The sequence below is a fragment of the Nipponia nippon genome, unplaced genomic scaffold, assembly GCF_047370975.1.
Source record: "Nipponia nippon isolate SJK-2023a ecotype South Korea unplaced genomic scaffold, ASM4737097v1 scaffold_82, whole genome shotgun sequence".
Taxonomy (NCBI): Eukaryota; Metazoa; Chordata; class Aves; order Pelecaniformes; family Threskiornithidae; genus Nipponia; species Nipponia nippon.
In genome coordinates this window covers 157,950-226,587 of record NW_028262405.1, presented here as the reverse complement: position 1 = coordinate 226,587, position 68,638 = coordinate 157,950, and the positions used below count along the sequence as shown (strand labels likewise).

General features: G+C 55.6%; 2 protein-coding genes and 1 long non-coding RNA gene across 3 annotated transcripts; 1 reads left to right on the top strand and 2 right to left on the bottom strand.

Moving 5' to 3' along the window:
* Positions 1–40,402: 40,402 nt before the first annotated feature.
* LOC148050421 (uncharacterized) lies at positions 40,403–42,612 on the bottom strand. The gene is given in 4 exon segments (XM_087742818.1): positions 40,403–40,876; positions 40,930–41,124; positions 41,184–42,215; positions 42,217–42,612. Coding segments are annotated over 4 exon segments (2,097 nt in total).
* A 4,827-nt stretch (positions 42,613–47,439) lies between these two features.
* LOC148050420 (uncharacterized) lies at positions 47,440–50,277 on the top strand. The gene is made up of 2 exons (XR_015701157.1): positions 47,440–47,563; positions 49,746–50,277. It is a non-coding gene; the product is annotated as an uncharacterized LOC148050420 (long non-coding RNA).
* Positions 50,278–51,186: 909 nt separating this feature from the next.
* On the bottom strand, positions 51,187–54,016 carry LOC148050419 (uncharacterized). The gene is given in 2 exon segments (XM_087742817.1): positions 51,187–53,001; positions 53,003–54,016. Coding segments are annotated over 2 exon segments (2,403 nt in total). The 5' UTR covers positions 53,591–54,016.
* Between the last annotated feature and the right edge of the window lie 14,622 nt (positions 54,017–68,638).

The following is a 68,638-nucleotide window of genomic DNA, read 5'->3' as shown; positions in this document are numbered from 1 at the left end:
CTCCTGCTCCAAGCCTGCAATGGGCAAAAGAGCCAGGGAGCGCCAGGGCACGAGCGGCGCCTGGGAGGTGCAAGAGCAGCAGGCAAGAGCTGAGCCCAAAGGGCCCAGAGGAGCCCTGACAAGGGGCTGCGCTCAATGCTGTTAGAGAGGAGAAGCAGCAACCCCCCGGGGGCCACCCTGGGCGTCCGCCCTGGGAGTCTAGAAAGCGTCCCCCCCCCCGCATGCGGGGCACAAGGGCCACCTTCGTGGAGCAGGAGCAGCAGGCACCTAGCCAAAATGGCCCAAAGGAGCCCTGGCAAGGGGCCGTGCTCAGTGCTGCAGAGGAAGGCAAAAAACCCCCGAGGACACTTGCTAGCCCAGCGTGGGGGAAAAAAAGCCTTCCTCCCCCCAGCTGCAGGGCACGAGAGGCCATCTTCGTGGTGCATGAGCAGCAGGCAGTAACCCAGCCAAAAGGGACCAGAGGAGCCCTGGCAAGTGCTCATGCTCAATGCTGCAGAGGAAGGCAAAAAACCCCCGGGGACCAGTGCCAGTCTGCCCCGGGGGAAAATTCCTTCCGGACCCCAGCGCCGCCGGCGACCGGCTATTCCCTGAGCACGTGAGCAAGACCTGCCTCCTCGGCCCACAGGCTGCTCACGCCTCCCAGGAGATGCTCAAGCCCGATTCTCCCTCCACCTGCTGCCACCTCAGGGCCTTCCCAGAGGGGCAAAACGCCCGCGGCCTGATCCATCGGGGGGGCAACGATCCTTCCTGCGCCTGGCAAGGCACCAGTGGCTGCTGCAAAGCACCGGGACCCCCGCCAACATCTCTGCATCCCATTCCTCACGGCTGCTGCCACTGGCTCCGCAGGGGATGAGGACGGCGAGCTCTGCAGTGCTCTTCAAGAAGGCATTCCCTTGCTCTTGCCACTGCTAGCCAGCTGAAAAGGCCAGCCAGCCTCGGGAACCTCCACGTGTTGGTGGTTCTTCTCGTCTCCTGCAGCCTCGGCCAGCCTCCTCTGGCCTTCCTCCCTCCGCCCTCGCCAAGTAATTCCACCGCCTCCTCAAGGACTTCCTCTCGCACTTCGTCTTCGGGCTGCCCCCAGGCCAGCTATGGCAGCGGGCCGCGGGAGCGTGCTCCCTTTTATACTGTCCCGGGGCATGGTGACTGCTGCGTTGCCGGGTGGTGGCACTGTGACACGGGGGGGACGGGGCCCCCCCTGCGCAGCCCCGCCCGCCAGCCCTCCGCCCAGCATCCTTCCCAGGAAGGCCTTTGGGCTGCTGGCCCCGAGGCAGTCCCTGGGCCCAGGAGGCTCAGGGGGCTGTCCCTGCCCTTGCTGGCCATGCACCGGGCACAGCTGCTGGGCGTCCCGCTAAATACAGCTGGACATTCAGACTGCGTCGTGAAGGCTCTTTGTACCATAGCCATTCATTTGGTTGTGGGGATGCCAGAGGTGAAAGCAAGGCTTTGGGTTCCCTCTGCGTGAACTGTGCAGAGCCGTAGAGCACGTGCAGGATGGCCTCACCGCTCCTGACCGATGCACCAAGGGACATTTGCTACTCCCCTGCTTATGGTGAGGTCTTCTTCTGGGAAAGAAGTCCCAAATTGTTTTCTCTTCTTGACCCTCCTTGCACTCAAGAGCTCAAGAGCTCAAGAGCTCAAGAGCTTTTCTCCTCCTTTGGCCTTCACCCTCAAGACCTTTCCTGAAAGTGACGGCAGCCCTCTCAGCCTTTGTCTTGCTCCTGCTAGTCGTCTTCACCTCAGCTAGAGAGTCCTGAAGGATCCCTGGAGGTCCCTGCCAACTCAACCCTTCTCTTCTCTTCTCTTCTCTTCTTCTTCTCTTCTCTTCTCTTCTCTTCTCTTCTCTTCTCTTCTCTTCTCTTCTCTTCTCTTCTCTTCTCTTCTCTTCTCTTCTCTTCTCTTCTCTTCTCTTCTCTTCTCTTCTTCCCTTCCCTTCCCTTCCTTCCCTTCCCTTCCTTCCCTTCCCTTCCCTTCCCTTCCTTCCCTTCCCTTCCTTCCCTTCCCTTCCTTCCTTCCTTCCCTTCCCTTCCTTCCTTCCTTCCCTTCCTTCCCTTCCTTCCTTCCTTCCCTTCCCTTCCTTCCTTCCCTTCCTTCCTTCCTTCCTTCCTTCCCTCCTTCCTTTCTTTCTTCCTTCCCTTCCTTCCTTCCTTCCTTCTTCCCTTCCCTTCCCTTCCCTTCCTTCCTTCTTCCTTCCTTCCCTTCCTTCCTTCCTTCCCTTCCTTCCCTTCCTTTCCTTCCTTCCTTCCTTCCTTCTTCCTTCCCTCCCTTCCCTTCCCTTCCCTTCCCTTCCCTTCCTTCCTTCCCTTCCCTTCCCTTCCTTCCCTTCCCTTCCCTTCCCTTCCCTTCCTTCCTTCCTTCCTTCCCTTCCCTTCCCTTCCTTCCCTTCCTTCCCTTCCTTCTTCCTTCCCTTCCTTCCTTCCCTTCCCTTCCCTTCCTTCCCTTCCTTCCCTTCCCTTCCCTTCCCTTCCCTTCCTTCCTTCTTCTTCCTTCCCTTCCCTTCCCTTCCTTCCTTCCTTCCTTCCCTTCCCTTCCCTTCCCTTCCCTTCCCTTCCCTTCCCTTCCCTTCCCTTCCTTCCTTCCCTTCCCTTCCCTTCCCTTCCCTTCCCTTCCCTTCCCTTCCCTTCCCTTCCCTTCCCTTCCCTTCCCTTCCCTTCCCTTCCCTTCCCTTCCCTTCCCTGCACTCACGATGAGGCGCATAGCAAGGAGACCACTCTTTGCCTGAAATGCCAGGGGGTTTACAGCTCCAGAAACACTTTTGAGGACACAAATCAAAAGGGATACAAGTAGACACAGGATTTTATTTTAGCTTACTTGATTTTACTTTATTTTATTTTCTGTCTTCTTATGTTGGTTTATGTTATTTTAGTTTAGTTTCTTTCATGTGATGTTATTGTATTTGATTTTATTAAATTTTCTTTGGGTTTAATTTTTATTATTTTATTTTATGTTGGTTAATCTTACTTTACTTTACCTTGCTTTATGCGTTTTTATTTTATTTTGTTGTTTTCTTTTCCTATTACTTCATTTTACCTGATTTTATCTGAGGCTATTTTGCTGAATCTCTTTCAGAGCCGATGCTCACAAGCATTAACACAATGCGCCTGTGTAGCCAGGAGCAGGCTGATGTGTTCTTCAGTGTAGTTGGAAAAATCCTGCCCTGCAGTGTGGCAAAGGAAAGCCGCAGAAAGGAGCAGCAGGAATAGGGGCCAAGCAGTCCCTCGTTTCTCAACAGTGCAGAAGAACTTGAAGAAGGAGGATGGGTCCCGACCACGCCCAGCAAGGTAGAAGAAGAAGAGGGGTGTGGTGCCCTGGGGTATTTTCACAAGTAGGACACGTGTCGATGACAAGCACAGCTTTTGCCTTCCAAAACTTGCTCCGCTGTGCTTCTTGGCCAGGGAGGCAGGAAAAGCGCTCTCCTGCTTGGATCGCATGCAGGGAGAGCTGAAAAGCGGCAGCTGCGGAGGGCGCAGCAAGCCTGGAGCCCTTCCAAGCACAGGCTGTTTTGCACAAGCAAGAACACCTCGGGAAACGGAGCCAAGGCAAGAGCAGAGCTCGCTCCTGCTCCAAACCTGCAATGGGCAAAAGAGCCAGGGAGCGCCAGGGCACGAGCGGCGCCTCGGAGGTGCAAGAGCAGCAGGCAAGAGCTGAGCCCAAAGGGCCCAGAGGAGCCCTGACAAGGGGCTGCGCTCAATGCTGTTAGAGAGGAGAAGCAGCAACCCCCGGGGGCCACCCTGGGCGTCCGCCCTGGGAGTCTAGAAAGCGTCCCCCCCGCATGCGGGGCACAAGGGCCACCTTCGTGGAGCAGGAGCAGCAGGCACCTAGCCAAAATGGCCCAAAGGAGCCCTGGCAAGGGGCCGTGCTCAGTGCTGCAGAGGAAGGCAAAAAACCCCCGAGGACACTTGCTAGCCCAGCGTGGGGGAAAAAAGCCTTCCTCCCCCCAGCTGCAGGGCACGAGAGGCCATCTTCGTGGTGCATGAGCAGCAGGCAGTAACCCAGCCAAAAGGGACCAGAGGAGCCCTGGCAAGTGCTCATGCTCAATGCTGCAGAGGAAGGCAAAAACCCCCGGGGACCAGTGCCAGTCTGCCCCGGGGGAAAATTCCTTCCGGACCCCAGCGCCGCCGGCGACCGGCTATTCCCTGAGCACGTGAGCAAGACCTGCCTCCTCGGCCCACAGGCTGCTCACGCCTCCCAGGAGATGCTCAAGCCCGATTCTCCCTCCACCTGCTGCCACCTCAGGGCCTTCCCAGAGGGGCAAAACGCCCGCGGCCTGATCCATGCGGGGGGCAACGATCCTTCCTGCGCCTGGCAAGGCACCAGTGGCTGCTGCAAAGCACCGGGACCCCCGCCAACATCTCTGCATCCCATTCCTCACGGCTGCTGCCACTGGCTCCGCAGGGGATGAGGACGGCGAGCTCTGCAGTGCTCTTCAAGAAGGCATTCCCTTGCTCTTGCCACTGCTAGCCAGCTGAAAAGGCCAGCCAGCCTCGGGAACCTCCACGTGTTGGTGGTTCTTCTCGTCTCCTGCAGCCTCGGCCAGCCTCCTCCGGCCTTCCTCCCTCCGCCCTCGCCAAGTAATTCCACCGCCTCCTCAAGGACTTCCTCTCGCACTTCGTCTTCGGGCTGCCCCCAGGCCAGCTATGGCAGCGGGCCGCGGGAGCGTGCTCCCTTTTATACTGTCCCGGGGCATGGTGACTGCTGCGTTGCCGGGTGGTGGCACTGTGACACGGGGGGACGGGGCCCCCCTGCGCAGCCCCGCCCGCCGGCCCTCCGCCCAGCATCCTTCCCAGGAAGGCCTTTGGGCTGCTGGCCCCGAGGCAGTCCCTGGGCCCAGGAGGCTCAGGGGGCTGTCCCTGCCCTTGCTGGCCATGCACCGGGCACAGCTGCTGGGCGTCCCGCTAAATACAGCTGGACATTCAGACTGCGTCGTGAAGGCTCTTTGTACCATAGCCATTCATTTGGTTGTGGGGATGCCAGAGGTGAAAGCAAGGCTTTGGGTTCCCTCTGCGTGAACTGTGCAGAGCCGTAGAGCACGTGCAGGATGGCCTCACCGCTCCTGACCGATGCACCAAGGGACATTTGCTACTCCCCTGCTTATGGTGAGGTCTTCTTCTGGGAAAGAAGTCCCAAATTGTTTTCTCTTCTTGACCCTCTTTTTCCTTGCACTCAAGAGCTTTTCTCCTCCTTTGGCCTTCACCCTCAAGACCTTTCCTGAAAGTGACGGCAGCCCTCTCAGCCTTTGTCTTGCTCCTGCTAGTCGTCTTCACCTCAGCTAGAGAGTCCTGAAGGATCCCTGGAGGTCCCTGCCAACTCAACCCTTCTCTTCTCTTCTCTTCTCTTCTTCTCTTCTCTTCTCTTCTCTTCTCTTCTCTTCTCTTCTCTTCTCTTCTCTTCTCTTCTCTTCTCTTCTCTTCTCTTCTCTTCTCTTCTCTTCTCTTCTCTTCTCTTCTCTTCTCTTCTCTTCTCTTCTCTTCTCTTCTCTTCTCTTCTCTTCTCTTCTCTTCTCTTCTCTTCTCTTCTCTTCTCTTCTCTTCTCTTCTCTTCTCTTCTCTTCTCTTCTCCTCTCCTCTCCTCTCCTCTCCTCTCCTCTCCTCTCCTCTCCTCTCCTCTCCTCTCCTCTCCTCTCCTCTCCTCTCCTCTCCTCTCCTCTCCTCTCCTCTCCTCTCCTCTCCTCTCCTCTCCTCTCCTCTCCTCTCCTCTCCTCTCCTCTCCTCTCCTCTCCTCTCCTCTCCTCTCCTCTCCTCTCCTCTCCTCTCCTCTCCTCTCCTCTCCTCTCCTCTCCTCTCCTCTCCTCTCCTCTCCTCTCCTCTCCTCTCCTTCCTTCCCTTCCTTCCCTTCCCTTCCCTTCCTTCCCTTCCCTTCCCTTCCCTTCCTTCCCTTCCCTTCCTTCCCTTCCCTTCCCTTCCTTCCCTTCCCTTCCTTCCTTCCCTTCCTTCCTTCCTTCCCTTCCTTCCTTCCTTCCCTTCCCTTCCTTCCTTCCCTTCCTTCCTTCCTTCCCTTCCCTTCCCTTCCCTTCCTTCCCTCCTCCTTTCCTTCCTTCTCTCCTTCCCTTCCTTCCCTTCCTTCCCTTCCCTTCCCTTCCTTCCCTTCCTTCCCTTCCCTTCCTTCCCTTCCTTCCCTTCCCTTCCTTCCTTCCCTTCCTTCCCTTCCTTCCCTTCCCTTCCTTCCCTTCCCTTCCCTTCCCTTCCTTCCCTTCCCTTCCCTTCCCTTCCTTCCTTCCTTCCCTTCCTTCCCTTCCCTTCCCTTCCCTTCCTTCCCTTCCCTTCCTTCCCTTCCCTTCCTTCCCTTCCCTTCCCTTCCCTTCCCTTCCCTTCCCTTCCCTTCCCTTCCTTCCCTTCCCTTCCCTTCCCTTCCCTTCCCTTCCCTTCCCTTCCCTTCCCTTCCCTTCCTTCCCTTCTTCCCTTCCCTTCCCTTCCCTTCCCTTCTTCCCTTCCCTTCCCTTCCCTTCCCTTCCCTTCCCTTCCCTTCCCTTCCCTTCCCTTCCCTTCCCTGCACTCACGATGAGGCGCATAGCAAGGAGACCACTCTTTGCCTGAAATGCCAGGGGGTTTACAGCTCCAGAAACACTTTTGAGGACACAAATCAAAAGGGATACAAGTAGACACAGGATTTTATTTTAGCTTACTTGATTTTACTTTATTTTATTTTCTGTCTTCTTATGTTGGTTTATGTTATTTTAGTTTAGTTTCTTTCATGTGATGTTATTGTATTTGATTTTATTACATTTTCTTTGGGTTTAATTTTTATTATTTTATTTTATGTTGGTTAATCTTACTTTACTTTACCTTGCTTTATGAGTTTTTATTTTATTTTGTTGTTTTCTTTTCCTATTACTTCATTTTACCTGATTTTATCTGAGGCTATTTTGCTGAATCTCTTTCAGAGCCGATGCTCACAAGCATTAACACAATGCGCCTGTGTAGCCAGGAGCAGGCTGATGTGTTCTTCAGTGTAGTTGGAAAAATCCTGCCCTGCAGTGTGGCAAAGGAAAGCCGCAGAAAGGAGCAGCAGGAATAGGGGCCAAGCAGTCCCTCGTTTCTCAACAGTGCAGAAGAACTTGAAGAAGGAGGATGGGTCCCGACCACGCCCAGCAAGGTAGAAGAAGAAGAGGGGTGTGGTGCCCTGGGGTATTTTCACAAGTAGGACACGTGTCGATGACAAGCACAGCTTTTGCCTTCCAAAACTTGCTCCGCTGTGCTTCTTGGCCAGGGAGGCAGGAAAAGCGCTCTCCTGCCTGCCCTGCGCTTGGATCGCATGCAGGGAGAGCTGAAAAGCGGCAGCTGCGGAGGGCGCAGCAAGCCTGGAGCCCTTCCAAGCACAGGCTGTTTTGCACAAGCAAGAACACCTCGGGAAACGGAGCCAAGGCAAGAGCAGAGCTCGCTCCTGCTCCAAACCTGCAATGGGCAAAAGAGCCAGGGAGCGCCAGGGCACGAGCGGCGCCTCAGAGGTGCAAGAGCAGCAGGCAAGAGCTGAGCCCAAAGGGCCCAGAGGAGCCCTGACAAGGGGCTGCGCTCAATGCTGTTAGAGAGGAGAAGCAGCAACCCCCCGGGGGCCACCCTGGGCGTCCGCCCTGGGAGTCTAGAAAGCGTCCCCCCCCCCGCATGCGGGGCACAAGGGCCACCTTCGTGGAGCAGGAGCAGCAGGCACCTAGCCAAAATGGCCCAAAGGAGCCCTGGCAAGGGGCCGTGCTCAGTGCTGCAGAGGAAGGCAAAAAACCCCCGAGGACACTTGCTATCCCAGCGTGGGGGAAAAAAAGCCTTCCTCCCCCCAGCTGCAGGGCACGAGAGGCCATCTTCGTGGTGCATGAGCAGCAGGCAGTAACCCAGCCAAAAGGGACCAGAGGAGCCCTGGCAAGTGCTCATGCTCAATGCTGCAGAGGAAGGCAAAAAACCCCCGGGGACCAGTGCCAGTCTGCCCCGGGGGAAAATTCCTTCCGGACCCCAGCGCCGCCGGCGACCGGCTATTCCCTGAGCACGTGAGCAAGACCTGCCTCCTCGGCCCACAGGCTGCTCACGCCTCCCAGGAGATGCTCAAGCCCGATTCTCCCTCCACCTGCTGCCACCTCAGGGCCTTCCCAGAGGGGCAAAACGCCCGCGGCCTGATCCATCGGGGGGCAACGATCCTTCCTGCGCCTGGCAAGGCACCAGTGGCTGCTCCAAAGCACCGGGACCCCCGCCAACATCTCTGCATCCCATTCCTCACGGCTGCTGCCACTGGCTCCGCAGGGGATGAGGACGGCGAGCTCTGCAGTGCTCTTCAAGAAGGCATTCCCTTGCTCTTGCCACTGCTAGCCAGCTGAAAAGGCCAGCCAGCCTCGGGAACCTCCACGTGTTGGTGGTTCTTCTCGTCTCCTGCAGCCTCGGCCAGCCTCCTCCGGCCTTCCTCCCTCCGCCCTCGCCAAGTAATTCCACCGCCTCCTCAAGGACTTCCTCTCGCACTTCGTCTTCGGGCTGCCCCCAGGCCAGCTATGGCAGCGGGCCGCGGGAGCGTGCTCCCTTTTATACTGTCCCGGGGCATGGTGACTGCTGCGTTGCCGGGTGGTGGCACTGTGACACGGGGGGGACGGGGCCCCCCCTGCGCAGCCCCGCCCGCCGGCCCTCCGCCCAGCATCCTTCCCAGGAAGGCCTTTGGGCTGCTGGCCCCGAGGCAGTCCCTGGGCCCAGGAGGCTCAGGGGGCTGTCCCTGCCCTTGCTGGCCATGCACCGGGCACAGCTGCTGGGCGTCCCGCTAAATACAGCTGGACATTCAGACTGCGTCGTGAAGGCTCTTTGTACCATAGCCATTCATTTGGTTGTGGGGATGCCAGAGGTGAAAGCAAGGCTTTGGGTTCCCTCTGCGTGAACTGTGCAGAGCCGTAGAGCACGTGCAGGATGGCCTCACCGCTCCTGACCGATGCACCAAGGGACATTTGCTACTCCCCTGCTTATGGTGAGGTCTTCTTCTGGGAAAGAAGTCCCAAATTGTTTTCTCTTCTTGACCCTCTTTTTCCTTGCACTCAAGAGCTTTTCTCCTCCTTTGGCCTTCACCCTCAAGACCTTTCCTGAAAGTGACGGCAGCCCTCTCAGCCTTTGTCTTGCTCCTGCTAGTCGTCTTCACCTCAGCTAGATAGTCCTGAAGGATCCCTGGAGGTCCCTGCCAACTCAACCCTTCTCTTCTCTTCTTCTCTTCTCTTCTCTTCTCTTCTCTTCTCTTCTCTTCTCTTCTCTTCTCTTCTCTTCTCTTCTCTTCTCTTCTCTTCTCTTCTCTTCTCTTCTCTTCTCTTCTCTTCTCTTCTCTTCTCTTCTCTTCTCTTCTCTTCTCTTCTCTTCTCTTCTCTTCTCTTCTCTTCTCTTCTCTTCTCTTCTCTTCTCTTCTCTTCTCTTCTCTTCCCTGCACTCACGATGAGGCGCATAGCAAGGAGACCACTCTTTGCCTGAAATGCCAGGGGGTTTACAGCTCCAGAAACACTTTTGAGGACACAAATCAAAAGGGATACAAGTAGACACAGGATTTTATTTTAGCTTACTTGATTTTACTTTATTTTATTTTCTGTCTTCTTATGTTGGTTTATGTTATTTTAGTTTAGTTTCTTTCATGTGATGTTATTGTATTTGATTTTATTAAATTTTCTTTGGGTTTAATTTTTATTATTTTATTTTATGTTGGTTAATCTTACTTTACTTTACCTTGCTTTATGCGTTTTTATTTTATTTTGTTGTTTTCTTTTACTATTTCTTAATTTTATCTGATTTTATCTGAGGCTATTTTGCTGAATCTCTTTCAGAGCCGATGCCCACAAGCATTAACACAATGCGCCTGTGTAGCCAGGAGCAGGCTGATGTGTTCTTCAGTGTAGTTGGAAAAATCCTGCCCTGCAGTGTGGCAAAGGAAAGCCGCAGAAAGGAGCAGCAGGAATACGGGCCAAGCAGTCCCTCGTTTCTCAACAGTGCAGAAGAACTTGAAGAAGGAGGATGCTCAAGCCCGATTCTCCCTCCACCTGCTGCCACCTCAGGGCCTTCCCAGAGGGGCAAAATGCCCACGGCCTGATCCCAGTATTCCCATTAGAACTGTGCGAACGATGGCATTGCTCAGTTTTTACTACACTGAATCAAATCCATTCTATTCACAACATATGCTGTCTTGTACTGGAAAATACATAAAGGTAATGTTTGGAGAATTACTACAAGGCTACATTGTTTAGAATGAATCAGCCATCAAAACACAAAGGCCACTTCAGCCAATGTCTCTACCCCTAGTATTACCAATAGCTACCAGGTGGAGTACTTGAGTGTCGGAGAAAGAACAGTCATAGCCTAGACACGTCCAAGTGCAAGTCTCCTTCAGTGAAAAAAATCACTCATCTGACAAGGAAATGACAGAAATGTCAGCAGCAGAGTCTTTAGAACAGTGTTTCTTTGTGGGAGCCCAAGCCCTGTGTTCAGATATCTACCATATCTACCTTATCCCCACACACGGGTATTGCTTTGAGCTTTGATGCCAGCAGCATCTCTCCTCTCCTTTCAGGGCAGCATTACAATACCAGGAGAGGGTGCCATCCAGCCAGAAACGCAGGATGCATTGACAGACAGCGCTAAGCATACGCATTGAAATTAACCCCCAAAACAAGGCCATGTTTATAAGCACAACGCTGTGGCGTCCAGAATTACTAGGTAGTGCCTGAAAGCACTGCAGCAACTCCTGCAGGAATATGCCCAAAGTCTACATGCAGAGCCACATAAATTCAGGGGGTTTTGCTTGCAAATGCTTCATGGGTACCAGGATGCTGCTGTATTGTCTTTCTGAGACTCCCTGTAACTCATCCGCCTACTTTATTTCTTCAGAACCAACATCAGAAAGACACGGCAAAACCACAAGCTGATGACATCTACTAATTGTGGTGGAGAGGCGTATCTTTAAGGCGGCTGGAAAACAGGAGCAGGCAAACAATGCCAGTGTAGCTGAGAGAGAACTGGACCGCGTGAATACCTAAATGACAGCATTAATGCTCTAGGCAGGATTGCATTTGAATAGCTGTCGTTTTAGTCAGTACACCCAATTCCCGGTCCTCCATAAATCTCAGCAATAGAGAATACAGAGTTAAAACTGGGAGCACAGAGACCAGCTTAGGGTAAAAACAGACTTAGAAAGTGTCCGGATGATGTGTCCAGAAAGCCAAATCCTACTTACCTTTAACAGAGAATGCAACTGGGGGGGAAAGGGGAAGGAAGAAAAGGTGGAGAAAAGGAAAAGGGTGGGCACACAACTGAAAAAGAAAGGAGCGCAGTTATCGCGAAGACCAGCGCAGCCCCCCTCGCTCTTTGATGCACGCAGGTGTCTGCGTTCAGATGGGAACCAGCAGAAAAACCCTGACAGGGCTCCTTTTCACTGTCCTCCTCCCTGCGTGCGTGCTGGGACCTCCTCGTTTCCCCGAAGGCCTCCCAGACTCCCAGGGGGTAGCAAACAACTGCACCTGCAGAAGCAAAGGGGCGGCCGTGCCTCGGCTTCGGAGAGGCCCAAAGCCGCCCTGGGCCCCAGCAGCCCCTGGCGCCCCGGCATTTGCTTGGCCCCGAGGCCCCGCGGGGCCTGCCAGCACCGGGGACCCCCGGGGACAGAAGCCAAGGACAGCGGTCAGCCCCCGTGGGGAGAGGGACAGGGCTCTGTCCTCCCTTCTGGCCGCAGGAGGACGCCCTGGGCCGCGCCAGCACAGGCCGTCTCTCCTCCTCAGCGCCCGGGGGCAGCGAGGCCTGAGGGAGGCCCTGGGTGCCGGGCTCAGCCTGGCCGCTGCCAGCGGCTCCCGGCACGCAGCTCCTCCTGCCCAGGGCGGTGGCTGGAGCACAGCCAGAGCCACCCTTTGGGAAAGCCGTGCCGGTGCCCAGCAAAGCCCGGGCAGCTCCCCCCCGGCCCTGCCCCCGGCCCTGCCCCTCGCCCTTCCCTCCCCTCCCGCCCTGCGCAGGCCCAGCCCCCCCAGCCGCGCCATTGGCCACGGCGGAGCCAATCGGCGGAGCCGGAGGCGGGCTGTCAGTCAGAGCCGGGTGGGGCGGGGCCGGAGGGGGCGGAGGCCCAGGGGCCTGAGGAGAAAGGGGCGGGAGCCGGGCCGGGGGCAGCCGGGGCCCGGGGGGAGCAGGGCCAGGCCAGGGCCAGGGCCAGGGCCAGGGCCAGGCCACAGGGCCAGGGGAGCTGCAGGAGCAGGTATGTGCCAGTGGGGATGGGCCTGGGGCAGGGGCCTGGAGGCCTCACCGCCCACGGGCCCCGCCACGGCCCAGTCCCCAGCCCCGGGCCCGAGGGCTCAGCCCCAGGGCCAGCCCCAGCAGCAGGGTGGGAGCGGTTCCTGCTGCTGCCCCCAGGGTCGCCAGCCCCAGCCCTGCCAGCTGGAGGTGGGTGTTGGATGTCCGCAGGGCAGGGGAAGGCAGAGTGGCCTCCTCTCTGCAGGCGGCTCCGGGCTTTGGGGCAGGCATGCTGTGGTGGGGACAGGCCCGGGGCCTTTGCTGTCCCCTCCTGTGGGTCTGGTGCTGATGGACAGCCCCGCCTCTGCCGACAGCCTTTGAGAAATGGGGATTTCCAGACACGGAGCTGTTTCTGCCTCCTGGTGGGAGCACGCGCCGGGGCGTTGTTGGCAGAGCAGCCGGTGGGGAGCGCTCCTGGTTGGAGGCAGCTCCCTTGGCAGATGCTTGGGCAACCGCCAACCGGCCCAAAAACTTTCTAACGCCAAATTGGCATTCAGAAAGCAGGCTGGGTGCACGGGGGATACCTCAGCCCAGCGTGCATGCCGTAGGTCACGCCAGCAAAGTGTTTATCAAACTTAAAACGCACATACTCCTTAATTTTCCGAGGAAAGTCACTGATATTGCAATTATTTCCCAGAAATCATTACCATATTTCCCCTCCCACCAGAGCATGCGCTGTTTAATTCTGGGGCTTCTTTTGGGGGCCCTTGGTGGTCGTTCTCCTCAAATTCCAGCTGTCTGCTTGTTGACCTCGTTGTTTTTTTCCACCTCAGCATGCTGATTTGGCTGTTTCCTTTTGTTAAGAAGACAGCTGACACTCGCCAGTGTTCAGGGAGTTTCTTGGTTTATGTTCAGACTGCCCATGATCTTTGTCCTGAGCTCACTCTTTGATTCAGAGATTCCTTCTTACCTTACAGGCCTCTCCTCTGTCCTTGGTTTCTGCGGGCATGCTGATTCACTTCCTTCCTAGCTCTACTCTGTCCTTGGGAGCTGTCAGTTGTTGGTGACCAGCTTCTTCTAAGCAGGCCTTGATGATGAACGCTTTGAAGCAGGCCTTGGTAATTAACTCCTTTTCTGAATCCCACGTGTAACACTTGTGCCCCTCTCTGGGCCCCAAGGTGGGATACCTGCCTGTCCCCCCACCCAAGCTGTGCTGCGGGCTTCTGGGAAATGGGGGTACCGAGGGCGGATGGTTTTACCACAGCCGGGAAGGTCCGGTAACCTGTCAGGGACTTTTTTTTTTCCTGGTGCTTGCAGTAGCAGGTTATTTGTTTTTGTCGATGTATTTTTTCTGAGGAAACTTCACCCAGGAAAGCGCAGCGTTTAGCTCTGGTTGCTCTCTGTGTGGATTGTGCCTGTCCTCAGCCAGGCACACAGCAGCTTTCAGAGGAGGAATGGGACTATTCCAGGGTGAGGTGAGCAGTGGGGATCCCAGGCCTGTTGTGTGTAAGGCAATCAGGGGAAAATGTGCGGTTAGAGCTGCCTGTGTTGCTTCCCCCTTGGATTGCAGTGCTCCCCTCTAGTTCTCTGTAATCCTTGCTTCTACGAGTCGGCTGCATCGGGTTTAAATTTCTGTAAGTACACTTTGGAGGTGTTTCGACTTGGTTCTTCCCAGGTTTGAAAATTCCGTGTGCAGGTCTCTCTCCTTTCTTCTCCCCTCTGTCCCACAGAACCGTATGTGCCTGCAGGGGCTGCAGAGTCTGTGTTTGCTCCCCGTGGTGAGGAAAGTACGGGCATGAAAAAGAAAGAGATAGCGATTCTGAAAAGACCCCTTTCTTTGTGCTCCTTTTCACATTGAGTTGCCTGTTGTGGGTTCTTAAATGATGCGAGTTACTCTGAGTCTTAGCAATCCCTTGTTTGCACGCCTGTGCTCAGGAGGTGCCTCAGAAACTCTGTTTGGGCGTGGCTTCTGTCGGACAAGTAACCGTAGCCCTTTCTGGAAAAATGGCTCCTGGGTGAGTTAGTTCCTCAGCCATAACGGCAGGGTTTCTGTTGGCATCTGCAAGAACTCAGGAGCAAACCCTGCTGACGGAAACCGTCAGGAGAAAAGGAAGGCTGGAGAGATGAGAACAGATCCGTAGAGCTGCGCTGCTTTCCCCCGATGGTGTCACACCTCCTGGCACGGCGACTGGGTAAGGGTGCTCTCAGGGTGTTTTGTCACCTTTTCCAGTGCTCACCAGCAGAGAGCCGACGGCCGTGGGGGAAGGGCAGGACCCCCTTCTTTGTGCACCCCAGGATCTTGTCACGCTGCCTAAGCTCCTGCGCAAGCAGAAGTGGCCTGCAGTCGACTTGTTGAGGGAGGCTGGGGTGGGCACGAGGAAGATGCCGGGAGCAGCCTTCCTTCAAGTCATCAAGGGGGGATGTAGGGAGCAGAACGGGAGTGACCTGCTGCCACTGCCGTATGTCTGGCAAGCTGGAGGGGAAAGGGAGGGCACGGATGCAAGAGGTGGGATGTCATCTAGAGCGGGTTGTGGGAGTGAGGGTACCCGTTGCGTCATGGTCTCCAAAGAGAGTCGCTGCTCAGCTCTGTGGCTGCCTGGATCCTGCTGCAGACACTGATCTGGCATCACGCTTCCCAGGGTCGATACTCGACCTTTCCCCCACCAGTCTCGTATCTGTATTCCCATTGCGCTGCCTTCCAGCACATATCTGTGCAGCACGGCTCCCCCTGAGCCTCACTTCCCCCAGGGCAGAGCGGTACGGAGCTGTGAGGAGCACGCTCAGGTCTACGAGGGTTCAGGAGTGCAGGTGTTAACTGCTACTCTAGTCCAAGCCAAAAGCAGCCTTCTCAAAATGCAGGGGGCTGGGAAGTTTGGCGTGTTAACAGCCGAGAGGTCTGCAGAAGGAGGAGCTGGAGAAGCCAGGGGATGTACAATACTGCCGTCAGCCCAATGGCAGGAGGGAGGTTATTCAGTCCTTGGGGTTGGGCTGGAAATCTGCAGCCTGCGGTGTAACGTCCTGTGCTGGGATTTGGTAGTTAGCACTCATCATCCAGCTGATCAAAAGCAGACCCTTTCTGCAGGTGTTGGCGGCAGCTGGAAAAGAGAGATTGGGAAGACCTTGCTTTTGAAAACGTAAGCCAGAGCAGAAGCCTTGTCCTGTACCTGTGTTGTCTTTCACTGCAGTTTTCACATCTGAGAGAGAAGAGGCATTTGGCTGACGGTTTGTAGGACTGCCTCTTTTGCAGATTAAACATCCCTTGTCAGCATGGAAGAGAGCTGGACATGGACAAGCAAACGCTTGGGGCAGCTGCAGCGTAGGGATGGGGGCAGTCTGTCATATTTCTGTCAGGCTCAAAAGCTACAGGATGTTTCCATTGCAAGAGGCGAGTCTGTTGGGAGCTCCAGTCTCCCAAATTCCAAACCCCGTGTGTGAAAGAGTGCTGAGCCCCGTTGTTTCTTTCTGCTGCTCTCTAACGCAGTTTCTCTGGCTTTTTCTTTGGTTGGTTTTTAATGCCTGGTAGGTGTCCAAGCTCCGTTCCATCAAGGCACTTGCAAACCTGCCACTTGCCCAGCTTCTGCTGGGGGCGAAGGCAAAGGGATGAAGCCGCGTGCTCGTAGCAAGCCCGAAGCAAAGTTAAAGCGCTGAGAAGTTCCCCCAGTCAGCCCGGAGCCAGAGTGCAGGTATGGAAGCTGCGATGAGATGGAAGAGCCTGGAAAACAGTTCATCGGCAGGAGGCGATGGAAGAACGGGCAGTGTGGGTGGCACCTGGGGTGAAGTGACAGGCTTAGTTTCGTGTCTGGATCAGTAGTGTACTTGCACATTTACTAAGCCCCAGTTCAGAGCAGAAATTCTTGTTGCTCATCATGGGCGCCGGAGTGCTGTTCCTGCTCTCTCCTCCCCGGTGCATTAATGTAATCTTTTGCATATATGCAGGGCCTTGATAATGCTCCTGGGTGGGCAGCGTGTATGTGAAGGGCAGGTTTTCTGCATAGTTGTGACTGATGTTTCTTGCTTCTTTTGAACAGGAAAATCTTGATAGGTACTCCCCAGGAACTGCAGAAATGCAAGGACCTGATGAAGAAAGAGGTGCCAATCAAGGAGGGAGTGTAGGTTAGTTCTGGTGGGTGGGCAGTTGGCTGATGGGTCGGGCTCAAAGGGTTCTAGTAAATGGGGTTACATGGGGCTGGCGACCAGTCACTAGCGGGGTTCCACAGGGCTCCATCTTGGGGCCAGCACTCTTCAATATCTTCATAAATGACTTGGATGGAGGACTTGAAGGTTTGTTATCAAAGTTTGCCGATGACACAAAACTGGGAGGAGCCGTTGAGACTCTTGAGGGCAGAGAGGCCCTGCAGAGGGATCTGGACAAATCAGAGAGCTGGGCAATCACCAACCGTATGAGGTTTAACAAGGGCAAGTGCCGGATTTTGCACCTGGGACATGGCAACCCTGGATGTACGTACAGCCTGGGGAAGGAGAGGCTGGAGGGCAGCCCCATGGAGAGGGATCTGGGGGTTCTGGTTGACAGCAAGGATTTTCAGGCACCAAGGCCGGCTGCCAGGGGTGTGTGAGCAGCTCCTCCCCAGCATGGAGACGGGCATGGGAGAAGACAGTGCCGTTCCTGTTGGTGTGTCGCAGGTGGCAGTTGGTGGGAGCTGCTCTCAGGGCCTGTAATTCGGAGCTGTCGTCGTGGTACTTGGTGGGAGATAACGAGGGAGGGAGCTAAGTCATGAAAGGCCATATTAACTCGATGTGTGAAGGGAGGGAAACAACTTTGGGGTGTTAAGGAGACTGTTAGTTGCAATGAAGGCAGTGAGTGAGGTGATCCTTTGAGGAGCTTTCTGGATGGGTCAGAAGGGGGCAAGACTGCATGTAAGGACAGAAAAGGTTGTGGCAGTAGCTGAGCCCATCAGATCTCAAGTAGGAAATGATTTGGGCAATATCTGGCGAAGTTGGCGTCTTGTACGTGTGTCACAGCCTGCGTAAGGCCTGACTGCTGGCGAGGAAAGGAGTGTGAAAGGAGTGCTGGAGTGCCAAGGAATGGGGATGGAAGGGATCACAGGCTCATTTCTCAGTTTTCCGTGGGCTATCTGTATACCCCATGTAACTCATCTTGTGTTGAGGAAGAAGTGCCACCCTTTTGGGGAAAAGAGGGGGAAAAGAAAAAAAGGTAATCTGTAGCAGAGCTTGAACTTGGAGTGAGATGACCGTGCTTAGTCTTACCATTCTGGAGTGTTAAAAACATTTCCTTGAAACACTTTCCCAAAATAACAAGGCATGACTTTCTGAAATAGCTGTTTTCCTAGGAGCTGCATCTGAGCTAAGGCAGCTGAGAGCGTCTTGCCTGCTGTTAGTCACCGAGGCTGAAGACAGGTCAGCCAGCAGTTCCGGCAAGGACAGAACAAGATAGATACGTATGCTTCTCTGTGCTGATGGTAATTTCTGGAACGTGTCTTGCATAAGTTGGTCTTTTGGTTTTGCAGGTTGTAGGTTTGGCAGGATCTAGTGTGTCATGGATGTGATGGTAATAACAAAACCCAGTTGGATGGGGTTGAGAATCAGAAAGGTAAAAGTGAGAAAGAAACTCGTGGGCTGAGATAAAACCAGTTTAATAATTGAAAAGAAATTTTTAAAAAATATTGTAGGGAAAAGAGAAAAAAAAAACAAAGAGAGAGAGGAAAATAAAGCCCAAGAAAAACAAGCGATGCAAATGAAAGCAATTGCTCAGCACCAACCGACCGACAGTCAGTCGGTACCTGAGCAGGGTCCCCCCTGCCACTCTCCCCCTCAGTTTTATTGCCGAGCACGACGTCATAGGGTATGGAATATCCCTTGGGTCAGCGGGGGTCAGCTGTCCCAGCTGTGCCCCTCCCAACTCGCTGTGCACCTCCACCCTGCTCGCTGGCGGGGCAGCGTGAGGAGCAGAAAAGGCCTTGATGCTGTGTACGTACAGCTCAGCAGTAACTAACACATTGGTGCATTCTCGACAGTATTTTCAGCAGAAATCCAAACCACAGCCCCATAAAAACTGCTTTGAAGAAATTTAACTCTCCCAGCCAAAGCCAGTACAGTAAGGCATTTTGGATTTCATGTAATTTGCAAGAGTGCTTGAACAGTTTAATGTTATGTTGAGGTACAGTAGTTATAATGCCATCAGAAGAAAGTGAAGGCAAAGAAGATGAAGGCGGCAAAGATACTCAAAAGCATTATAACCTTTGGCAGCAGAAACACATCATTTACAGTTTCTATGAACAGTTTTCCTCCAATGTGGTGTTCTTTTCCAAGATTTACAGATGACATTTTGCTATTTCCACATCAGAATTCAGTGATTTTAGCATAAACCTCTCCAGTGAAATGTAAGAAAAATGACTGATGTATCCTGGAAAGAAGTGTCATTACATAGACTGGATAGTTTTACTCTTGTAGTTTACAGTTCTCCTTAAAACATAGGCATGTGTTTTCAACTTGTGCTATGCAGTGGTTAAAAAACCAAACCAAACAGAAAAAAACGCCCTTGAAACTTTCTTCTGAAATGAGAGGGGGGTGAGATATCTTACATTTTCTGCTTTTTCCGCTCTCCTGCTTTCTCTTAAACTTGTTTGTATCACTCTCATAGATCCCTGGCTTACTCTAGAGCCAAGGCAATGTAAGATATTTTTGGGGGGCCTGGTCTTCTCCTGTCAGGCAGAGATGTCCATGTAGAAGTGCTTGGTCGCAGAGGCAAAAGGCCTAACAGGCAGGTGCATGGGTAGTGATGCTTCTCCCTTATCATCAGTACTGTCGGTCCCGTCAGGGAGTAATGCTTTGGAGGGGTTTCTGATCGGTGGTAATTGCAGAATAATGACATGATTATATTATTATATTCTATTACATTAAATACTACCTGTGGCAGTCTGAGGGTATGAGAAGAACAAAGATTTGGGGAGGGGAGGATAATTTTAATTTGCCGTAAGTTTTAGTACAACAGCGTGTTTGTGTGTCAGTGCCAAGATGGTCATGGAGTTGGCAGCTGAGATTCTGTACTGGAAATCCTTTTGTTCTGGAGCTGAAGCCCAAATCGCCCTCTAACAGTCTTAGTCGGACTACTGAATCTGGCAGTACACAGTTTCTTTTCTTAAAACTGAAGATAATTAAGTTAGGGGGCGAGCCTGTTTGGAATTTTAGGAGTGTGGGGGCAGAGGCCAGCTGGGGGCTGGGGTGCTCAGGGGAGGGGGCTGTTTCTGCCCCGTGCCCTGGGCCTGGCGCTCCCAGCTGGGAAGGGGTTTTCCAAGCTCCTGCTGGAGGGAGCCAAATGTGGGACCTGTGGCCGAGCTGGGGGACAAGAAGCACACCCGGACCTGTGGCAAACCTGCCTCTAATCAGCTTTTCCCAGCTGGAAACTGCCCAGGAGTAACTGTGAGTGTTGCTGTCCTCCTTCAGGAAGCATGGCCCGCCCCAAGCTCAGCCAGAGCTACGCCTGTGCCAGGAGAAGACTTCAAGCAGAGCCGGGGCTGATGGTGACAGGTCCCAGCAGCTGTCCAGCTCAGGAAGATGCAGGTAAGATGCAACAGAGGTGACCGTGACTGACTGTCACTTCTCTTGCAGGAGCAGGATTTCACAGCAGAAGGGAGGCAGGACGAAATGCCCTTTGAGGTCAAAAAGTGCATCAGGCACCTGGCGCAGTTGCGATGACAGCAGAGGAGGAAGAGAAGGAGATGCAGGTGACCCGGCTGGGACACTGCTGCCGCCGAGGTAAGATCTGCCAGAGAGAGCCAGAGACAGCCACTGGGAGGTGGTGGAGTGGGTGAGAAAGGCGCCTGGGAGAGAGGAGAGCACGGGGAGATGGGAGACAGAGATGGTGATGGAGGGGCAAAATGCAGGGATGTTGGAAGCGAGGATGCTTCTGCTGCGCGGGTGCTTGTGAGGTCACCGGTCTCTGAGTAGCTGTTAGCGTCACAGCACGTCCTGGGCTTGTGCAGGTGCTTGTGGTGTCCCGTGTTGCTCAGTAGCTTTCTGGGTATGAGAAGTCCCCTTGCTTGTGACACTTCTTCTGATCTCACTGATTGCTGAGCAGGTGATAGGGCGAGAGCAGGCCCCTGGCTTGTGCAGCTGCTTGTGTCGTCGATAACTCCAGTTTTCACATCTTTTCAGACAAGAGGCAGTTTACAGTACTGACTGTTTTGCAGATCTTCTGCTTCTCTGTGCCCTGCTCTCTGTCCCTGCCTCTCCCTTTCTCTCTCCCCTTCCTTTTTCCTCTCCTCCTTTTCCCTCTGTTCCTCTCCCTCAGCCTGCCTGTGTTGCTCCATACCTCTGTCCTCCCTCCTGCCCTCCTGCTCTCTCTGTCCCGCTGCTCGTCACCATGATCTGGGACACCCCCTGCCCCCTTCCCCTCCATGCCCTACTCCCTGTCCCTGTGCCCACTCCGCACCAGGGGTTTCCTTTCTCCACCCGCTGCCCAGCTCCCTGCCCCATTCTCCTCCTCTCTCTGTCTCTCTCCTGTCCCTCTGTCCTGCTTCTTTCCCTCTCCGGGCACCCCAACACCCTATCCCACCCCTGTCTGCCACTCTGTCCCTCTCTCTTCCTCCTCCCTGCCCCACCGGGGTCTGGGACACAGGCAGACCGAGGGAGGAAACCCCGGGGCCTGCAGGAGGATGGGGCCCAGCCAGGACGGTGAGGCAATGTCCCAGCAGGGTGAGACCGAAGAAAGGAGCACCCCGCAGCATGCTGGGAGGTGTAGTCCTGGAGCACAGAGCTGCAAGGTGGCCATGTTATTTCAGGGAAAAGCTGAGAACTGTAGTCCTGAGGCACTCAAGATGCTGGTCAGAAATCTTAGTTCCTGGGGCACAGGACTGCAATGTAGCCATGTTCGAAAGTCTTTGAAACCCTGCCGGCGTCATCCAGCATCAGAGATCAGGAACTGTAGCGAGACTGACTCCAGGAACATGCAGATCAGTAGACAAGCATCAAGAATGCTGCAAAACTAGAGCTGCTTTGCAAAGTTGGCCTGTGATGAGGAGTGGGTAGCGTGGGTGGGAGTGATCAGTCAAGTGGTCTGGTACCTGACTGACTGAAGGGTCCAAGAACCCTGTGTAAAGGCACACTGGGGCTGCCCCAGTTGGGCTGGGACCCGGCACGTGCGTGAAAGAATCTTGGCCCCTGTATTTGGACCCTTTGCGTCCTAGCCTCTGGCCTCGGTCGGCACGGGCCGTTTGCGAGTTGCTGGTGAGAGCGGCTGAGGGCTGGCGTGTGGGCAGGGGTTTTTGGTGGATGAGGTGCGGGCAGCGCCGGACGAGGCCATAGAGGGGGTCCGAGCGAGCCGTGCAGGCGTTGCAGCGGCAGCTGCGGGATCTCGGCACGCGAGCCTTGGCAGGCGACGGCCGCTGGCCGGCCACGGGGCGAGCTGCGTTTTGCGCGCTCAGGCTGTCTCTGCCTGGCCCCCTGGGGCGGCCGCGGCTCCTTGCCAGGGCCGGATCCAGCTGGCCGGCAGTGATGCTGGTGCTGGGGCGGTGCTGGTGATGGCGGTACCGGGGCGGTGATGCCGGTAGTGGGGCAGTGCTGGAGGCCTGCGCCCTCCCGGCGTTGGTGCGAATCAGTGTGGTTTCTCCCACGGGCGCCTGCCACCCGGAGCGATGCCCCGTCTACCCATCGTCTGGGTGGCCATCCCCAGCCCAGCTCAGCCACCCGTGGGGTGGGCAGAGGCTGCGTTAAACCCCCCCCACCCCCCCCACCCCCGCTGAGCAAATGGCCGCAGGCAGAGAGAGGCGCTGCAAAGCGAACAGGCAAGCCTTTTAATGACGGAAAGAAGAAAGGGGGGGATGTGGGAGAGGGCTGGGGATGGAGCGGGTGGGTGCAGGTCCCTGCCTGCGCATCTGCTCTGTGCGTGGGTGCTAGGGGGGACGGTGCTGGAGCGGTGGCTTATGGGTAGCCGTAGGCGTCGGCTATCTGCATGTCGATCTCCCTCTGCACAAAAAACTGCAGCTGCCCCAGTGTCATCTGCAGGGCCGCCCGCTGCCGCTCCTCCTGGGCCAGCTTCTTGAGGCGCTCCCGCTCGGGCCGCTGCTCAGGCGTGATGGGCACGGACTCCTCCTGCTCCTCCAGCGGGGTGGGCCTAGCCCGGGGCCAGCGGGAGTCAGGCGGCAGCGCGGAGTCGGCGGGAGGGCGCGGCAGGCGCGGCGGCATGTGCAGCTGCTGCGGCAGCCCCTCCCGCGGGGTTTGCGCCCCCGTGGGCGACAGGCGCAGCCAGCTGGGCCGCTTGGGTTTGGCGGCAGCCCCGGTGCGCGCCTTGCTGCTCGATGGCGCCGCCGGTGCCGTCTCCTTCTGGCCGTCAGCTGGGGCCTCGGAGGCAGCGGGCCCCTCGCCGGCTGTCGGGGCAGGGGGCAGGGGCCTGGGGACCTTGGGGGGCACGCTGGGGCCGGCCTGGGGCTCCGGCTGGGGCGGTTGGCGCACGGGCCCCACCGCCTTCCCCCTTTGCCCCAGCGGGTGGAAGCTTTGGATGGAGGCCAGCAGGTGGGCCCTCAGGTCGGAGCGGGGCGTCCTCGGCCCCCGCAGTGTTTTGGCCTGGAGCTTTTTGCGCAGCAGCCTGTCGTGGGGTCGCATGGCGCGGGGATGCGTGCTGCGCGCCTTCTCGAGCAGCAGCAGGCGGGGTGGGCGGGTGGGCGGCGGGGGCGGGGCGCTTTGCCCCCCAGCGTCCCCAGGGCTTCTGGGTGGCTGGAGCACCGAGGCGGGCCCATTGGTGTCCTCAGATGCTCTGCGCTTGGTGCCGCCCGCTTGGTGCGCGCCGCTGCCCACCTGCTGCCCACCTGTGGGCAGAGGCTGTGTTAACCCCCCCCCCAATCACCTGTATAGAACCGTTATGAAATGCGGTTTTGTCTCGACATTGCTGCTGTAGCACTATCCAGCGTCGTGCTTCGAGAAAGCCCTCTTCTCCACAGTTTTGAGAAAAAAAACCTCGTGCCCCTGCACAGGGACTAAATGCGCGGAAGAGCAGAGGCGGGAGCAGCACGTCCGTGAGAAACCGCACGTACGCAGTTGTGATCCGCGCATCCGTGAGAGCCCCTATATAAGGAGCGCACGTGCCCCTCGGCGGGGGCAGCGGCGGCGGCATGCACGACCACTCCTTCCGTTCCTGCACCCTCAAGGCCCCCCCTCGCTTCCGTCCCCGACGAAGCCTGAGGCCACCAAAGACCCAGCGGAAGATCATCGGAATCGGAGTGGTGGTGATAAACTCCTTCTCTCTCTCTCTCTCTCTCCCCTATTCTTTTCCTCTCCTCCCTTGCCCTCCCTCCTCCCTCCGTTCTCTTCTCCCCTCAAATTAAAGTAAAAGGTTGTACGACATCTGACCGATTCCAGCGTCTTAATCTCGTCCCTGGGATCGTATTGAAACCTCCCCCGACATTGGATCGGAACAGATTCCTAAAAACTTACTAACTTGCTGGACCACTTGTGATATGAAATGTGGTCCCTTGTCAGAGGACATTGCCTCTGGTTCTCCAAATCTAGGAATAACTTCCTTTAACAGAATTCTTTTTACCTCTCGGGCTTTATTTGTTCTGCAAGGGAAGGCTTCAGGCCACCCAGAAAAAGGGTCAGTTAATACTAGCAAATACCTATATCCCCCTTTTCTGGGGAGTTCCGAGAAATCTATCTGCCACTTTTGACCTGGAACATTTCCTTTGCTGATATTTCCAAATTTCACACGGTTTTCTACTTTTGGGTTGTTCTTTAAGCATACTTCACATCTATTAACTACAGTCTTTAGAGTCTGATAGAAATTTCTAGCTACAATTTGCTTAAGAAGAGAGTTGGTTAAGGTTTCAGTTCCCCAATGAGTTTTGTCGTGCTCTGTTTTTATAAGTTCCCATAATATGCTAAAGGGAACTATTATTCTGTTATCTTTCAGCAGTGCCCATCCTGATGGGCTGATTTCAGCTCCTAAGTTAGTCATCAGCTTTTGATCCTTTTCATCACATTCAATTGTTTCAGGTGGTGGCAAAGATTTTTCAGGAATTATGCTTCATACCTCACCTTGTTCTGCAGCTCGCCTGCCCTTGTAATCAGCCAATTTCCCACTTCCCTGTCAGTGTTACCTTTCTGATGTCCTTTGCAGTGCATAATTGCCACTGCTGACAGAAGTTGTACAGCATCTAAAAGTCGCAAAATTCTGTCAGCACGTTTTATACCTTTCCCTTGAGCAGTCAAGAGTCCTCGTTCCTTCCAAATTGCTCCATGGGCATGGACTACACCCAAGGCATATTTTGAATCCGTCCAGATATTTACTCGCAGCCCTTCGGCCAGCTCCAACGCTCTCCCTAGGGCAACTATTTCATTTCAGCTCGTTGTGCAGATGTGCCCTTAGGGAGTGACTTCGCTTCCACCAGTCGCTCTGTGGTGGTTCCAGCACATCCTGCCATTCGAACTCCGTTCTTTACGAAACTGCTCCCATCAGTATCCCCCGTTCGGTCGGCTTCCTCCAGTGGCTCCTCCTTCAGGTCTGCTCTGCTTGCATATACGGTTTCTATAGTTTCTATACAATCATGCACGACGGTCTCCATTTCCTGTTTATCACTTAAAATGGAAGCAGGGTTGATAATTGTAGATGTAACGATTTCCATATCATCCTGTTCCATCCAAACTGCTTGATATGTCAAGAATCTTGATAGTGAAAGCCAGGGTCCCCCTTTTTGTTCTAAAACGGAGGTTACAGTGTGGGAAGTGTGCACAATCATCTTTTGTCCCAAAGGAAATTTTTGAGCTTCTTGGACAATCAAAACAACGGCGGCCACTGCCCAAAGGCATCCCGGCCATCCTTTGCTTACTTCATCCAATTGTTTAGAGAAGTACGCTACAGCTCATTTATAAGGACCCAGCTCCTGGGCCAGAATTCCCAGAGCCACTCCTTGCCTTTCATACGAGAACAGCCAGAGAGGTTTCGTTCCATCTGGTAGGCCCAAAGCTGGAGCTTTCATTACCTCCAATTTCAGTTCCTTGAATGCCCTCTCAGCTTCATCAGTCCACAGTAATTGTGTCTGGCTATTTTCAACAGTTCATACAGAGGTTTAACCAAAAGTCCATAATTAGAGATCCATAACCGGCACCAACCTGTCATTCCCAAAAGGGTTCGAAGCTCTTTTACCGTGTTGGGTTCTGGAGTTCTGCAGATAGCTTCCTTTCGGTCATTCCCGAGCTGTCTTTGTCCCTTAGAAATCACGAATCCCAGGTATATCACTTCCTTCTTCAAGATTTGGGCTTTCTGTAATGAGACTCGATAACCGCTTAATCCCAGAAAGTTCAACAAGCTCACAGTCCGTTCCTTACACTCTTCATCCTTTTCTGTGCCTATTAATGTATCATCCACATACGGCAAAAGAATCCCGTTTCCTGGGGGCCTCTCCCAGGTCTCTAATTCCTTAGCTAATTGATTTCCAAAAATGGTAGGGCTGTTTTTAAATCCTTGGGGTAACACTGTCCAGGTCAGTTGGGTTTTTCGTCCTGTATCAGGGTTTTCCCATTCAAAGGCAAATAAATTGCAGCTTTCTGGAGCCAAGGTAAGGCAAAAGAATGCATCCTTTAAATCTAATACAGTAAACCACTGAGAGTACAGGGGTTTGCCACTACTGGATACTAATCTTCACCTATTTGATTTATTGCCCGCAAATCTTGCCCCAATGGATAAGTTTTGCCGTCAGGCTTTTTGACAGGCAGCACGGGAGTGTTATATTCTGAAGAGCATTCAGTTAATAGTCCAAATTTTATAAACTCTTCTATAATACTTTGTACCCCTCGCCTATCTTCCAATTTCAAGGGGTATTGCTTTATCTTAACAGGTCGTGCCCCTCCTTTGAGTTTAACAACAACCAATTCAGCATTTTTAGCCTTTCCAGGCATTCCTGAGGCCCACGCTCCTGGGTATACCTGGTCTTTTATTTCTTGTGTAATTTCTTCTTCTTTAATTTGGGGTCAGTAAGAACCAAACTTAAAATTTCAGTCTGGTTTTCATCTGGTATTTTAAATTCAGTTTCCCCATTTCTAAATTTTATTTCGGCATTTAGTTGTTCTAATAGGTCTCTCCCCAGCAATGGTCTAGGAGCCTCAGGCAGGTGGAGAAATTTGTGAATCCCCACACTCTTCCCAATTCTAAATTTTAATGGTCTCAAGAAAAAAACCTTTTCAACCTGCCCAGTTGCTCCCACAACATGAACATTTTGTGTACTTAGAGGTAACAAGGTTTGATTCAATACAGAGAATGTGGCTAACGGAGCCACTATCTCCTTTCCCACTTTCCTTCTGTCCTCCCCTCCCCATTCCGATATACTCTCCACGCTTCCTCCAGCAACTTTTCTAAATTCCTTATGTCTGGTTCCCTACGTTTCTCAAGTTTCTTTCTGATACCATTAGTGGATTGTCCCAGAAACAGAGATACCAGCTGCTGTGTGGCAGCTTCTGACTAGTAGTAAATCTTCTCACAGCAGCCCATAAGCGATCTAAAAACTCCGTGGGCGTTTCAGTCTGCCCCTGCTTGACAGCATACAGAGCCGACCAGTTACCTGCCTTTGGGATCGCATGTTCTATTCCAAATTTGATCCAGGTTCGGTATCGTTGCAATCAAACAGTACGGAGCTGGATCATTAGGGTCCCAACCTGGGTCCCTGGAGGGCGCAGGATCTTCAGCTGTGCCCTGTAAAACTCGTCCCTCAGTCTGTGTTTCTACAGGAGCTCGGGCTGCCTTTAATACAAGCTGCTTCTCAGGTTCAGTCCTAGCATCTAGCATAAGATCCACATCTTTCCAATCCGGGTCCAAGTTCTTAGTAATCCACTCAAACCTTTTCGCAGCCCCACTTGGGTCCTCCCTGTACCTCTTCACTGCATCCTTCCACTTATCCACATCATCCATCCGGAAAGGCACTTTTCTTCCACCTTTCTGGGTTTCTCTTTCACCTTCCAACACCTCTGTCCAATACTACATGCTGAACAACATCGCTTCAACTTCCCTAACTCTTTCTGATTTTCCTTTTCCAAAGCTAACACCATGGGATCTTGGGGAGCAAAATTAAAACCACAATCTTTCTGCCACTCGGGGTGATTTCGAAGGGTGAAAACGTATCCACATACAGAGCTTCGTCCCATTTTCCCTCCCTCCTTAAAAATAACAGAGGAGTTGCAGCAAGGCATTAGACTTCAGAGTCCCATTCAAAGGCCACTTTTCTTCATCATCTAATTTATACAATGGCCATCACTGATTACAATACTTAATTAGAGTTTTCTTATTCACATTTCCTGCAGGAGGACCCCCTATGCCCTTCCAGTGATATAAAATGCAACCTAATGGAGATTTCTTTGGTATCTCTTTACTTTGTTGTGACCCTCCCATTTTATTGGTCCCAGTTCTCTCCTGTATTCCCGCAGTATTTTAACAGTTAGTTCCACCGTCCACACTTTACCACTTAGAGGGTTACAGAATTACTGTTTTACATCCATACAATCTTTTTCTTTTGCTTCGTCCATCTCCGGCCGTTTCCCTTGCGGGACAACGAAACCACGGATCAGGACTCCGCACTCACTTTGTACTAAGAGTACGTCTCATTCACGCACGCACAGGACGGTATAGACACTTTTGACAACAAAAACGCTCACATACCAATGCAATGAACAAAAATCCTAAAAGCAAACACAGAGCAACTACTTGTCCTTGTAACATGCCAAACACAATCCCAAAACCAAATAACCGAGTTCCAGAGCCAAGATCCAATGTATCCAAATGCAAGTGTTCCAAATGAGCACCGAAGTGCTCCCAAGCGTATACCTTTAAGGCGCTAGCAGCCCGGTATACTCCACCAAGTGTGAACCACTCACGGCTTACAGGGGTTTCCAACAAATGCCTAGTCCCAAACCAAATTTCAGAAAGAATACCTTTTTCTGAAGACGGTCCTTATCTGCTCCCGCAGTGATCCGATTCAGAGAAGGAGTCCCTCCGGAAATTTTCCGGGGGTACCCTAGGGAATCCCGTTCTCAACGGGTCCTGCAGCCAAACAGAGAGGGTCCCACCTGGGTCACCAAAACTGATACAAACATTCACGGGTGCTTCTCCTCACAGTCTGAATCTCCCCAAGGGAGAAACCGAGGATTCAGAGAGTCCCTGAAATGAAACTCAATAGCAATGAAGTCACTATTAAGCAGGTATTCTTTATTGCAGCGCTGGGCAGCACTGGGGATTCTCCACCAGAAGCGCTCCAACGATTTGGTAGACCTTCAGAGATTATATACTATAAAGTCCTACATATTCACAGAAATTCCAAGAAATCATTTACATAAACATGAGAATTCCTGGAGCTCATTAACATATGCAAATGTCCGATCTGCATGCACAGTCGTCTCCCATGGTGGTCTTCAAGTGCTCTTTGGGAGTCTTCAGATGAAGGCTCGTAGTCTTCTTCACTGTGTTCGCTGACCGACCCTTGCTTCTCTGCAAACTCAGTCCTAGGATCACCTAAACGGTGTCCTTCAAGGCTGTTGTCATTCCTTTGTGACTTCCTATCTTCCATGCATTTCTTCTTCCAAGGCCCAGTTGTCTGAGATGGGATTATCCCGGAGCCCCCTTATCTTACAACCATTCTAACTACACTCTAAATCACATAGGCCTTTCTTTTGTTTAGTTAAGTGATTAAGATATGTAAAATATCTTCCTTGCCCCTAGGCTTTCATTCTTTCAGGAAGCATTTTTATGCAGTAGTTTTGTCTACCTTGGCTTTAACCCTTTCAGGGCTGCTGGCCCCGAGGCAGTCCCTGGGCCCAGGAGGCTCAGGGGGCTGTCCCTGCCCTTGCTGGCCATGCACCGGGCACAGCTGCTGGGCGTCCCGCTAAATACAGCTGGACATTCAGACTGCGTCGTGAAGGCTCTTTGTACCATAGCCATTCATTTGGTTGTGGGGATGCCAGAGGTGAAAGCAAGGCTTTGGGTTCCCTCTGCGTGAACTGTGCAGAGCCGTAGAGCACGTGCAGGATGGCCTCGCCGCTCCTGACCGATGCACCAAGGGACATTTGCTACTCCCCTGCTTATGGTGAGGTCTTCTTCTGGGAAAGAAGTCCCAAATTGTTTTCTCTTCTTGACCCTCTTTTTCCTTGCACTCAAGAGCTTTTCTCCTCCTTTGGCCTTCACCCTCAAGACCTTTCCTGAAAGTGACGGCAGCCCTCTCAGCCTTTGTCTTGCTCCTGCTAGTCGTCTTCACCTCAGCTAGAGAGTCCTGAAGGATCCCTGGAGGTCCCTGCCAACTCAACCCTTCTCTTCTCTTCTCTTCTCTTCTCTTCTCTTCTCTTCTCTTCTCTTCTCTTCTCTTCTCTTCTCTTCTCTTCTCTGCTCTTCTCTGCTCTTCTCTTCTCTTCTCTTCTCTTCTCTTCTCTTCTCTTCTCTTCTCTGCTCTTCTCTTCTCTTCTCTTCTCTTCTCTTCTCTTCTCTTCTCTTCTGCTCTTCTCTTCTCTTCTCTTCTCTTCTCTTCTCTTCTCTTCTCTTCTCTTCTGCTCTTCTCTTCTCTTCTCTTCTCTTCTCTTCTGCTCTTCTCTTCTCTTCTCTTCTCTTCTCTTCTCTTCTCTTCTCTTCTCTTCTCTTCTCTTCTCTTCTCTTCTCTTCTCTTCTCTTCTCTTCTCTTCTCTTCTCTTCTCTTCTCTTCTCTTCTCTTCTCTTCTCTTCTCTCCTCTCCTCTCCTCTCCTCTCCTCTCCTCTCCTCTCCTCTCCTCTCCTCTCCTCTCCTCTCCTCTCCTCTCCTCTCCTCTCCTCTCCTCTCCTCTCCTCTCCTCTCCTCTCCTCTCCTCTCCTCTTCTCTTCTCTTCTCTTCTCTTCTCTTTTCTCTTCCCTGCACTCACGATGAGGCGCATAGCAAGGAGACCACTCTTTGCCTGAAATGCCAGGGGGTTTACAGCTCCAGAAACACTTTTGAGGACACAAATCAAAAGGGATACAAGTAGACACAGGATTTTATTTTAGCTTACTTGATTTTACTTTATTTTATTTTCTGTCTTCTTATGTTGGTTTATGTTATTTTAGTTTAGTTTCTTTCATGTGATGTTATTGTATTTGATTTTATTAAATTTTCTTTGGGTTTAATTTTTATTATTTTATTTTATGTTGGTTAATCTTACTTTACTTTACCTTGCTTTATGCGTTTTTATTTTATTTTGTTGTTTTCTTTTCCTATTACTTCATTTTACCTGATTTTATCTGAGGCTATTTTGCTGAATCTCTTTCAGAGCCGATGCTCACAAGCATTAACACAATGCGCCTGTGTAGCCAGGAGCAGGCTGATGTGTTCTTCAGTTTAGTTGGAAAAATCATGCCCTGCAGTGTGGCAAAGGAAAGCCGCAGAAAGGAGCAGCAGGAATACGGGCCAAGCAGTCCCTCGTTTCTCAACAGTGCAGAAGAACTTGAAGAAGGAGGATGGGTCCCGACCACCCCCAGCAAGGTAGAAGAAGAAGAGGGGTGTGGTGCCCTGGGGTATTTTCACAAGTAGGACACGTGTCGATGACAAGCACACCTTTTGCCTTCCAAAACTTGCTCCGCTGTGCTTCTTGGCCAGGGAGGCAGGAAAAGCGCTCTCCTGCTTGGATCGCATGCAGGGAGAGCTGAAAAGCGGCAGCTGCGGAGGGCGCAGCAAGCCTGGAGCCCTTCCAAGCACAGGCTGTTTTGCACAAGCAAGAACACCTCGGGAAACGGAGCCAAGGCAAGAGCAGAGCTCGCTCCTGCTCCAAACCTGCAATGGGCAAAAGAGCCAGGGAGCGCCAGGGCACGAGCGGCGCCTCGGAGGTGCAAGAGCAGCAGGCAAGAGCTGAGCCCAAAGGGCCCAGAGGAGCCCTGACAAGGGGCTGCGCTCAATGCTGTTAGAGAGGAGAAGCAGCAGACCCCGGGGGCTACCCTGGGCGTCCGCCCTGCGAGTCTAGAAAGCGTCCCCCCCCCGCATGCGGGGCACAAGGGCCACCTTCGTGGAGCAGGAGCAGCAGGCACCTAGCCAAAATGGCCCAAAGGAGCCCTGGCAAGGGGCCGTGCTCAGTGCTGCAGAGGAAGGCAAAAACCCCCGGGGACCAGTGCCAGTCTGCCCCGGGGGAAAATTCCTTCCTGACCCCAGCGCCGCCGGCGACCGGCTATTCCCTGAGCACGTGAGCAAGACCTGCCTCCTCGGCCCACAGGCTGCTCACGCCTCCCAGGAGATGCTCAAGCCCGATTCTCCCTCCACCTGCTGCCACCTCAGGGCCTTCCCAGAGGGGCAAAACGCCCGCGGCCTGATCCATCGGGGGGGCAACGATCCTTCCTGCGCCTGGCAAGGCACCAGTGGCTGCTCCAGAGCACCGGGACCCCCGCCAACATCTCTGCATCCCATTCCTCACGGCTGCTGCCACTGGCTCCGCAGGGGATGAGGACGGCGAGCTCTGCAGTGCTCTTCAAGAAGGCATTCCCTTGCTCTTGCCACTGCTAGCCAGCTGAAAAGGCCAGCCAGCCTCGGGAACCTCCACGTGTTGGTGGTTCTTCTCGTCTCCTGCAGCCTCGGCCAGCCTCCTCCGGCCTTCCTCCCTCCGCCCTCGCCAAGTAATTCCACCGCCTCCTCAAGGACTTCCTCTCGCACTTCGTCTTCGGGCTGCCCCCAGGCCAGCTATGGCAGCGGGCCGCGGGCGCGTGCTCCCTTTTATACTGTCCTGGGGCATGGTGACTGCTGCGTTGCCGGGTGGTGGCACTGTGACATGGCAGGGACGGGGCCCCCCCTGCGCAGCCCCGCCCGCCGGCCCTCCGCCCAGCATCCTTCCCAGGAAGGCCTTTGGGCTGCTGGCCCCGAGGCAGTCCCTGGGCCCAGGAGGCTCAGGGGGCTGTCCCTGCCCTTGCTGGCCATGCACCGGGCACAGCTGCTGGGCGTCCCGCTAAATACAGCTGGACATTCAGACTGCGTCGTGAAGGCTCTTTGTACCATAGCCATTCATTTGGTTGTGGGGATGCCAGAGGTGAAAGCAAGGCTTTGGGTTCCCTCTGCGTGAACTGTGCAGAGCCGTAGAGCACGTGCAGGATGGCCTCGCCGCTCCTGACCGATGCACCAAGGGACATTTGCTACTCCCCTGCTTATGGTGAGGTCTTCTTCTGGGAAAGAAGTCCCAAATTGTTTTCTCTTCTTGACCCTCTTTTTCCTTGCACTCAAGAGCTTTTCTCCTCCTTTGGCCTTCACCCTCAAGACCTTTCCTGAAAGTGACGGCAGCCCTCTCAGCCTTTGTCTTGCTCCTGCTAGTCGTCTTCACCTCAGCTAGATAGTCCTGAAGGATCCCTGGAGGTCCCTGCCAACTCAACCCTTCTCTTCTCTTCTCTTCTCTTCTCTTCTCTTCTCTTCTCTTCTCTTCTCTTCTCTTCTCTTCTCTTCTCTTCTCTTCTCTTCTCTTCTCTTCTCTTCTCTTCTCTTCTCTTCTCTTCTCTTCTCTTCTCTTCTCTTCTCTTCTCTTCTTTCTCTTCTCTTCTCTTCTCTTCTCTTCTCTTCTCTTCTCTTCTCTTCTCTTCTCTTCTCTTCTCTTCTCTTCTCTTCTCTTCTCTTCTCTTCTCTTCTCTTCCCTGCACTCACGATGAGGCGCATAGCAAGGAGACCACTCTTTGCCTGAAATGCCAGGGGGTTTACAGCTCCAGAAACACTTTTGAGGACACAAATCAAAAGGGATACAAGTAGACACAGGATTTTATTTTAGCTTACTTGATTTTACTTTATTTTATTTTCTGTCTTCTTATGTTGGTTTATGTTATTTTAGTTTAGTTTCTTTCATGTGATGTTATTGTATTTGATTTTATTACATTTTCTTTGGGTTTAATTTTTATTATTTTATTTTATGTTGGTTAATCTTACTTTACTTTACCTTGCTTTATGCGTTTTTATTTTATTTTGTTGTTTTCTTTTCCTATTACTTAATTTTATCTGATTTTATCTGAGGCTATTTTGCTGAATCTCTTTCAGAGCCGATGCTCACAAGCATTAACACAATGCGCCTGTGTAGCCAGGAGCAGGCTGATGTGTTCTTCAGTTTAGTTGGAAAAATCATGCCCTGCAGTGTGGCAAAGGAAAGCCGCAGAAAGGAGCAGCAGGAATACGGGCCAAGCAGTCCCTCGTTTCTCAACAGTGCAGAAGAACTTGAAGAAGGAGGATGCTCAAGCCCGATTCTCCCTCCACCTGCTGCCACCTCAGGGCCTTCCCAGAGGGGCAAAATGCCCACGGCCTGATCCCAGTATTCCCATTAGAACTGTGCGAACGATGGCATTGCTCAGTTTTTACTACGCTGAATCAAATCCATTCTATTCACAACATATGCTGTCTTGTACTGGAAAATACATAAAGGTAATGTTTGGAAAATTACTACAAGGCTACATTGTTTAGAATGAATCAGCCATCAAAACACAAAGGCCACTTCAGCCAATGTCTCTACCCCTAGTATTACAAATAGCTACCAGGTGGAGTACTTGAGTGTCGGAGAAAGAACAGTCATAGCCTAGACACGTCCAAGTGCAAGTCTCCTTCAGTGAAAAAAATCACTCATCTGACAAGGAAATAACAGAAATGTCAGCAGCAGAGTCTTTAGAACAGTGTTTCTTTGTGGGAGCCCAAGCCCTGTGTTCAGATATCTACCATATCTACCTTATCCCCACACACGGGTATTGCTTTGAGCTTTGATGCCAGCAGCATCTCTCCTCTCCTTTCAGGGCAGCATTACAATACCAGGAGAGGGTGCCATCCAGCCAGAAACGCAGGATGCATTGACAAGACAGCGCTAAGCATACGCATTGAAATTAACCCCCAAAACAAGGCCATGTTTATAAGCACAACGCTGTGGCGTCCAGAATTACTAGGTAGTGCCTGAAAGCACTGCAGCAACTCCTGCAGGAATATGCCCAAAGTCTACATGCAGAGCCACATAAATTCAGGGTTTTTTGCTTGCAAATGCTTCATGGGTACCAGGATGCTGCTGTACTGTCTTTCTGAGACTCCCTGTAACTCATCCGTCTACTTTATTTCTTCAGAACCAACATCAGAAAGACATGGCAAAACCACAAGCTGATGACATCTACTAATTGTGGTGGAGAGGCGTATCTTTAAGGCGGCTGGAAAACAGGAGCAGGCAAACAATGCCAGTGTAGCTGAGAGAGAACTGGACTGCGTGAATACCTAAATGACAGCATTAATCCTCTAGGCAGGATTGCATTTGAATATCTGTCGTTTTAGTCAGTACACCCAATTCCCGGTCCTCCATAAATCTCAGCAATAGAGAATACAGAGTTAAAACTGGGAGCACAGAGACCAGCTTAGGGTAAAAACAGACTTAGAAAGTGTCCGGATGATGTGTCCAGAAAGCCAAATCCTCATTACCTTTAACAGAGAATGCAACTGGGGGGGAAAGGGGAAGGAAGAAAAGGTGGAGAAAAGGAAAAGGGTGGGCACACAACTGAAAAAGAAAGGAGCGCAGTTATCGCGAAGACCAGCGCAGCCCCCCTCGCTCTTTGATGCACGCAGATGCCTGCGTTCAGATGGGAACCAGCAGAAAAACCCTGACAGGGCTCCTTTTCACTGTCCTCCTCCCTGCGTGCGTGCTGGGACCTCCTCGTTTCCCCGAAGGCCTCCCAGACTCCCAGGGGGTAGCAAACAACTGCACCTGCAGAAGCAAAGGGGCGGCCGTGCCTCGGCTTCGGAGAGGCCCAAAGCCGCCCTGGGCCCCAGCAGCCCCTGGCGCCCCGGCATTTGCTTGGCCCCGAGGCCCCGCGGGGCCTGCCAGCACCGGGGACCCCCGGGGACAGAAGCCAAGGACAGCGGTCAGCCCCCGTGGGGAGAGGGACAGGGCTCTGTCCTCCCTTCTGGCCGCAGGAGGACGCCCTGGGCCGCGCCAGCACAGGGCGTCTCTCCTCCTCAGCGCCCGGGGGCAGCGAGGCCTGAGGGAGGCCCTGGGTGCCGGGCTCAGCCTGGCCGCTGCCAGCGGCTCCCGGCACGCAGCTCCTCCTGCCCAGGGCGGTGGCTGGAGCACAGCCAGAGCCACCCTTTGGGAAAGCCGTGCCGGTGCCCAGCAAAGCCCGGGCAGCTCCCCCCCGGCCCTGCCCCCGGCCCTGCCCCTCGCCCTTCCCTCCCCTCCCGCCCTGCGCAGGCCCAGCCCCCCCAGCCGCGCCATTGGCCACGGCGGAGCCAATCGGCGGAGCCGGAGGCGGGCTGTCAGTCAGAGCCGGGTGGGGCGGGGCCGGCCGAGGCCCAGGGGCCTGAGGAGAAAGGGGCGGGAGCCGGGCCGGGGGCAGCCGGGGCCCGGGGGGAGCAGGGCCAGGCCAGGGCCAGGGCCAGGCCCAGGCCACAGGGCCAGGGGAGCTGCAGGAGCAGGTATGTGCCAGTGGGGATGGGCCTGGGGCAGGGGCCTGGAGGCCTCACCGCCCACGGGCCCCGCCACGGCCCAGTCCCCAGCCCCGGGCCCGAGGGCTCAGCCCCAGGGCCAGCCCCAGCAGCAGGGTGGGAGCGGTTCCTGCTGCTGCCCCCAGGGTCGCCAGCCCCAGCCCTGCCAGCTGGAGGTGGGTGTTTGATGTCCGCAGGGCAGGGGAAGGCAGAGTGGCCTCCTCTCTGCAGGCGGCTCCGGGCTTTGGGGCAGGCATGCTGTGGTGGGGACAGGCCCGGGGCCTTTGCTGTCCCCTCCTGTGGGTCTGGTGCTGATGGACAGCCCCGCCTCTGCCGACAGCCTTTGAGAAATGGGGATTTCCAGACACGGAGCTGTTTCTGCCTCCTGGTGGGAGCACGCGCCGGGGCGTTGTTGGCAGAGCAGCCGGTGGGGAGCGCTCCTGGTTGGAGGCAGCTCCCTTGGCAGATGCTTGTGCTACCGCCAACCGGCCCAAAACCTTTCTAACGCCAATTTGGCATTCAGAAAGCAGGCCTTCTTTATTGCAGCGCTGGATGAACGGGGGATATCTCCGCCCAGCGTGCATGCCGTAGGTCACGCCAGCAAAGTGTTTATCAAACTTAAAACGCACATACTCCTTAATTTTCCGAGGAAAGTCATTGATATTACAATTGTTTCCCAGAAATCATTACCATCTTTCCCCTCCCACCGGAGCATGCGCTGTTTGATTCTGGGGCTTCTTTCGGGGGTCCTTGGTGGTCGTTCTCTTCAAGTTCCAGCTGTCCGCTTGTTGACCTCGTTGTTTTTTTCCACCTCAGCATGCTGATTTGGCTGTTTCCTTTTGTTAAGAACACAGCTGACACTCGCCAGTGTTCAGGGAGTTTCTTGGTTTATGTTCAGACTGCCCATGATCTTTGTCCTGAGCTCACTCTTTCATTCAGAGATTCCTTCTTACCTTACAGGCCTGTCCTCTGTCCTTGGTTTCTGCGGGCATGCTGATTCACTTCCTTCCTAGCTCTACTCTGTCCTTGGTAGCTGTCAGTTGTTGGTGACCAACTTCTTCTAAGCAGGCCTTGATGATGAACGTTTTGAAGCAGGCCTTGGTAATTAACTCCTTTTCTGAATCCCACGTGTAACACTTGTGCCCCTCTCTGGGCCCCAAGGTGGGATACCTGCCTGTCCCCCCACCCAAGCTGTGCTGCGGGCTTCTGGGAATTGGGGGTACCGAGGGCGGATGGTTTTACCACAGCCGGGAAGGTCCGGTAACCTGTCAGGGACTTTTTTTTCCTGGTGCTTGCAGTAGCAGGTTATTTGGTTTTGTCAATGTATTTTTTCTGAGGAAACTTCACCCAGGAAAGCACAGCGTTTAGCTCTGGTTGCTCTCTGTGTGGATTGTGCCTGTCCTCAGCCAGGCACACAGCAGCTTTCAGAGGAGGAATGGGACTATTCCAGGGTGAGGTGAGCAGTGGGGATCCCAGGCCTGTTGTGTGTAAGGCAATCAGGGGAAAATGTGCGGTTAGAGCTGCCTGTGTTGCTTCCCCCTTTGATTGCAGTGCTCCCCTCTAGTTCTCTGTAATCCTCGCTTCTATGAGTCGGCTGCATCGGGTTTAAATTTCTGTAAGTACACTTTGCAGGTGTTTCGACTTGGTTCTTCCCAGGTTTGAAAATTCCGTGTGCAGGTCTCTCTCCTTTCTTCTCCCCTCTGTCCCACAGAACCGTATGTGACTGGCAGGGGCTGCAGAGTCTGTGCTTGCTCCCCGTGGTGAGGAAAATACGGGCATGAAAAAGAAAGAGATAGCGATTCTGAAAAGACCCCTTTCTTTGTGCTCCTTTTCACATTGAGTTGCCTGTTGTGGGTTCTTAAATGATGCGAGTTACTCTGAGTCTTAGCAATCCCCTGTTTGCACGCCTGTGCTCAGGAGGTGCCTCAGAAACTCTGTTTGGGCGTGGCTTCTGTCGGACAAGTAACCGTAGCCCTTTCTGGACAAATAGCTGCTGGGTGAGTTAGTTCCTCAGCCATAACGGCAGGGTTTCTGTTGGCATCTGCAAGAACTCAGGAGCAAACCCTGCTGACGGAAACCGTCAGGAGAAAAGGAAGGCTGGAGAGATGAGAACAGATCCGTAGAGCTGCGCTGCTTTCCCCCGATGGTGTCACACCTCCTGGCACGGCGACTGGGTAAGGGTGCTCTCAGGGTGTTTTCCCAGCTTTCCCAGTGCTCACCACCAGAGAGCCAACGGCCCTGGGGGAAGGGCAGGACCCCCTTCTTTGTGCACCCCAGGATCTTGTCACGCTGCCTAAGCTCCTGCGCAAGCAGAAGTGGCCTGCAGTCGACTTGTTGAGGGAGGCTGGGGTGGGCACGAGGAAGATGCCGGGAGCAGCCTTCCTTCACGTCATCAAGGGGGGACGTAAGGAGCAGAACGGGAGTGACCTGCTGCCACTGCCGTATGTCTGGAAAGCTGGAGGGGAAAGGGAGGGCAAGGATGCAAGAGGTGGGATGTCATCTAGAGCGGGTTGTGGGAGTGAGGGTACCCGTTGCGTCATGGTCTCCAAAGAGAGTCGCTGCTCAGCTCTGTGGCTGCCTGGATCCTGCTGCAGACACTGATCTGGCATCACGCTTCCCAGGGTCGATACTCGACCTTTCCCCCACCAGTCTCGTATCCGTATTCTCATTGCGCTGCCTTGCAGCACATATCTGTGCAGCACGGCTCCCCCTGAGCCTCACTTCCCCCAGGGCAGAGCGGTACGGAGCTGTGAGGAGCACGCTCAGGTCTACGAGGGTTCAGCAGTGCAGGTGTTAACTGGTACTCTAGTCCAAGCCAAAAGCAGCCTTCTCAAAACGCAGGGGGCTGGGAAGTTTGGCGTGTTAACAGCCGAGAGGTCTGCAGAAGGAGAAGCTGGAGAAGCCAGGGGATGTGCAATACTGCCGTCAGCCCAATGGCAGGAGGGAGGTTATTCAGTCCTTGGGGTTGGGCTGGAAATCTGCAGCCTGCGGCGTAACGTCCTGTACTGGGATTTGGTAGTTAGCACTCATCATCCAGCTGATCAAAAGCAGACCCTTTCTGCAGCTGTTGGCGGCAGCTGGAAAAGAGAGGTTGGGAAGACCTTGCTTTTGAAAACGTAAGCCAGAGCAGAAGCCTTGTCCTGGTACCTGTGTTGTCTTTCACTGCAGTTTTCACATCTGTGAGAGAAGAGGCATTTGGCTGGCGGTTTGTAGGACTGCCTCTTTTGCAGATTAAACATCCCTTGTCAGCATGGAAGAGAGCTGGACATGGACAAGCAAACGCTTGGGGCAGCTGCAGCGTAGGGATGGGGGCAGTCTGTAATATTTCTGTCAGGCTCAAAAGCTACAGGATGTTTCCATTGCAAGAGGCGAGTCTGTTGGGAGCCCCAGTCTCCCAAATTCCAAACGCCGTGTGTGAAAGAGTGCTGAGCCCCGTTGTTTCTTTCTGCTGCTCTCTAACGCAGTTTCTCTGGCTTTTTCTTTGGTTGGTTTTTAATGCCTGGTAGGTGTCCAAGCTCCGTTCCATCAAGGCACTTGCAAACCTGCCACTTGCCCAGCTTCTGCTGGGGGCCAAGCCAAAGGGATGAAGCCGCGTGCTCGTAGCAAGCCTGAAGCAAAGTTAAAGCGCTGAGAAGTTCCCCCAGTCAGCCCGGAGCCAGCGTGCAGCTGCGATGAGATGGAAGAGCCTGGGAAACCATTCGTCGGCAGGAGGCGATGGAAGAAGGTCCAGTGCGTGTGGCGCCCGGGATTAAGCGATACGCTCAGTTTCGTGTCTGGACCAGTACTGTGCTTGCCCTTTGACTAAGCCCCAGTTCAGAGCAGAAATTGTTGTTACTCCTCGTGGGTGCCAGAGCGCTGTTCCTGCTCTCTCCTCCCCGGTGCATGAATTTAATCTTCTGTGTCTAGGCAGGGCCTTGATAATGCTCCTGTGTGGGCACTGTGTATGTGAATGGCAGGTTTTCTGCATAGTTGTGACTGATCTTTCTTGCTTCTTTTCATGAGGAAAATCTTGATATGTACTGCGCAGGAACGATAGAAATGCAAAGAAGTGATGAAGAAAGAGGTGCCAGTCAAGGAGGGAGTGCAGGTTAGTTCTGTTTTTCAATTTTCTTGACTGTGTTCTAGCCAAAAGCCTTGTCTTAAACAATTGCAATGAGCTGAACTACTGGGTATTTCAGTAGCTTTCAGATGACCACCTTCAGTCCTTGCCCCAGCAGGTGGAAACACGGGATGGAGGTCAGCACGTGCGCCCTCAGGTCATAGCGGGGCCTCCTCAGCCCCGGGGTGGGGATGCTGTTCCTGGGGACGCTGGTTGCAGCCCGCGATGGGGATGCTGGCGGTGGGGCTGTCAGCAGCAGGCCAGGGCGGAGCTGGCAGTAGCAGCGGTGTTGGGTACCAGGCCGGAGTGGGGATGCTGGTTCGGGGGCGGTTGTTCCTTTAGGAACGGCGAGGTGGCGCCGCGGCTGCAGCCTTTGCCGGGCAAGGGCAAGGTGTGAAGGCAGCAGAAGTGGAAGTGGAAGTGGCGCTGGGTGGGCCCAGGGCCGGCAGCGTGATGGTGGGCAGAGAGGGCTCCCGCATACCAGAGCGGTGAGGGCGTCTGCCGTGCCTTGCCCCTGCCCCCACCGCTCCGCAGCTTCTTCCCGGCCCAGGGGCTCCTGGGGGCTGCCCCGGGGGGCTGCAGCGGCGTGCGTCCCACTGCTGTCGGGTGCTGCGGGGCACGGCCTGGCATGGGCTGCATGAAACCTGTCCCCTCAGGTGTGCGAGGGGCCTTTGCCCCCTGGCATCCCTCTGGCTTCTAGATGGCTTGGCAGGCACGTTGTTGCTGTTGGATGCTCTCCGCTTGCTGTGTCCTGCCTGCTGCGCGCTGCCACCCCCACCGTGCCGTGCCCGCCCACCTTCCCCTCTGACAGCGTTTTTGAGTTATTGGGCACCTGGCACAACCACCCTCTTCTTCTTTTTCTTTGGTGGGATGCTGTCGCGCAGGGTGGTCTCTTGTGTTTTGGGGGCGCTGGCTGGTGCGGGGCGCTTGGCCTTCTTGCCGCCCATCTCTCCCGATCTGGGCACCATCTGGCAGGAGGCGGCACCCGGCGGCAGCGGCAAGCGGGTCAAAAGCACCCGGGGCTGCCTCCGCAGTGCCTCCTGCACCAGTTGGGCCGTGCGGGGTGGATGATGCTGGGGGGCAGCCGGGGGGCTGGCCAGGGGACTCAGGAGCGGGATCTGCAGGGGGCTCAGCAGGGGAGTCTCCGCAAGAGCCTTCAGGGGATCCTTGCGGGGACTCTCCACAGGACTGTCGTCTGAAGTCTCCGGAGAGCTCTCCTCAGAAGTGTCCGAGGGGCTGAGTGGCAGCCAGGTGGGGAGGTCTGCCGCCACCGTGCCCTGCTTCCCCTCGGGGTCCTGCAAGGGGAGGCCGGCCCCCCCCAGAAGGGGTCGGCGTCCCCCAGCATTGCCGCTGCCAGGCGGTCCTTGGGGCAGTTGCCCTCCAGCCCGTTGTCCCAGAAGTCGGGGACTTCGCTGAAGGAGGCGGTGCTGGCAAGGCTGTCGGGGACATCAGGGAAGGTGATTTCACCGTCCCCCAGCATCACCGCTGCCACTTGCTCCTTGTTGCAGCCGCCCTCTGCCCTGTACTCCAAGAGGTGGGGGAGCTTGTTGAGGGAGGTGGTCAAGCTGGGGATGACGGGGACACTGGGGACAGTGTCCTCACCATCCCCCAGCCCCCTGCCACGGCTCGTTCATTGGGGCAGCCACCCTCCGCCACGTACTCGGAGAGGTCAGGGAGCTCATTGAGGACGTCAGTGGTCAAGTTGGGGACGTTGGTGGTCAAGATGGTGTCCTCGCTGTCCCCTAGCCGCGCCGCCATGGCTTGGTCCTGGGGGCAGTCGCCGTCCGCCACGTACTCCGAGAAGTCGTGGAGCTCATTGAGGAAAGCAGTGCTGGCGAGGCTGTTGGGGAAATCAAGGCCATCAGGGACAGTGTCCTCGCTGTCCCCCAGCCCCGCCGCCGCCACTCGTTCACTGGGGCAGCTGCCCTCTGCCACGTACTCGGAGAAGTCAGGGAGGTGGCTGAGGAAGTTGGTAGAGTCGGGGACATTATCGACAGTGACCTCGCCGTCCCCCAGCCCCGCCACTGCCTCTCTCTCTTTGGGGCTGCCGCCGTATGCCCTGTACTCCAAGAAATGAGGGAGCTTGTTGAGGTAGGTGCTCAAGTCGGGGACTTCGGGGACACCGGGGACGGTGTCCTCGCTGTCCCCCAGCCCCGCTGCCACTGCTTGCTCCTTGGGGTAGCCATCGTCCGCCACGTACTTGGGGAGGTTGGGGAGCTCATTGAGGAAGGCAGTAAAGTGGAGGACATGGGGGACGGTGCCCACGCTGTCCCCCAGCGCTGCCGCCACCGCTCGCTCCTTGGGGCAGCCGTCCTCCGCCACGTACTCGGAGAGGTCGGGGAGCTCGTGGAGGAAGGCGGTGAAGCTGGGGCTGTCGGGGACATCGGGGACGGTGTCCTCGCTGTCCGTGGTGTCGAGCCAGGCGAGCACACGGCTGGCGGTGGTGTCCTCTGCCTGCTCAGGAAAGGCCTCGGCGAAGGCGTCTGGCCCCTGCTGGGGCAGATCCGCGGGCTTCCCCGGGGCCCCCGGGGTGGTCACCGCTGCTGAAAAAGGAAACAAAAGCAATCGAACCCCGGGGCGATGCCAGCTTTGCTAAGCTTGGCCACCCAACCATGGGCTCTGCCACCCCCCAGACCTCACCTTTGGGCTTCGTCGTGGCTCTGCCAGTCGGCAGAGGCAGGGTGGTCTGGCGGGGGCTGGCAGCAGGGACAGTGTCCTCGATGGCCGCCCCATCCTTGCTGGAGGCCTCCAATGGCTTCTGGGTGCTGCCGGGCAGGGTGAGGAGCACGGGGGGGCCTGTGGGGTCCAGGGTCTCCCCCTGGCCCACGGCCCACGGCCCCAGGCCCATCGGCTGGTGGGGCACCAGTGTCCCCATCACCACCTGCTGTCCCCAGCTGTAGGCAGGGGGACAAGGAGCGGCCACGGTGGGGAGCTGCACCCTGCACGGGAGCTGCACCCCTTGGGGGAGCTGCACCATGGGAGGGAACTGCAGCCCAGGAGGGAGCTGCACGACACGGGGGAGCCGCGCCATCGGGGGGAGCTGCACCCTTTGGGGGAGCTGCACACCATGAGGGAGCTGCACCCCAGGAGGGAGCTCAGGGCCTTCCCAGAGGGGCAAAACGCCCGCGGCCTGATCCGTCGGGGGGGCAACGATCCTTCCTGCGCCTGGCAAGGCACCAGTGGCTGCTCCAAAGCACCGGGACCCCCGCCAACATCTCTGCATCCCGTTCCTCACGGCTGCTGCCACTGGCTCCGCAGGGGATGAGGACGGCGAGCTCTGCAGTGCTCTTCAAGAAGGCATTCCCTTGCTCTTGCCACTGCTAGCCAGCTGAAAAGGCTAGCCAGCTGAAAAGGCTAGCCAGCCTCGGGAACCTCCACGTGTTGGTGGTTCTTCTCGTCTCCAGCAGCCTCGGCAAGCCTCCTCCGGCCTTCCTCCCTCAGCCCTCGCCAAGTAATTCCACCGCCTCCTCAAGGACTTCCTCTCGCACTTCGTCTTCGGGCTGCCCCCAGGCCAGCTATGGCAGCGGGCCGCGGGAGCGTGCTCCCTTTTATGCTGTCCCGGGGCATGGTGACTGCTGCGTTGCCGGGTGGTGGCACTGTGACACGGGGGGGACGGGGCCCGCCCCGCGCAGCCCCGCCCGCCGGCCCTCCGCCCAGCATCCTTCCCAGGAAGGCCTTTGGGCTGCTGGCCCCGAGGCAGTCCCTGGGCCCAGGAGGCTCAGGGGGCTGTCCCTGCCCTTGCTGGCCATGCACTGGGCACAGCTGCTGGGCGTCCCGCTAACTACAGCTGGACATTCAGACTGCGTCATGAAGGCTGTTTGTACCATAGCCATGTATTTGGTTGTGGGGATGCCAGAGGTGAAAGCAAGGCTTTGGGTTCCCTCTGCGTGAACTGCGCAGAGCCGTAGAGCACGTGCAGGATGGCCTCGCCGCTCCTGACCGATGCACCAAGGGACATTTGCTACTACCCTGCTTATGGTGAGGTCTTCTTCTGGGAAAGAAGTCCCAAATTGTTTTCTCTTCTTGACCCTCTTTTTCCTTGCACTCAAGAGCTTTTCTCCTCCTTTGGCCTTCACCCTCAAGACCTTTCCTGAAAGTGACGGCAGCCCTCTCAGCCTTTGTCTTGCTCCTGCTAGTCGTCTTCCCCTCAGCTAGATAGTCCCGAAGGTCCCTGGAGGTCCCTGCCAACTCAGCCCTTCTCTTCTCTCCTCTTCTCTTCCCTGCACTCAGGATGAGGCGCAGAACAAGGAGACCACTCTTTGCCTGAAATGCCAGGGGGTTTACAGCTCCAGAAACACTTTCGAGGACACAAATCAAAAGGGATACAAGTAGAAACAGGATTTCATTTTAGTTGACTTAATTTTACTTTATTTTATTTTCTGCCTGGTTATGTTGGTTTATGTTATTTTAGTTTAGTTTCTTTCATGTTATGTTATTGTATTTGATTTTATCAAATTTTCTTTGGGTTTATTTTTTATTATTTTATTTTATGTTGGTTAATCTTACTTTACTTTACCTTGCTTTATGCGTTTTTATTTTATTTTGTTATTTAATGTTATGATTTTATCATTTTATTATTTTATTTTCTCTGATTTTATTTGAGGCTATTTTAGGCCATTTTGCTGAATCTCTTTCAGAGCCGATGCTCACAAGCATTAGCACAATGCGCACGTGTAGGCAGGAGCAGGCTGATGTGTTCTTCAGTTTAGTTGGAAAAATCATGCCCTGCAGTGTGGCAAAGGAAAGCCGCAGAAAGGAGCAGCAGGAATACGGGCCAAGCAGTCCCTCGTTTCTCAACAGTGCAGAAGAACTTGAAGAAGGAGGATGGGTCCCGACCACCCCCAGAAAAGTAGAAGAAGAAGAGGGGTGTGGTGCCCTGGGGTATTTTCCCAAGTAGGACACGGGTCGATGACAAGCACACCTTTTGCCTTCCAAAACTTGCTCCGCTGTGCTTCTTGGCCAGGGAGGCAGGAAAAGCGCTCTCCTGCCTGCCCTGCGCTTGGATCGCATGCAGGGAGAGCTGAAAAGCGGCAGCTGCGGAGGGCGCAGCAAGCCTGGAGCCCTTCCAAGCACAGGCTGTTTTGCACAAGCAAGAACACCTCGGGAAACGGAGCCAAGGCAAGAGCAGAGCTCGCTCCTGCTCCAAACCTGCAATGGGCAAAAGAGCCAGGGAGCGCCAGGGCACGAGCGGCGCCTCGGAGGTGCAAGAGCAGCAGGCAAGAACTGAGCCCCAAGGGCCCAGAGGAGCCCTGACAAGGGGCTGCGCTCAATGCTGTTAGAGAGGAGAAGCAGCAACCCCCCGGGGGCCACCCTGGGCGTCTGCCCTGGGAGTCTAGAAAGCATCCTCCCGCCACATGCGGGGCACAAGGGCCACCTTCGTGGAGCAGGAGCAGCAGGCACCTAGCCAAAATGGCCCAAAGGAGCCCTGGCAAGGGGCCGTGCTCAGTGCTGCAGAGGAAGGCAAAAAGCCCCGGGGTCACTTGCTGGCCCAGCGTGGGGGGAAAAAAGCCTTCGTCCCCCCAGCTGCAGGGCACGAGAGGCCATCTTCGTGGTGCACGAGCAGCAGGCAGTAACCCAGCCAAAAGGGACCAGAGGAGCCCTGACAAGTGCTCATGCTCAATGCTGCAGAGGAAGGCAAAAAGCCCCCAGGGAGCAGTGCCAGTCTGCCCCGGGGGAAAATTCCTTCCTGACCCCAGCGCCGCCGGCGACCGGCTATTCCCTGAGCACGTGAGCAAGACCTGCCTCCTCGGCCCACAGGCTGCTCACGCCTCCCAGGAGATGCTCAAGCCCGATTCTCCCTCCACCTGCTGCCACCTCAGGGCCTTCCCAGAGGGGCAAAATGCCCACGGCCTGATCCCAGTATTCCCATTAGAACTGTGCGAATGATGGCATTTTTACTACGCTGATTCAAATCCATTCTATTCACAACATGTGCTGTCTTTTACTGGAAAATACATAAAGGTAATGTTTGGAAAATTACTACAAGGCTACATTGTTTAGAATGAATCAACCATCAAAACACAAAGGCCACTTCAGCCAATGTCTCTACCCCTAGTATTACAAATAGCTACCAGGTAGAGTACTTGAGTGTCGGAGAAAGAACAGTCATAGCCTAGACACGTCCAAGTGCAAGTCTCCTTCAGTGAAAAAAATCACTCATCTGACAAGGAAATAACAGCAATGTCAGCAGCAGAGTCTTTAGAACAGTGTTTCTTTGTGGGAGCCCAAGCCCCGAGTTCAGCTATCTACCATAGCTACCTTATCCCCACACACGGGTATTGCTTTGAGCTTTGATGCCAGCAGCATCTCTCCTCTCCTTTCAGGGCAGCATTACAATACCAGGAGAGGGTGCCATCCAGCCAGAAACGCAGGATGCATTGGCAAGACAGCACTAAGCATACGCATTGAAATTAACCCCCAAAACAAGGCCAGGTTTATAAGCACAACGCTGTGGCGTCCAGAATTACTAGGTAGTGCCTGAAAGCACTGCAGCAACTCCTGCAGGAATATGCCCAAAGTCTACATGCAGAGCCACATAAATTCAGGGGGTTTTGCTTGCAAATGCTTCATGGGTACCAGGATGCTGCTGTACTGTCTTTCTGAGACTCCCTGTAACTCATCCGTCTACTTTATTTCTTCAGAACCAACATCAGAAAGACATGGCAAAACCACAAGCTGATGACATCTACTAATTGTGGTGGAGAGGCGTATCTTTAAGGCGGCTGGAAAACAGGAGCAGGCAAACAATGCCAGTGTAGCTGAGAGAGAACTGGACCGCGTGAATACCTAAATGACAGCATTAATCCTCTAGGCAGGATTGCATTTGAATATCTGTCGTTTTAGTCAGTACACCCAATTCCCGGTCCTCCATAAATCTCAGCAATAGAGAATACAGAGTTAAAACTGGGAGCACAGAGACCAGCTTAGGGTAAAAACAGACTTAGAAAGTGTCCGGATGATGTGTCCAGAAAGCCAAATCCTACTTACCTTTAACAGAGAGTGCAGCTGGGGGGGAAAGGGGAAGGAAGAAAAGGTGGAGAAAAGGAAAAGGGTGGGCACACAACTGAAAAAGAAAGGAGCGCAGTTATCGCGAAGACCAGCGCAGCCCCCCTCGCTCTTTGATGCACGCAGATGCCTGCGTTCAGATGGGAACCAGCAGAAAAACCCTGACAGGGCTCCTTTTCACTGTCCTCCTCCCTGCGTGCGTGCTGGGACCTCCTCGTTTCCCCGAAGGCCTCCCAGACTCCCAGGGGGTAGCAAACAACTGCACCTGCAGAAGCAAAGGGGCGGCCGTGCCTCGGCTTCGGAGAGGCCCAAAGCCGCCCTGGGCCCCAGCAGCCCCTGGCGCCCCGGCATTTGCTTGGCCCCGAGGCCCCGCGGGGCCTGCCAGCACCGGGGACCCCCGGGGACAGAAGCCAAGGACAGCGGTCAGCCCCCGTGGGGAGAGGGACAGGGCTCTGTCCTCCCTTCTGGCCGCAGGAGGACGCCCTGGGCCGCGCCAGCACAGGGCGTCTCTCCTCCTCAGCGCCCGGGGGCAGCGAGGCCTGAGGGAGGCCCTGGGTGCCGGGCTCAGCCTGGCCGCTGCCAGCGGCTCCCGGCACGCAGCTCCTCCTGCCCAGGGCGGTGGCTGGAGCACAGCCAGAGCCACCCTTTGGGAAAGCCGTGCCGGTGCCCAGCAAAGCCCGGGCAGCTCCCCCCCGGCCCTGCCCCCGGCCCTGCCCCTCGCCCTTCCCTCCCCTCCCGCCCTGCGCAGGCCCAGCCCCCCAGCCGCGCCATTGGCCACGGCGGAGCCAATCGGCGGAGCCGGAGGCGGGCTGTCAGTCAGAGCCGGGTGGGGCGGGGCCGGAGGGGGCCGAGGCCCAGGGGCCTGAGGAGAAAGGGGCGGGAGCCGGGCCGGGGGCAGCCGGGGCCCGGGGGGAGCAGGGCCAGGCCAGGGCCAGGGCCAGGCCCAGGCCACAGGGCCAGGGGAGCTGCAGGAGCAGGTATGTGCCAGTGGGGATGGGCCTGGGGCAGGGGCCTGGAGGCCTCACCGCCCACGGGCCCCGCCACGGCCCAGTCCCCAGCCCCGGGCCCGAGGGCTCAGCCCCAGGGCCAGCCCCAGCAGCAGGGTGGGAGCGGTTCCTGCTGCTGCCCCCAGGGTCGCCAGCCCCAGCCCTGCCAGCTGGAGGTGGGTGTTGGATGTCCGCAGGGCAGGGGAAGGCAGAGTGGCCTCCTCTCTGCAGGCGGCTCCGGGCTTTGGGGCAGGCATGCTGTGGTGGGGACAGGCCCGGGGCCTTTGCTGTCCCCTCCTGTGGGTCTGGTGCTGATGGACAGCCCCGCCTCTGCCGACAGCCTTTGAGAAATGGGGATTTCCAGACACGGAGCTGTTTCTGCCTCCTGGTGGGAGCACGCGCCGGGGCGTTGTTGGCAGAGCAGCCGGTGGGGAGCGCTCCTGGTTGGAGGCAGCTCCCTTGGCAGATGCTTGTGCTACCGCCAACCGGCCCAAAACCTTTCTAACGCCAATTTGGCATTCAGAAAGCAGGCCTTCTTTATTGCAGCGCTGGATGAACGGGGGATACCTCCGCCCAGCGTGCATGCCGTAGGTCACGCCAGCAAAGTGTTTATCAAACTTAAAACGCACATACTCCTTAATTTTCCGAGGAAAGTCATTGATATTACAATTATTTCCCAGAAATCATTACCATCTTTCCCCTCCCACCGGAGCATGCGCTGTTTGATTCTGGGGCTTGTTTCGGGGGTCCTTGGTGGTCGTTCTCCTCAAGTTCCAGCTGTCCGCTTGTTGACCTCGTTGTTTTTTTCCACCTCAGCATGCTGATTTGGCTGTTTCCTTTTGTTAAGAACACAGCTGACACTCGCCAGTGTTCAGGGAGTTTCTTGGTTTATGTTCAGACTGCCCATGATCTTTGTCCTGAGCTCACTCTTTCATTCAGAGATTCCTTCTTACCTTACAGGCCTGTCCTCTGTCCTTGGTTTCTGCGGGCATGCTGATTCACTTCCTTCCTAGCTCTACTCTGTCCTTGGTAGCTGTCAGTTGTTGGTGACCAACTTCTTCTAAGCAGGCCTTGATGATGAACGCTTTGAAGCAGGCCTTGGTAATTAACTCCTTTTCTGAATCCCACGTGTAACACTTGTGCCCCTCTCTGGGCCCCAAGGTGGGATACCTGCCTGTCCCCCCACCCAAGCTGTGCTGCGGGCTTCTGGGAATTGGGGGTACCGAGGGCGGATGGTTTTACCACAGCCGGGAAGGTCCGGTAACCTGTCAGGGACTTTTTTTTTCCTGGTGCTTGCAGTAGCAGGTTATTTGGTTTTGTCAATGTATTTTTTTCTGAGGAAACTTCACCCAGGAAAGCACAGCGTTTAGCTCTGGTTGCTCTCTGTGTGGATTGTGCCTGTCCTCAGCCAGGCACACAGCAGCTTTCAGAGGAGGAATGGGACTATTCCAGGGTGAGGTGAGCAGTGGGGATCCCAGGCCTGTTGTGTGTAAGGCAATCAGGGGAAAATGTGCGGTTAGAGCTGCCTGTGTTGCTTCCCCCTTTGATTGCAGTGCTCCCCTCTAGTTCTCTGTAATCCTCGCTTCTATGAGTCGGCTGCATCGGGTTTAAATTTCTGTAAGTACACTTTGGAGGTGTTTCGACTTGGTTCTTCCCAGGTTTGAAAATTCCGTGTGCAGGTCTCTCTCCTTTCTTCTCCCCTCTGTCCCACAGAACCGTATGTGACTGGCAGGGGCTGCAGAGTCTGTGCTTGCTCCCCGTGGTGAGGAAAATACGGGCATGAAAAAGAAAGAGATAGCGATTCTGAAAAGACCCCTTTCTTTGTGCTCCTTTTCACATTGAGTTGCCTGTTGTGGGTTCTTAAATGATGCGGTTTGTAGGACTGCCTCTTTTGCAGATTGAACATCCCTTGTCAGCATGGAAGAGAGCTGGACATGGACAAGCAAACGCTTGGGGCAGCTGCAGCGTAGGGATGGGGGCAGTCTGTAATATTTCTGTCAGGCTCAAAAGCTACAGGATGTTTCCATTGCAAGAGGCGAGTCTGTTGGGAGCCCCAGTCTCCCAAATTCCAAACGCCGTGTGTGAAAGAGTGCTGAGCCCCGTTGTTTCTTTCTGCTGCTCTCTAACGCAGTTTCTCTGGCTTTTTCTTTGGTTGGTTTTTAATGCCTGGTAGGTGTCCAAGCTCCGTTCCATCAAGGCACTTGCAAACCTGCCACTTGCCCAGCTTCTGCTGGGGGCCAAGCCAAAGGGATGAAGCCGCGTGCTCGTAGCAAGCCTGAAGCAAAGTTAAAGCGCTGAGAAGTTCCCCCAGTCAGCCCGGAGCCAGCGTGCAGCTGCGATGAGATGGAAGAGCCTGGGAAACCATTCGTCGGCAGGAGGCGATGGAAGAAGGTCCAGTGCGTGTGGCGCCCGGGATTAAGCGATACACTCAGTTTCGTGTCTGGACCAGTACTGTGCTTGCCCTTTGACTAAGCCCCAGTTCAGAGCAGAAATTGTTGTTACTCCTCGTGGGTGCCAGAGCGCTGTTCCTGCTCTCTCCTCCCCGGTGCATGAATTTAATCTTCTGTGTCTAGGCAGGGCCTTGATAATGCTCCTGTGTGAGCACTGTGTATGTGAATGGCAGGTTTTCTGCATAGTTGTGACTGATCTTTCTTGCTTCTTTTCATGAGGAAAATGTCTTAAGCAATTGCAATGAGCTGAACTACTGGGTATTTCAGTAGCTTTCAGATGACCACCTTCAGTCCTTGCCCCAGCAGGTGGAAACGTGGGATGGAGGTCAGCACGTGCGCCCTCAGGTCGTAGCGGGGCCTTCTCAGCCCCGGGGTGGGGATGCTGTTCCTGGGGATGCTGGTTGCAGCCCGTGGTGGGGCTGCCGGCGGTGGGGCTGTCAGCAGCAGGCCAGGGCGGAGCTGGCAGTAGCAGGGGTGTGGGTACCAGGCTGGGGTGGGGATGCTGTTCAGGGGCGGTTGTTCCTTTAGGAACGGCGAGGTGGCACCGCGGCTGCAGCCTGTGCCGGGCAGGGCCGCGGTGTGAAGGCAGCAGAAGTGGAAGTGGCGCTGGGTGGGCCCAGGGCCGGCAGCGTGATGGTGGGCAGAGAGGGCTCCCGCATACCAGAGTGGTGAGGGCGTCTGCCCTGCCTTGCCCCTGCCCCCACCGCTCTGCAGCTTCCTCCCGCACGGCCCACTGCTGCCGGGAGCCATGGGGCACGGCCTGGCCGCGACACCAGTGGCTCCGGCGGCCGGCAGCACCGTGTCACCCGTTCCATTGAACGTATCGCAGCCCCCGGGCAGCGGGGAGCCGTAGTTCAAAGTGCGTGGGGCTGGGGGACTGGGGCAGGCAAGGGTCTCCGGGCCGGGGCAGGGCTCGGGGCCAGAGCCCCGGGCCAGAAGTTTAAGGCCTCCGTGCTGCGGGGTTTCAGTAGACGGGCTGCATGAAACCTGTCCCCTCAGGTGTGCGAGGGGCCTTTGCCCCCTGGCAGCCCTCTGGCTTCCAAATGGCTTGGCAGGCACGTTGTTGCTGTTGGATGCTCTCCGCTTGCTGTGTCCTGCCTGCTGCCCGCTGCCGCCCCCACCGTGCCGTGCCCGCCCACCTTCCCCTCTGACAGCGTTTTTGAGTTATTGGGCACCTGGCACAACCACCCTCTTCTTCTTTTTCTTTGGTGGGATGCTGTCGCGCAGGGTGGTCTCTTGTGTTTTGGGGGCGCTGGCTGGTGCGGGGCGCTTGGCCTTCTTGCCGCCCATCTCTCCCGATCTGGGCACCATCTGGCAGGAGGCGGCACCCGGCGGCAGCGGCAAGCGGGTCAAAAGCACCCGGGGCTGCCTCCGCAGTGCCTCCTGCACCAGTTGGGCCGTGCGAGGTGGATGACGCTGAGGGGCAGCCGGGGGGCTGGCCAGGGGACTCAGGAGCGGGATCTGCAGGGGGCTCAGCAGGGGAGTCTCCGCAAGAGCCTTCAGGGGATCCTTGCGGGGACTCTCCACAGGACTGTCGTCTGAAGTCTCTGGAGAGCTCTCCTCAGAAGTGTCCGAGGGGCTGAGTGGCAGCCAGGTGGGGAGGTCTGCCGCCACCGTGCCCTGCTTCCCCTCGGGGTCCTGCAAGGGGGAGGCCGGCCCCCCCCAGAAGGGGTCGGCGTCCCCCAGCATTGCCGCTGCCAGGCGGTCCTTGGGGCAGTTGCCCTCCAGCCCGTTGTCCCAGAAGTCGGGGACTTTGCTGAAGGAGGCGGTGCTGGCAAGGCTGTCGGGGACATCAGGGAAGGTGATTTCACCGTCCCCCAGCATCACCGCTGCCACTTGCTCCTTGTTGCAGCCGCCCTCTGCCCTGTACTCCAAGAGGTGGGGGAGCTTGTTGAGGGAGGTGGTCAAGCTGGGGATGACGGGGACACTGGGGACAGTGTCCTCACCATCCCCCAGCCCCCCTGCCACGGCTCGTTCATTGGGGCAGCCACCCTCCGCCACGTACTCGGAGAGGTCAGGGAGCTCATTGAGGACGTCAGTGGTCAAGTTGGGGACGTTGGTGGTCAAGATGGTGTCCTCGCTGTCCCCTAGCCGTGCCGCCATGGCTTGGTCCTGGGGGCAGTCGCCGTCCGCCACGTACTCCGAGAAGTCGTGGAGCTCATTGAGGAAAGCAGTGCTGGCGAGGCTGTTGGGGAAATCAAGGCCATCAGGGACAGTGTCCTCGCTGTCCCCCAGCCCCGCCGCCGCCACTCGTTCACTGGGGCAGCTGCCCTCTGCCACGTACTCGGAGAAGTCAGGGAGGTGGCTGAGGAAGTTGGTAGAGTCGGGGACATTATCGACAGTGACCTCGCCGTCCCCCAGCCCCGCCACTGCCTCTCTCTCTTTGGGGCTGCCGCCGTATGCCCTGTACTCCAAGAAATGAGGGAGCTTGTTGAGGTAGGTGCTCAAGTCGGGGACTTCGGGGACACCGGGGACGGTGTCCTCGCTGTCCCCCAGCCCCGCTGCCACTGCTTGCTCCTTGGGGTAGCCATCGTCCGCCACGTACTTGGGGAGGTTGGGGAGCTCATTGAGGAAGGCAGTAAAGTGGAGGACATGGGGGACGGTGCCCACGCTGTCCCCCAGCGCTGCCGCCACCGCTCGCTCCTTGGGGCAGCCGTCCTCCGCCACGTACTCGGAGAGGTCGGGGAGCTCGTGGAGGAAGGCGGTGAAGCTGGGGCTGTCGGGGACATCGGGGACGGTGTCCTCGCTGTCCGTGGTGTCGAGCCAGGCGAGCACACGGCTGGCGGTGGTGTCCTCTGCCTGCTCAGGAAAGGCCTCGGCGAAGGCGTCTGGCCCCTGCTGGGGCAGATCCGCGGGCTTCCCCGGGGCCCCCGGGGTGGTCACCGCTGCTGAAAAAGGAAACAAAAGCAATCGAACCCCGGGGCGATGCCAGCTTTGCTAAGCTTGGCCACCCGACCATGGGCTCTGCCACCCCCCAGACCTCACCTTTGGGCTTCGTCGTGGCTCTGCCAGTCGGCAGAGGCAGGGTGGTCTGGCGGGGGCTGGCAGCAGGGACAGTGTCCTCGATGGCCGCCCCGTCCTTGCTGGAGGCCTCCAATGGCTTCTGGGTGCTGCCGGGCAGGGTGAGGAGCACGGGGGGGCCTGTGGGGTCCAGGGTCTCCCCCTGGCCCACGGCCCACGGCCCCAGGCCCATCGGCTGGTGGGGCACCAGTGTCCCCATCACCACCTGCTGTCCCCAGCTGTAGGCAGGGGGACAAGGAGCGGCCACGGTGGGGAGCTGCACCCTGCACGGGAGCTGCACCCCTTGGGGGAGCTGCACCATGGGAGGGAGCTGCAGCCCAGGAGGGAGCTGCACGACACGGGGGAGCCGCGCCATCGGGGGGAGCTGCACCCCTTGGGGGAGCTGCACACCATGAGGGAGCTGCACCCCAGGAGGGAGCTCAGGGCCTTCCCAGAGGGGCAAAACGCCCGCGGCCTGATCCGTCGGGGGGGCAACGATCCTTCCTGCGCCTGGCAAGGCACCAGTGGCTGCTCCAAAGCACCGGGACCCCCGCCAACATCTCTGCATCCCGTTCCTCACGGCTGCTGCCACTGGCTCCGCAGGGGATGAGGACGGCGAGCTCTGCAGTGCTCTTCAAGAAGGCATTCCCTTGCTCTTGCCACTGCTAGCCAGCTGAAAAGGCCAGCCAGCCTCGGGAACCTCCACGTGTTGGTGGTTCTTCTCGTCTCCAGCAGCCTCGGCAAGCCTCCTCCGGCCTTCCTCCCTCAGCCCTCGCCAAGTAATTCCACCGCCTCCTCAAGGACTTCCTCTCGCACTTCGTCTTCGGGCTGCCCCCAGGCCAGCTATGGCAGCGGGCCGCGGGAGCGTGCCCCCTTTTATGCTGTCCCGGGGCATGGTGACTGCTGCGTTGCCGGGTGGTGGCACTGTGACACGGGGGGGACGGGGCCCCCCCCGCGCAGCCCCGCCCACCGGCCCTCCGCCCAGCATCCTTCCCAGGAAGGCCTTTGGGCTGCTGGCCCCGAGGCAGTCCCTGGGCCCAGGAGGCTCAGGGGGCTGTCCCTGCCCTTGCTGGCCATGCACTGGGCACAGCTGCTGGGTGTCCCGCTAACTACAGCTGGACATTCAGACTGCGTCATGAAGGCTGTTTGTACCATAGCCATGTATTTGGTTGTGGGGATGCCAGAGGTGAAAGCAAGGCTTTGGGTTCCCTCTGCGTGAACTGTGCAGAGCCGTAGAGCACGTGCAGGATGGCCTCGCCGCTCCTGACCGATGCACCAAGGGACATTTGCTACTCCCCTGCTTATGGTGAGGTCTTCTTCTGGGAAAGAAGTCCCAAATTGTTTCCTCTTCTTGACCCTCTTTTTCCTTGCACTCAAGAGCTTTTCTCCTCCTTTGGCCTTCACCCTCAAGACCTTTCCTGAAAGTGACGGCAGCCCTCTCAGCCTTTGTCTTGCTCCTGCTAGTCGTCTTCCCCTCAGCTAGATAGTCCCGAAGGTCCCTGGAGGTCCCTGCCAACTCAGCCCTTCTCTTCTCTCCTCTTCTCTTCCCTGCACTCAGGATGAGGCGCAGAACAAGGAGACCACTCTTTGCCTGAAATGCCAGGGGGTTTACAGCTCCAGAAAAACTTTCGAGGACACAAATCAAAAGGGATACAAGTAGAAACAGGATTTCATTTTAGTTGACTTAATTTTACTTTATTTTATTTTCTGCCTGGTTATGTTGGTTTATGTTATTTTAGTTTAGTTTCTTTCATGTTATGTTATTGTATTTGATTTTATCAAATTTTCTTTGGGTTTATTTTTTATTATTTTATTTTATGTTGGTTAATCTTACTTTACTTTACCTTGCTTTATGCGTTTTTATTTTATTTTGCTATTTAATGCTATGATTTTATCATTTTATTATTTTATTTTCTCTGATTTTATTTGAGGCTATTTTAGGCCATTTTGCTGAATCTCTTTCAGAGCCGATGCTCACAAGCATTAGCACAATGCGCACGTGTAGGCAGGAGCAGGCTGATGTGTTCTTCAGTTTAGTTGGAAAAATCATGCCCTGCAGTGTGGCAAAGGAAAGCCGCAGAAAGGAGCAGCAGGAATAGGGGCCAAGCAGTCCCTCGTTTCTCAACAGTGCAGAAGAACTTGAAGAAGGAGGATGGGTCCCGACCACCCCCAGAAAAGTAGAAGAAGAAGAGGGGTGTGGTGCCCTGGGGTATTTTCCCAAGTAGGACACGGGTCGATGACAAGCACACCTTTTGCCTTCCAAAACTTGCTCCGCTGTGCTTCTTGGCCAGGGAGGCAGGAAAAGCGCTCTCCTGCTTGGATCGCATGCAGGGAGAGCTGAAAAGCGGCAGCTGCGGAGGGCGCAGCAAGCCTGGAGCCCTTCCAAGCACAGGCTGTTTTGCACAAGCAAGAACACCTCGGGAAACGGAGCCAAGGCAAGAGCAGAGCTCGCTCCTGCTCCAAACCTGCAATGGGCAAAAGAGCCAGGGAGCACCAGGGCACGAGCGGCGCCTCGGAGGTGCAAGAGCAGCAGGCAAGAACTGAGCCCCAAGGGCCCAGAGGAGCCCTGACAAGGGGCTGCGCTCAATGCTGTTAGAGAGGAGAAGCAGCAACCCCCCGGGGGCCACCCTGGGCGTCCGCCCTGGGAGTCTAGAAAGCGTCCTCCCCCCGCATGCGGGGCACAAGGGCCACCTTCGTGGAGCAGGAGCAGCAGGCACCTAGCCAAAATGGCCCAAAGGAGCCCTGGCAAGGGGCCGTGCTCAGTGCTGCAGAGGAAGGCAAAAAGCCCCGGGGGGTCACTTGCTGGCCCAGCGTGGGGGGAAAAAAGCCTTCGTCCCCCCAGCTGCAGGGCACGAGAGGCCATCTTCGTGGTGCACGAGCAGCAGGCAGTAACCCAGCCAAAAGGGACCAGAGGAGCCCTGACAAGTGCTCATGCTCAATGCTGCAGAGGAAGGCAAAAAGCCCCCAGGGAGCAGTGCCAGTCTGCCCCGGGGGAAAATTCCTTCCGGACCCCAGCGCCGCCGGCGGCCGGCTATTCCCTGAGCACGTGAGCAAGACCTGCCTCCTCGGCCCACAGGCTGCTCACGCCTCCCAGGAGATGCTCAAGCCCGATTCTCCCTCCACCTGCTGCCACCTCAGGGCCTTCCCAGAGGGGCAAAATGCCCACGGCCTGATCCCAGTATTCCCATTAGAACTGTGCGAATGATGGCATTTTTACTACGCTGATTCAAATCCATTCTATTCACAACATATGCTGTCTTTTACTGGAAAATACATAAAGGTAATGTTTGGAAAATTACTACAAGGCTACATTGTTTAGAATGAAAACACAAAGGCCACTTCAGCCAATGTCTCTACCCCTAGTATTACAAATAGCTACCAGGTAGAGTACTTGAGTGTCGGAGAAAGAACAGTCATAGCCTAGACACGTCCAAGTGCAAGTCTCCTTCAGTGAAAAAAATCACTCATCTGACAAGGAAATAACAGCAATGTCAGCAGCAGAGTCTTTAGAACAGTGTTTCTTTGTGGGAGCCCAAGCCCCGAGTTCAGCTATCTACCATAGCTACCTTATCCCCACACACGGGTATTGCTTTGAGCTTTGATGCCAGCAGCATCTCTCCTCTCCTTTCAGGGCAGCATTACAATACCAGGAGAGGGTGCCATCCAGCCAGAAACGCAGGATGCATTGGCAAGACAGCACTAAGCATACGCATTGAAATTAACCCCCAAAACAAGGCCAGGTTTATAAGCACAACGCTGTGGCGTCCAGAATTACTAGGTAGTGCCTGAAAGCACTGCAGCAACTCCTGCAGGAATATGCCCAAAGTCTACATGCAGAGCCACATAAATTCAGGGTTTTTTGCTTGCAAATGCTTCATGGGTACCAGGATGCTGCTGTACTGTCTTTCTGAGACTCCCTGTAACTCATCCGTCTACTTTATTTCTTCAGAACCAACATCAGAAAGACACGGCAAAACCACAAGCTGATGACATCTACTAATTGTGGTGGAGAGGCGTATCTTTAAGGCGGCTGGAAAACAGGAGCAGGCAAACAATGCCAGTGTAGCTGAGAGAGAACTGGACCGCGTGAATACCTAAATGACAGCATTAATCCTCTAGGCAGGATTGCATTTGAATATCTGTCGTTTTAGTCAGTACACCCAATTCCCGGTCCTCCATAAATCTCAGCAATAGAGAATACAGAGTTAAAACTGGGAGCACAGAGACCAGCTTAGGGTAAAAACAGACTTAGAAAGTGTCCGGATGATGTGTCCAGAAAGCCAAATCCTCATTACCTTTAACAGAGAATGCAACTGGGGGGGAAAGGGGAAGGAAGAAAAGGTGGAGAAAAGGAAAAGGGTGGGCACACAACTGAAAAAGAAAGGAGCGCAGTTATCGCGAAGACCAGCGCAGCCCCCCTCGCTCTTTGATGCCCGCAGGTGTCTGCGTTCAGATGGGAACCAGCAGAAAAACCCTGACAGGGCTCCTTTTCACTGTCCTCCTCCCTGCGTGCGTGCTGGGACCTCCTCGTTTCCCCGAAGGCCTCCCAGACTCCCAGGGGGTAGCAAACAACTGCACCTGCAGAAGCAAAGGGGCGGCCGTGCCTCGGCTTCGGAGAGGCCCAAAGCCGCCCTGGGCCCCAGCAGCCCCTGGCGCCCCGGCATTTGCTTGGCCCCGAGGCCCCGCGGGGCCTGCCAGCACCGGGGACCCCCGGGGACAGAAGCCAAGGACAGCGGTCAGCCCCCGTGGGGAGAGGGACAGGGCTCTGTCCTCCCTTCTGGCCGCAGGAGGACGCCCTGGGCCGCGCCAGCACAGGGCGTCTCTCCTCCTCAGCGCCCGGGGGCAGCGAGGCCTGAGGGAGGCCCTGGGTGCCGGGCTCAGCCTGGCCGCTGCCAGCGGCTCCCGGCACGCAGCTCCTCCTGCCCAGGGCGGTGGCTGGAGCACAGCCAGAGCCACCCTTTGGGAAAGCCGTGCCGGTGCCCAGCAAAGCCCGGGCAGCCCCCCCCGGCCCTGCCCCCGGCCCTGCCCCTCGCCCTTCCCTCCCCTCCCGCCCTGCGCAGGCCCAGCCCCCCCAGCCGCGCCATTGGCCACGGCGGAGCCAATCGGCGGAGCCGGAGGCGGGCTGTCAGTCAGAGCCGGGTGGGGCGGGGCCGGAGGGGGCCGAGGCCCAGGGGCCTGAGGAGAAAGGGGCGGGAGCCGGGCCGGGGGCAGCCGGGGCCCGGGGGGAGCAGGGCCAGGCCAGGGCCAGGGCCAGGGCCAGGGCCAGGCCACAGGGCCAGGGGAGCTGCAGGAGCAGGTATGTGCCAGTGGGGATGGGCCTGGGGCAGGGGCCTGGAGGCCTCACCGCCCACGGGCCCCGCCACGGCCCAGTCCCCAGCCCCGGGCCCGAGGGCTCAGCCCCAGGGCCAGCCCCAGCAGCAGGGTGGGAGCGGTTCCTGCTGCTGCCCCCAGGGTCGCCAGCCCCAGCCCTGCCAGCTGGAGGTGGGTGTTTGATGTCCGCAGGGCAGGGGAAGGCAGAGTGGCCTCCTCTCTGCAGGCGGCTCCGGGCTTTGGGGCAGGGCATGCTGTGGTGGGGACAGGCCAGGGGCCTTTGCTGTCCCCTCCTGTGGGTCTGGTGCTGATGGACAGCCCCGCCTCTGCCGACAGCCTTTGAGAAATGGGGATTTCCAGACACGGAGCTGTTTCTGCCTCCTGGTGGGAGCACGCGCCGGGGCGTTGTTGGCAGAGCAGCCGGTGGGGAGCGCTCCTGGTTGGAGGCAGCTCCCTTGGCAGATGCTTGGGCAACCGCCAACCGGCCCAAAAACTTTCTAACGCCAAATTGGCATTCAGAAAGCAGGCTGGGTGCACGGGGGATACCTCAGCCCAGCGTGCATGCCGTAGGTCACGCCAGCAAAGTGTTTATCACACTTAAAACGCACCTACTCCTTAATTTTCCGAGGAAAGTCACTGATATTGCAATTATTTCCCAGAAATCATTACCATATTTCCCCTCCCACCAGAGCATGCGCTGTTTAATTCTGGGGCTTCTTTTGGGGGCCCTTGGTGGTCGTTCTCCTCAAATTCCAGCTGTCTGCTTGTTGACCTCGTTGTTTTTTTCCACCTCAGCATGCTGATTTGGCTGTTTCCTTTTGTTAAGAAGACAGCTGACACTCGCCAGTGTTCAGGGAGTTTCTTGGTTTCTGTTCAGACTGCCCATGATCTTTGTGCTGAGCTCACTCTTTGATTCAGAGATTCCTTCTTACCTTACAGGCCTCTCCTCTGTCCTTGCTTTCTGCGGGCATGCTGATTCACTTCCTTCCTAGCTCTACTCTGTCCTTGGGAGCTGTCAGTTGTTGGTGACCAGCTTCTTCTAAGCAGGCCTTGATGATGAACGTTTTGAAGCAGGCCTTGGTAATGAACTCCTTTTCTGAATCCCACAGGTAACGCTTGTGCCCCTCTCTGGGCCCCAAGGTGGGATACCTGCCTGTCCCCCCACCCAAGCTGTGCTGCGGGCTTCTGGGAAATGGGGGTACCGAGGGCGGATGGTTTTACCACAGCCGGGAAGGTCCGGTAACCTGTCAGGGACTTTTTTTTTTCCTGGTGCTTGCAGTAGCAGGTTATTTGTTTTTGTCAATGTATTTATTTCTGAGGAAACTTCACCCAGGAAAGCGCAACGTTTAGCTCTGGTTGCTCTCTGTGTGGATTGTGCCTGTCCTCAGCCAGGCACACAGCAGCTTTCAGAGGAGGAATGGGACTATTCCAGGGTGAGGTGAGCAGTGGGGATCCCAGGCCTGTTGTGTGTAAGGCAATCAGGGGAAAATGTGCGGTTAGAGCTGCCTGTGTTGCTTCCCCCTTGGATTGCAGTGCTCCCCTCTAGTTCTCTGTAATCCTTGCTTCTACGAGTCGGCTGCATCGGGTTTAAATTTCTGTAAGTACACTTTGGAGGTGTTTCGACTTGGTTCTTCCCAGGTTTGAAAATTCCGTGTGCAGGTCTCTCTCCTTTCTTCTCCCCTCTGTCCCACAGAACCGTATGTGCCTGCAGGGGCTGCAGAGTCTGTGTTTGCTCCCCGTGGTGAGGAAAGTACGGGCATGAAAAAGAAAGAGATAGCGATTCTGAAAAGACCCCTTTCTTTGTGCTCCTTTTCACATTGAGTTGCCTGTTGTGGGTTCTTAAATGATGCGAGTTACTCTGAGTCTTAGCAATCCCTTGTTTGCACGCCTGTGCTCAGGAGGTGCCTCAGAAACTCTGTTTGGGCGTGGCTTCTGTCGGACAAGTAACCGTAGCCCTTTCTGGAAAAATGGCTCCTGGGTGAGTTAGTTCCTCAGCCATAACGGCAGGGTTTCTGTTGGCATCTGCAAGAACTCAGGAGCAAACCCTGCTGACGGAAACCGTCAGGAGAAAAGGAAGGCTGGAGAGATGAGAACAGATCCGTAGAGCTGCGCTGCTTTCCCCCGATGGTGTCACACCTCCTGGCACGGCGACTGGGTAAGGGTGCTCTCAGGGTGTTTTGTCACCTTTTCCAGTGCTCACCAGCAGAGAGCCGACGGCCGTGGGGGAAGGGCAGGACCCCCTTCTTTGTGCACCCCAGGATCTTGTCACGCTGCCTAAGCTCCTGCGCAAGCAGAAGTGGCCTGCAGTCGACTTGTTGAGGGAGGCTGGGGTGGGCACGAGGAAGATGCCGGGAGCAGCCTTCCTTCAATCATCAAGGGGGGATGTAGGGAGCAGAACGGGAGTGACCTGCTGCCACTGCCGTATGTCTGGCAAGCTGGAGGGGAAAGGGAGGGCACGGATGCAAGAGGTGGGATGTCATCTAGAGCGGGTTGTGGGAGTGAGGGTACCCGTTGCGTCACGGTCTCCAAAGAGAGTCGCTGCTCAGCTCTGTGGCTGCCTGGATCCTGCTGCAGACACTGATCTGGCATCACGCTTCCCAGGGTCGATACTCGACCTTTCCCCCACCAGTCTCGTATCTGTATTCCCATTGCGCTGCCTTCCAGCACATATCTGTGCAGCACGGCTCCCCCTGAGCCTCACTTCCCCCAGGGCAGAGCGGTACGGAGCTGTGAGGAGCACGCTCAGGTCTACGAGGGTTCAGGAGTGCAGGTGTTAACTGCTACTCTAGTCCAAGCCAAAAGCAGCCTTCTCAAAATGCAGGGGGCTGGGAAGTTTGGCGTGTTAACAGCCGAGAGGTCTGCAGAAGGAGGAGCTGGAGAAGCCAGGGGATGTGCAATACTGCCGTCAGCCCAATGGCAGGAGGGAGGTTATTCAGTCCTTGGGGTTGGGCTGGAAATCTGCAGCCTGCGGTGTAACGTCCTGTACTGGGATTTGGTAGTTAGCACTCATCATCCAGCTGATCAAAAGCAGACCCTTTCTGCAGGTGTTGGCGGCAGCTGGAAAAGAGAGATTGGGAAGACCTTGCTTTTGAAAACGTAAGCCAGAGCAGAAGCCTTGTCCTGTACCTGTGTTGTCTTTCACTGCAGTTTTCACATCTGAGAGAGAAGAGGCATTTGGCTGACGGTTTGTAGGACTGCCTCTTTTGCAGATTAAACATCCCTTGTCAGCATGGAAGAGAGCTGGACATGGACAAGCAAACGCTTGGGGCAGCTGCAGCGTAGGGATGGGGGCAGTCTGTCATATTTCTGTCAGGCTCAAAAGCTACAGGATGTTTCCATTGCAAGAGGCGAGTCTGTTGGGAGCTCCAGTCTCCCAAATTCCAAACCCCGTGTGTGAAAGAGTGCTGAGCCCCGTTGTTTCTTTCTGCTGCTCTCTAACGCAGTTTCTCTGGCTTTTTCTTTGGTTGGTTTTTAATGCCTGGTAGGTGTCCAAGCTCCGTTCCATCAAGGCACTTGCAAACCTGCCACTTGCCCAGCTTCTGCTGGGGGCGAAGCCAAAGGGATGAAGCCTCGTGCTCGTAGCAAGCCCGAAGCAAAGTTAAAGCGCTGAGAAGTTCCCCCAGTCAGCCCGGAGCCAGAGTGCAGGTATGGAAGCTGCGATGAGATGGAAGAGCCTGGAAAACAGTTCATCGGTAGGAGGCGATGGAAGAACGGGCAGTGTGGGTGGCAATTGGGGTGAAGTGACAGGCTTAGTTTCGTGTCTGGATCAGTAGTGTACTTGCACATTTACTAAGCCCCAGTTCAGAGCAGAAATTCTTGTTGCTCATCAGGGGCGCCGGAGTGCTGTTCCTGCTCTCTCCTCCCCGGTGCATTAATGTAATCTTTTGCATATATGCAGGGCCTTGATAATGCTCCTGGGTGGGCAGCGTGTATGTGAAGGGCAGGTTTTCTGCATAGTTGTGACTGATGTTTCTTGCTTCTTTTGAACAGGAAAATCTTGATAGGTACTCCCCAGGAACTGTAGAAATGCAAGGACCTGATGAAGAAAGAGGTGCCAATCAAGGAGGGAGTGTAGGTTAGTTCTGGTGGGTGGGCAGTTGGCTGATGGGTCAGGCTCAAAGGGTTCTAGTAAATGGGGTTACATGGGGCTGGCGACCAGTCACTAGCGGGGTTCCACAGGGCTCCATCTTGGGGCCAGCGCTCTTCAATATCTTCATAAATGACTTGGATGGAGGACTTGAAGGTTTGTTACCAAAGTTTGCCGATGACACAAAACTGGGAGGAGCCGTTGAGACTCTTGAGGGCAGAGAGGCCCTGCAGAGGGATCTGGACAAATCAGAGAGCTGGGCAATCACCAACCGTATGAGGTTTAACAAGGGCGAGTGCCGGATTTTGCACCTGGGACATGGCAACCCTGGATGTACGTACAGCCTGGGGAAGGAGAGGCTGGAGGGCAGCCCCATGGAGAGGGATCTGGGGGTTCTGGTTGACAGCAAGGATTTTCAGGCACCAAGGCCGGCTGCCAGGGGTGTGTGAGCAGCTCCTCCCCAGCATGGAGACGGGCATGGGAGAAGACAGTGCCGTTCCTGTTGGTGTGTCGCAGGTGGCAGTTGGTGGGAGCTGCTCTCAGGGCCTGTAATTCGGAGCTGTCGTCGTGGTACTTGGTGGGAGATAACGAGGGAGGGAGCTAAGTCATGAAAGGCCATATTAACTCGATGTGTGAAGGGAGGGAAACAACTTTGGGGTGTTAAGGAGACTGTTAGTTGCAATGAAGGCAGTGAGTGAGGTGATCCTTTGAGGAGCTTTCTGGATGGGTCAGAAGGGGGCAAGACTGCATGTAAGGACAGAAAAGGTTGTGGCAGTAGCTGAGCCCATCAGATCTCAAGTAGGAAATGATTTGGGCAATATCTGGCGAAGTTGGCGTCTTGTACGTGTGGCACAGCCTGCGTAAGGCCTGACTGCTGGCGAGGAAAGGAGTGTGAAAGGAGTGCTGGAGTGCCAAGGAATGGGGATGGAAGGGATCACAGGCTCATTTCTCAGTTTTCCGTGGGCTATCTGTATACCCCATGTAACTCATCTTGTGTTGAGGAAGAAGTGCCACCCTTTTGGGGAAAAGAGGGGGAAAAGAAAAAAAGGTAATCTGTAGCAGAGCTTGAACTTGGAGTGAGATGACCGTGCTTAGTCTTACCATTCTGGAGTGTTAAAAACATTTCCTTGAAACACTTTCCCAAAATAACAAGGCATGACTTTCTGAAATAGCTGTTTTCCTAGGAGCTGCATCTGAGCTAAGGCAGCTGAGAGCGTCTTGCCTGCTGTTAGTCACCGAGGCTGAAGACAGGTCAGCCAGCAGTTCCGGCAAGGACAGAAGAAGATAGATACGTATGCTTCTCTGTGCTGATGGTAATTTCTGGAACGTGTCTTGCATAAGTTGGTCTTTTGGTTTTGCAGGTTGTAGGTTTGGCAGGATCTAGTGTGTCATGGATGTGATGGTAATAACAAAACCCAGTTGGATGGGGTTGAGAATCAGAAAGGTAAAAGTGAGAAAGAAACTCGTGGGCTGAGATAAAACCAGTTTAATAATTGAAAAGAAATTTTTAAAAAATATTGTAGGGAAAAGAGAAAAAAAAACAAACAGAGAGAGGAAAATAAAGCCCAAGAAAAACAAGCGATGCAAATGAAAGCAATTGCTCAGCACCAACCGACCGACAGTCAGTCGGTACCTGAGCAGGGTCCCGGCTGCCACTCTCCCCCTCAGTTTTATTGCCGAGCACGACGTCATAGGGTATGGAATATCCCTTGGGTCAGCGGGGGTCAGCTGTCCCAGCTGTGCCCCTCCCAACTCGCTGTGCACCTCCACCCTGCTCGCTGGCGGGGCAGCGTGAGGAGCAGAAAAGGCCTTGATGCTGTGTACGTACAGCTCAGCAGTAACTAACACATTGGTGCATTCTCGACAGTATTTTCAGCAGAAATCCAAACCACAGCCCCATAAAAACTGCTTTGAAGAAATTTAACTCTCCCAGCCAAAGCCAGTACAGTAAGGCATTTTGGATTTCATGTAATTTGCAAGAGTGCTTGAACAGTTTAATGTTATGTTGAGGTACAGTAGTTATAATGTCATCAGAAGAAAGTGAAGGCAAAGAAGATGAAGGCGGCAAAGATACTCAAAAGCATTATAACCTTTGGCAGCAGAAACACGTCATTTACAGTTTCTATGAACAGTTTTCCTCCAATGTGGTGTTCTTTTCCAAGATTTAAAGATGACATTTTGCTATTTCCACATCAGAATTCAGTGATTTTAGCATAAACCTCTCCAGTGAAATGTAAGAAAAATGACTGATGTATCCTGGAAAGAAGTGTCATTACATAGACTGGATAGTTTTACTCTTGTAGTTTACAGTTCTCCTTAAAACATAGGCATGTGTTTTCAACTTGTGCTCTGCAGTGGTTAAAAAAACCAAACCAAACAGAAAAAAAACGCCCTTGAAACTTTCTTCTGAAATTAGAGGGGGGTGAGATATCTTACATTTTCTGCTTTTTCCGCTATCCTGCTTTCTCTTAAACTTGTTTGTATCACTCTCATAGATCCCTGGCTTACTCTAGAGCCAAGGCAATGTAAGATATTTTTGGGGGGCCTGGTCTTCTCCTGTCAGGCAGAGATGTCCATGTAGAAGTGCTTGGTCGCAGAGGCAAAAGGCCTAACAGGCAGGTGCATGGGTAGTGATGGTTCTCCCTTATCAGCAGTACTGTCAGTCCCGTCAGGGAGTAATGCTTTGGAGGGGTTTCTGATCGGTGGTAATTGCAGAATAATGACATGATTATATTATTATATTCTATTACATTAAATACTACCTGTGGCAGTCTGAGGGTATGAGAAGAACAAAGATTTGGGGAGGGGAGGATAATTTTAATTTGCCGTAAGTTCTTGTACAACAGCGTGTTTGTGTGTCAGTGCCAAGATGGTCATGGAGTTGGCAGCTGAGATTCTGTACTGGAAATCCTTTTGTTCTGGAGCTGAAGCCCAAATCGCCCTCTAACAGTCTTAGTCGGACTACTGAATCTGGCAGTACACAGTTTCTTTTCTTAAAACTGAAGATAATTAAGTTAGGGGGCGAGCCTGTTTGGAATTTTAGGAGTGTGGGGGCAGAGGCCAGCTGGGGGCTGGGGTGCTCAGGGGAGGGGGCTGTTTCTGCCCCGTGCCCTGGGCCTGGCGCTCCCAGCTGGGAAGGGGTTTTCCAAGCTCCTGCTGGAGGGAGCCAAATGTGGGACCTGTGGCCGAGCTGGGGGACAAGAAGCACACCCGGACCTGTGGCAAACCTGCCTCTAATCAGCTTTTCCCAGCTGGAAACTGCCCAGGAGTAACTGTGAGTGTTGCTGTCCTCCTTCAGGAAGCATGGCCCGCCCCAAGCTCAGCCAGAGCTGCGCCTGTGCCAGGAGAAGACTTCAAGCAGAGCCGGGGCTGATGGTGACAGGTCCCAGCAGCTGTCCAGCTCAGGAAGATGCAGGTAAGATGCAACAGAGGTGACCGTGACTGACTGTCACTTCTCTTGCAGGAGCAGGATTTCACAGCAGAAGGGAGGCAGGACGAAATGCCCTTTGAGGTCAAAAAGTGCATCAGGCACCTGGCGCAGTTGCGATGACAGCAGAGGAGGAAGAGAAGGAGATGCAGGTGACCCGGCTGGGACACTGCTGCCGCCGAGGTAAGATCTGCCAGAGAGAGCCAGAGACAGCCACTGGGAGGTGGTGGAGTGGGTGAGAAAGGCGCCTGGGAGAGAGGAGAGCACGGGGAGATGGGAGACAGAGATGGTGATGGAGGGGCAAAATGCAGGGTGTTGGAAGCGAGGATGCTTCTGCTGCGCGGGTGCTTGTGAGGTCACCGGTCTCTGAGTAGCTGTTAGCGTCACAGCACGTCCTGGGCTTGTGCAGGTGCTTGTGGTGTCCCGTGTTGCTCAGTAGCTTTCTGGGTATGAGAAGTCCCCTTGCTTGTGACACTTCTTCTGATCTCACTGATTGCTGAGCAGGTGATAGGGCGAGAGCAGGCCCCTGGCTTGTGCAGCTGCTTGTGTCGTCGATAACTCCAGTTTTCACATCTTTTCAGACAAGAGGCAGTTTACAGTACTGACTGTTTTGCAGATCTTCTGCTTCTCTGTGCCCTGCTCTCTGTCCCTGCCTCTCCCTTTCTCTCTCCCCTTCCTTTTTCCTCTCCTCCTTTTCCCTCTGTTCCTCTCCCTCAGCCTGCCTGTGTTGCTCCATACCTCTGTCCTCCCTCCTGCCCTCCTGCTCTCTCTGTCCCGCTGCTCGTCACCATGATCTGGGACACCCCCTGCCCCCTTCCCCTCCATGCCCTACTCCCTGTCCCTGTGCCCACTCCTCACCAGGGGTTTCCTTTCTCCACCCGCTGCCCAGCTCCCTGCCCCATTCTCCTCCTCTCTCTGTCTCTCTCCTGTCCCTCTGTCCTGCTTCTTTCCCTCTCCGGGCACCCCAACACCCTATCCCACCCCTGTCTGCCACTCTGTCCCTCTCTCTTCCTCCTCCCTGCCCCACCGGGGTCTGGGACACAGGCAGACCGAGGGAGGAAACCCCGGGGCCTGCAGGAGGATGGGGCCCAGCCAGGACGGTGAGGCAATGTCCCAGCAGGGTGAGAGCGAAGAAAGGAGCACCCCGCAGCATGCTGGGAGGTGTAGTCCTGGAGCACAGAGCTGCAAGGTGGCCATGTTATTTCAGGGAAAAGCTGAGAACTGTAGTCCTGAGGCACTCAAGATGCTGGTCAGAAATCTTAGTTCCTGGGGCACAGGACTGCAATGTAGCCATGTTCAAAAGTCTTTGAAACCCTGCCGGCGTCATCCATCATCAGAGATCAGGAACTGTAGCGAGACTGACTCCAGGAACATGCAGATCAGTAGACAAGCATCAAGAATGCTGCAAAACTAGAGCTGCTTTGCAAAGTTGGCCTGTGATGAGGAGTGGGTAGCGTGGGTGGGAGTGATCAGTCAAGTGGTCTGGTACCTGACTGACTGAAGGGTCCAAGAACCCTGTGTAAAGGCACACTGGGGCTGCCCCAGTTGGGCTGGGACCCGGCACGTGCGTGAAAGAATCTTGGCCCCTGTATTTGGACCCTTTGCGTCCTAGCCTCTGGCCTCGGTCGGCACGGGCCGTTTGCGAGTTGCTGGTGAGAGCGGCTGAGGGCTGGCGTGTGGGCAGGGGTTTTTGGTGGATGAGGTGCGGGCAGCGCCGGACGAGGCCATAGAGGGGGGCCGAGCGAGCCGTGCAGGCGTTGCAGCGGCAGCTGCGGGATCTCGGCACGCGAGCCTTGGCAGGCGACGGCCGCTGGCCGGCCACGGGGCGAGCTGCGTTTTGCGCGCTCAGGCTGTCTCTGCCTGGCCCCCTGGGGCGGCCGCGGCTCCTTGCCAGGGCCGGATCCAGCTGGCCGGCAGTGATGCTGGTGCTGGGGCGGTGCTGGTGATGGCGGTACCGGGGCGGTGATGCCGGTAGTGGGGCAGTGCTGGAGGCCTGCGCCCTCCCGGCGTTGGTGCGAATCAGTGTGGTTTCTCCCACGGGCGCCTGCCACCCGGAGCGATGCCCCGTCTACCCATCGTCTGGGTGGCCATCCCCAGCCCAGCTCAGCCACCCGCGGGGTGGGCAGAGGCTGCGTTAAACCCCCCCACCCCCCACCCCCGCTGAGCAAATGGCCGCAGGCAGAGAGAGGCGCTGCAAAGCGAACAGGCAAGCCTTTTAATGACGGAAAGAAGAAGCGGGGGGATGTGGGAGAGGGCTGGGGATGGAGCGGGTGGGTGCAGGTCCCTGCCTGCGCATCTGCTCTGTGCGTGGGTGGTAGGGGGGACGGTGCTGGAGCGGTGGCTTCTGGGTAGCCGTAGGCGTCGGCTATCTGCATGTCGATCTCCCTCTGCACAAAAAACTGCAGCTGCCCCAGTGTCATCTGCAGGGCCGCCCGCTGCCGCTCCTCCTGGGCCAGCTTCTTGAGGCGCTCCCGCTCGGGCCGCTGCTCAGGCGTGATGGGCACGGACTCCTCCTGCTCCTCCAGCGGGGTGGGCCTAGCCCGGGGCCAGCGGGAGTCAGGCGGCAGCGCGGAGTCGGCGGGAGGGCGCGTCAGGCGCGGCGGCATGTGCAGCTGCTGCGGCAGCCCCTCCCGCGGGGTTTGGCCCCCCGTGGGCGAGAGGCGCAGCCAGCTGGGCCGCTTGGGTTTGGCGGCAGCCCCGGTGCGCGCCTTGCTGCTCGATGGCGCCGCCGGTGCCGTCTCCTTCTGGCCGTCAGCTGGGGCCTCGGAGGCAGCGGGCCCCTCGCCGGCTGT